The sequence below is a fragment of the Aegilops tauschii genome, chromosome 5 (assembly GCF_002575655.3).
Source record: "Aegilops tauschii subsp. strangulata cultivar AL8/78 chromosome 5, Aet v6.0, whole genome shotgun sequence".
In the NCBI taxonomy this organism is placed as follows: domain Eukaryota; kingdom Viridiplantae; phylum Streptophyta; class Magnoliopsida; order Poales; family Poaceae; genus Aegilops; species Aegilops tauschii.
Genome location: NC_053039.3, coordinates 443,089,715 through 443,160,623, shown reverse-complemented (window position 1 = coordinate 443,160,623; position 70,909 = coordinate 443,089,715). Strand labels below are relative to the sequence as shown.

At 45.5% G+C, this 70,909-nt stretch overlaps 4 protein-coding genes across 7 annotated transcripts; 2 read left to right on the top strand and 2 right to left on the bottom strand.

Annotated features, from left to right (window-relative positions):
- Positions 1-3,784: 3,784 nt before the first annotated feature.
- Positions 3,785-6,856, top strand: LOC109758693 (uncharacterized). Its single transcript, XM_020317560.4, has 9 exons — positions 3,785-3,965; positions 4,070-4,213; positions 4,960-5,040; positions 5,124-5,212; positions 5,327-5,401; positions 5,673-5,734; positions 5,810-5,890; positions 5,977-6,318; positions 6,403-6,856. Exons 2-9 carry the CDS (start codon positions 4,091-4,093, stop codon positions 6,507-6,509), a joined length of 960 nt encoding a protein of 319 aa, XP_020173149.1. The 5' UTR covers positions 3,785-3,965; positions 4,070-4,090; the 3' UTR covers positions 6,510-6,856.
- A 3,875-nt stretch (positions 6,857-10,731) lies between these two features.
- LOC109758692 (putative UDP-rhamnose:rhamnosyltransferase 1) lies at positions 10,732-12,771 on the bottom strand. 3 transcript variants are annotated; one of them, XM_020317557.4, is made up of 3 exons: positions 12,582-12,771; positions 11,979-12,499; positions 10,732-11,897 (listed from the first exon to the last, which is right to left on the bottom strand). In XM_020317557.4, the coding sequence occupies exons 2-3, from the start codon at positions 12,447-12,449 to the stop codon at positions 10,893-10,895; spliced, it is 1,476 nt and encodes a 491-aa protein (XP_020173146.1). In that variant the 5' UTR covers positions 12,450-12,499; positions 12,582-12,771; the 3' UTR covers positions 10,732-10,892. The 3 variants fall into 3 exon arrangements, with proteins under 3 accessions (XP_020173146.1, XP_040246681.1, XP_020173147.1); XM_040390747.3 differs by having other exon boundaries at positions 12,592-12,765; XM_020317558.4 differs by having other exon boundaries at positions 11,979-12,494; positions 12,582-12,764.
- A 20,466-nt stretch (positions 12,772-33,237) lies between these two features.
- On the top strand, positions 33,238-36,666 carry LOC109758691 (probable 26S proteasome non-ATPase regulatory subunit 3). The gene is made up of 8 exons (XM_020317556.3): positions 33,238-33,477; positions 33,600-33,790; positions 34,584-34,721; positions 34,792-34,928; positions 35,070-35,124; positions 35,213-35,323; positions 35,532-35,771; positions 35,852-36,666. The coding sequence occupies exons 1-8, from the start codon at positions 33,372-33,374 to the stop codon at positions 36,362-36,364; spliced, it is 1,491 nt and encodes a 496-aa protein (XP_020173145.1). The 5' UTR covers positions 33,238-33,371; the 3' UTR covers positions 36,365-36,666.
- Positions 36,667-37,138: 472 nt separating this feature from the next.
- LOC109758694 (uncharacterized) lies at positions 37,139-40,945 on the bottom strand. Of its 2 annotated transcripts, XM_020317561.4 has the most exons (3): positions 40,831-40,945; positions 37,635-40,732; positions 37,139-37,537 (listed from the first exon to the last, which is right to left on the bottom strand). In XM_020317561.4, exons 2-3 carry the CDS (start codon positions 40,696-40,698, stop codon positions 37,254-37,256), a joined length of 3,348 nt encoding a protein of 1,115 aa, XP_020173150.1. In that variant the 5' UTR covers positions 40,699-40,732; positions 40,831-40,945; the 3' UTR covers positions 37,139-37,253. The 2 variants fall into 2 exon arrangements, with proteins under 2 accessions (XP_020173150.1, XP_045085041.1); XM_045229106.2 differs by lacking the exon at positions 40,831-40,945 and having other exon boundaries at positions 37,635-40,816.
- Between the last annotated feature and the right edge of the window lie 29,964 nt (positions 40,946-70,909).

Genomic DNA, 70,909 nt, shown 5'->3' with positions numbered 1-70,909 from the left:
AACTATTTTCACAGCCGACCCCACCATTGATCATTCACTCATTACTGATTTTTTGTTCCAGTTGTGAACCAGGAGACAAATGATGTTTTTGTGTGGGGAGTTCTCTCTGATAAAGAGATCGCAGATGGCCTTTTTCAAATTGGCCCAGTGAAGGCGCTAGGGCTGGACAGATTCCCCGCGCGATTTTTTCAGCGCAATTGGACTACGGTGAAGAAAGGTATAATTTATGCGCTAAAGGAATTCTTTCGCACTGGAATAATGCCCCCTAAAGTTAATGATACTATTACTGTCATGATCCCGAAAGTTGGTGATACGGTGAAAATTACGGGTTTTCGGTCCATCGGTCTATGCAATGTTGTGTACAAGGTGGTTTCAAAATGTTTAGTGAATCGCTTGCGGCCTGTTCTAGATGATATTATTTCTCCTGCTCAAAGTGCATTTATTCTCGGAGGTATGATCACTGATAACGCCTTTGTAGCTTTTGAATGTATTCATCATATTAAGCAAGAGAAGGATCCCACGAGGAGTTATTGTGCATATAAGCTAGATCTCTCAAAGGCTTATGATATGGTGGATTGGAATTATCTTAAGCAAATGATGCAAAAGCTTGGCTTCGCTCATCGATGGGTTGAATGGATAATGTCGTGTGTGGCCTCGGTAAGATACTCCATAAAAATTTAATCGAGCCATATTGGATTCAGTTGCACCGTCGCGTGGTCTTCGGCAAGGTGATCCATTATCCCCATATTTGTTCCTATTTGTTGCTGACGGTCTTTCTGCTCTTATTAACAAGGGTATTGAGTCGGTGGATTTGTCCTTGCTGAAAATCACGAGGGCACTGAGAATTTCATACCTCTTATTCGCAGATGACACGTTTTTGTTCTTTAAAGCATGTGACCAAGAAGCAAACTACATTAAAAGTATTTTGGAGGTTTATGCGAATGCCACCGGGCAGTTGATAAACCCCTCCAAATTTCCGATGCTGGTTGGGAGCTCGTGTCCGTAGGCAGTCATGGATAATGTGAAGAATGTATTGGAGGTCACTTCAGCGGGTTTTGAGGAGAAGTATTTGGGACTGTCCACTCCGGATGGAAGGATGTCAAAAGGCAAATTTCAGAACCTGCAGGTTAAATTGACAAAACGTTTGTTCACTTTTGATGGCCACCCTACTCAAGCAGGTAACTAAGTGTTTATTAGAGCGATTGCGCAAGCTATTCCCACATATATTATGAGTGTGTTCAAGCTTCCTTAGAAGTTTGTGATGATCTAAACCGCATGGTGAGAAATTATTATTGGGGAGCAGGAAAAGGAAAAAAAGAAAGACACATTGGTATGGCATAAAATGACAAGGCCAAGGAATCAAGGTGGGCTCGGCTTTAAGGAATTCCATCTTTTCAATCAAGCCATGTTGGCATGTCAAGCTTGGCGGATCCTTGAGTACCCCACTAGTTTATGTGCAAGGTTGTTTAAAGCAAAGTATTTTCCCAATGGCGTCTTCTGGATACGATTTTCACTGGAAATCCGTCGCCTACATGGCAGGCTATTGTCCATGGCTTAGAGCTCCTCAAGAAGGGCATAGTGTGGAGAATCAGTAATGGCCAAAACGTTTGTATTTGGCATGATCGTTAGATTGCACGTGAGCCAATTGGAGGATCAATCACTCCTAAAGGGAGGTGCCGGCTAAAGTGGGTTTTAGAGTTCATAAACCACCGCGGAAATTGGGATTTGGACAAATCAATCGGTATTTCTTCCGGTGGATATAGTTGAAATTGGAAAAGTACGACTGTCTGCACGGCTTGATGATGACTTTGTTGCTTGGGCGCCGAAAAAAACCCGGTGTGTTCACCGTTAGAAGTGCGTACAGATTAGCTAATGATGAAATTTCAAATGCTAGGGAGTCTCCGGCAAGCTCCTGACCTGCTGGAACTCGCGAAAGGTGGAACTTTATATGGCGCAGTTTAGCTCCCCCAAAAGTTCAATCTTTTGCCTAGCGGTTGACCACTGATTTGCTAGCTAATTGGACAAATAAGGTCAAGAGAAATCTAGAGATCACCGCAATGTGTCCTGTATGTGGAAGTGAAGAGGAAGACTCGTTCCATGTTTTCTGTACCTGCAACCATGTCGTGCTTCTATGGAAGGCAATGGCAAAGGAATGGACTCTACCGCTACGTTCACATGTAAATTGTAAAACCGGTCGGCCGTGACTGGTTTCTACATCTTTTGTCTGAGTTGCAGGATGATGAACGAGTTTGTATTATGAAGCTATTTTGGAGGATTTGGTATGTACACTCTAAAAAACGCCTCCAGTGGATGTTTCTGTCAGATTCTTGGCTAGTTATTTGTCTTCCTTAATATCCCTTCGGGTCTAATTCAAATGTGGGTCCAATAAAAGGGGAGGTGGTAGTTGTTTTTCAATCAAATGCATAAGCAGCCCACATGCAATATAAAGGAATCTGGTGTTATTTGTTGTTGGACTGGACCGATATAGGGCAAAGTCGAGCTAAATACTGATGCCTAGGTCTTAGGGGATGTTGCTAGTGCAGGTATGATACTAAGAGACCACGAAGGATCTATAATATTTAGCTCTTGGAGATACATACAATCATGCAGGCAATGATGTTTTGGAAGCTGAGCTTCTCACATTAAAGGAAGGAATTTCGTTGGCATTACAATGGAGTAATCTACACATTGATGTGGAATCTGATTGCTTGGAGGCTCTAATGATGATCAAGGGAGTTATTGGGAATAAGTGTAAGTATGCTTTTATTATTAGAGAGATTGTTAGTATTATGGAGGAGAGGAGTTCTTGCATTGATCATATTCGTCGGAGCTGTAATAATGTTAGTCATGTCTTGACTAATTTTGGTAGGGTGCAATACCAAACTATGGTTTGGCTAGGCTCTGACCCAGAAGAGATCTTGAAACTTGTGGGACTAGATTGTAATACTTTATTCCGAGTAATGCGAGAATTTATTTCGCAAAAAAAGCACTCGCATTTGAGCTCTCTACCTGCATGGAAAAGTTGGCAGTACAACCCCACGAACCATTCTTTCCACGACCAGCCAGCCCAACCCCACGAACCATTCGCAAAAAAGCACTCGCATTTATGACCCAAGAATCTAAATATTTCGCGGCACCGACCGTTCTTTCCATGACAAGCAAAGACACATATGAACAACCTTCAAACCTAATCAAGAAGTGAAATCAATCCAGTACTACAGGAAGAGAAGAGGAGAGATAGAGCTCACATAGACCGATCATTATCAAAATAGGGTTAGTAATTGGTTATTCAAGTTACTATATGACCGTAAAGTTTTTTTCTACATAACAAAACAAATTAGCAAAGTCACACACAAAATGAAAACTATCTTTCCGAAAATGAATTTCTTGAGACGGAAAAATTACTCCCTCTGGCCCGGTCCTTTTTAATCTGCATGCATATAAGATTTGTCTGAAGTCAAACTTTCTAAAGTTTAACCAACTTTGTTATATATATAAGAAGAAAAAATACTTGGAGAAAAACAACTTCCAGTTTCTTCTGTTGGGTCGAAAACCCAGTAAAGGCCCATCAGGCCGCAACGTAACCGTCGCGTTGGTTGCGTCCTTGGAAAGCCCTTCCTTGTCCAAGCCTGCGCCGCAGCGGGGAAATCCCAGCCGCACACGCGTCACCGTCCGCGAGGATCCGTCCGTCCAGAGGCCGTCCCAGAGCCGCAAAACCCCGGAACGTGGAGGGGCAGTTCCGTAACTTGCGCCCGCAAAACCCTAGACGCGCGCGCGGGGGCGAGGGCGAGTCCGACCCGGTCCCGCCTCCCCGGCCCGGACGGGGGCGGCCATATAAAAGCCCTCACTCCCACCCCCGCCCGGCGGTTACCGCATCGTCGCCAGGACAAGCCGCCAGCCAGCCCAACCCAAACCACCGGACCGGAGCAGCAGCCGACGCCTCACAACCGCCGCCGCGCAGGCAGGTACGGCCTCCTCGCCCTCTCCCCCCGCTCGCCGCCGCCGCGTTTGTGTTGCGTGGATCTGAGACGGACGGTGGTTGGTTTGGTCGCGCATTGCGGCGTCGCAGACGAGCCAGCGGGAGGGAGCCATGGATCGGTACCAGAGGGTGGAGAAGCCGCGGGAGGAGGTGCCCATCAAGGAGAACGAGATCCGCATCACCACCCAGGGCAGGATGCGCAACTACATCACCTACGCCACCACCCTCTTCCAGGTACCGCCCTACCGACGCTTTCAGCCCCTTTGAATCGCCGGTTTAAGCGCCCGGTTGTGTGGCCTGATTGGCGATAAGCAGTGGGGTTTAGTTTAGGGATGTGTCTCGAAAGTTAGCCGAATGAATGATTGGGCCGTACGGATTGGTGTACTTAGTACGCGATAAGCGTGTGTTTTCAATGCGAACCATTGATTCGACGAGGCTGGGAGGAAATTGCTATCCTCTTATTACTCTGATGCCTTGTTTGGTAGGATTGGTTCTGTTTTCGGCAATACTTGTGATGATAAAAAGTTAATGCTCGCAGCACTGTAGGCGATGGCTTTTACTGTGTGGTTGCCAAAGCTGAAAACGCGGTGTGGCGAATTAGGCATAGTTTTTGGATAAGACGCAATCGTACAGATAGATGTTGTACTCTCATGTCGTGTGATTTGTCACTTCAAAGCACTGAAGAATCTGAGATCGTGTTGGGCCGCTAATGTGCCTGGTTGCCACTTTTTGTACGGCCAGTCACCACTTTAGTTGATGAGTGTGGTGCACGGCACGCTACTTGATATATTCTCTAATAATTGACGGCGACTGTTAGTCACATCCATGTTTTGATGATTTCGCCTGGTGCGATTATGAGTTTCCTTTGATGGCTTTGTTTATAGTTGTTCGATAAAAACGCAAGGGTTGCGATGCTTTATGATTGCACACAGTTTTGTTTTTATGTTCTGTGGCTGATGCTTTGCCATATATGCATACAGGATAAGGGTTGCGATGAAGTTGTATTCAAGGCGATGGGAAGGGCCATAAACAAAACTGTGATGATTGCAGAATTGATCAAGGTACTTTTGACGGTGGCTGTGCATGTGAACTATGCATTCGACTTTTTTCTAAATAAATTGTTTATTGCTCTTTTGTTGCACAGAGGAGAATTGTGGGTCTCCATCAAAACACTGCCACTGAATCCACTGATATTACTGACACATGGGAGCCACTGGAGGAAGGCCTACTTCCGTAAGAATCAACTCTAAACATCTTAGCATATAGTAGTTGCTAGATATTTTTTCCTTACTTTCAGATGAACTTAGCTGTGCTCTTGTGATGACATGGAATCTTTTCTCCCTGCAGGCTTGAGACAACAAGGCATGTGTCTATGATTACTATAACTCTTTCAAAGAAGGAGCTGGACACGTCATCTGTCGGGTATGCTAGCTGTATATCTGATACTAGGAGAAGTATTTTAATTTTAGATTAAGCAATCATCCCTGTGTTTTGTGGGCTACTTGGTTGCATTGGAATATTTATTTGGGAATACCCTATTCAGTTATCTCATGAATTGTTAGTTATTCAATTATGCAGTTCTTGTTATAGTTTTTTGGCACAACTATTAGCTATCTGGAAGAATATGTTGTAACATTGCAAATTGGATTATTCTTCCGCATGGAATGATAGGTTGAGTTAATTGTATGTGCAGATACCAATCTCCTCTGCCTGCTGACAAGGTGAAGCCGTTTGTTGAATACGAGAATGAAGAAGGTATTGGGCACATTTCACTTTGTTGTCCTTATTATCTCTTATTCTGTATGCTTTCTTATTTCACTGTAATTGTAGATGCGCACTCACCTCCTGGGCGAGGAAGAGGCCGTGGCCGAGGCCGTGGAAGGGGAATGGGAAGGGGTAGAGATGCACGTGGTGAGGCTAATTTGCTACTTAGTAAATCATCATCTTCAGAGTATAAAAATGTGCAGCTGTTCATCATTACATAAATTACTTTTCAGGGAATGGATACATGGAGTATGCTGATGGTGGATGGGAAAATGAGCATGCTCCTACCTATGCAGGCAATGGGTATGCTGACCATGGTCCAGCTTATGAGGGTAATGGGTATGCTCGTGGTAGAGGCCGTGGTTTCAGGGGCCGTGGCAGAAGAGGTGGCTATGGTGGTCAGCCTGATTATCAGCATGATGGAGGGTATTATGATGAGGCACCAGCGCCACCCCGAGGTGGGGGCCGTGGTTTCAGGGGGCGTGGCAGGAGAGGCGGCTATGGTGGTGGCCAGCCTGATTATCAGCAAGACGGAGGTTATTACGAGGAGGCTCCTTTTCCTGCACCAGCTGGAGGTAGAGACAGCTTCCTTCTACCAAATTGGTTGTACGCATCTACGTCCCTTGTTAATAAACCGCTGCATCTGTGTTGCGTTGCAGGTCGTGGTCGAGGCCGTGGCCGTGGGAGAGGCGGCCCAGCTCGGGGCAGAGGGCGCGGTGGCAATGCCAATGGCAACATGGTGTATGCCGCCGCTTCGGGCGCATAAGCAGTCCGCAGCTCGCTGCCGTCGTTAGTTGGATGCCTGCTCCAAGCATGAATATGTATCATCTGTGTTGTTTATCTGTGATGACATATATACTTTGTATAAGCCTGTCATTCGTTGGGAATGAGGCCAGATTTTGATCTTTGACTAGATTTGTAGGGGTAGCACCGTTATGATTGTGCTTTGTTTTCTCAAAGTAGATGTCAGACTAATTGTAGCTACCAGTTGGTAAAGGTTTAGAGCAGGGCATTCTTTCAATTTTTACATAAACGAAGTCTTTGTTCTCTGTTACATTGTGCCAATTTCGTTTGGTGTCCTGTCTTTGAAATGTAAGTTCAATTTAGTGGGTACTTACAATTTGATTTCTTTTCGCTGGGCGTCTGGTTGCAGGATTTTGAAAACCCTGGAATAGGAAAAACATAGCTTGCGTTATAAACGTTGTAGTTTCTATAGGATATATTCCAATGATTTTTCTTTGAAGATCAGTCTCATAGAGCATCTCCAGCAGATGATGTAAAAGTAAACTTAAGCATGATTCATTGCATATTTTAAAATTTTAAACTCTAATACAAAATGTTCAATATCACAGGGAGGCATCTCATTATCTTTCTGTAAATAAAAACTATGGGGCTGCCTTGTGGTCATTCTGGTTGAACAAATCTACGAAGACAGTATAATAATCCGCTATGATGACAATGCTACGGTTATAACTGATAAAAAGGCAATCCCAAAGAAACTCCAGTTTTTGGTGCGATTGTTGAGGAAATGAGAATTGAATTTTACCAAAATAGTTTCATTAGCTCTTGAAGTATTATAAATACTACTAGGCAAAATTTAGATCAAATAATTAATTTAGTAGATTGTGTTTCAATGTTAAAAAAAAACATGTTGCGCTGATACTGCGAGGTGATTCTCGTCTTCCTCTTGAGATTCTCGTCTTCCTTCCTCATGCGCTCCTAGTCTTTCTCGATGAAGAGCCCCGCCGCCATGAGGTCCAAATTGGCCTCAGTGAGCTTCTGCATGTATAACGCATACCTAGCCTCGGCGGTGCATTGTATGTTGGCTAGGGGGTTGCCTAAGTTGAGCTTGGAACGGGGTCGGTCGTACCGCCATGCTATGGTGTCGCACGCGCGCACGGTGAGCTCTGATGTCTCGAAAATGCCAAGCACTTCCGCTTGCCCTCGCACGTGATCTCGACGGCGTAGTGGCGTGACGGCCGAAGTGGATGTCGCGGTAGGGCATGATGGCATCCTCGACGCAATGGTGCTTGACGGACAATGTACGAATCCCCACAGAGCGGCGGTCGAATGGGTGCCACACGGCCGAAATCAATAGATTGGGGGATGATGGCGTAGATTTGATGACCGAGGGCGATGGGGCAGCCGAATTTGGACGAGACGGGTCGGCGGTTGTTGCGGGTGGGCGACGTGGATGTGGCGCGGCTATCGGCGATGGGGTGGATGTAATGGCCCGCGACAACGTGGGGCGGGGTGGCAGTGGCGGCCGAAATCAGCAGCGACGGCAAGCCCGAAGTGCCCTAAATGGTGAGTTTTGGCAAGGTAGTGTTTTTCCATGAGGTAATAACACCAGTGGTGCCTGAACTTGTCATGGATGTTCATTTTAGTGCACGAACTTGAAAAATACGCCAAACTGATGCTAAAACTTGGCATGAACGTGCAAATACGGCACTAATCCCTTTTGTAGACGTAAAGTGTGCTGACATGCCATCGTATTTGGCTGACATGGCATAGGGGCTCACTTGTAGAGACGAAAAAGAATTTTAGCTGAATTCCATGTGTGTATGACTACTGGTCCCGCCCTGTCAGTGCATGATGAAAATTTGAAGAAAAACAGTGGACACCAGGAATTGAATACGTGTAAGCGGCCTGTGCTAGCCACTCTATTGGATACGTCTAACTGGAAAATTATGGCTCCTTTTTTTAGGCACGAAAATTATGGCTCATTAGTTTTAATGTGGGAGCAACTAGTTAACGAGCGCTTCTTCGGGAGCCTCGCAACGATCAGTGCCACTTGGCGCGCTCTCAGCCATTCGCCACGTGTCGCGCTCTGAACGCTCCTTTCGGATTTTGTTTTTTTTTATTTTTCCGCACGCGTTTCCGGCTTTTAAATGGTTTTTTTTCCAGTTTTTTTGACGTTTTGGTTTTTCCCCGGTCTTTCTTAGCTTTTCGATAAAAAAAATTCAAATTTTTTTTATGCGCGAAAAAACGCATTTTTTCCCTTTCGCGAAAGTCACGGTTTTTCTTCCCCGAGAGGCACGATTGTGCTTTAGCGAGAGTCACGGCCGTGCCTTTCGGAAACGAAAAACAAACGCGTTTTCTGTTTTTTTTCTTTCGCGAGAGTCACGGTTTTGCTTCCGCGATAGGCACGGTTGTGCTTTCGCGAGAGTCACGGCCGTGCCTCTCGGAAAGGGAAAAACAAAACGCGTTTTCTGTTTGTTTTTTCTTTCGTGAGAGTCGCGATTTTGCTTCCGCGAGAGGCACGGTTGTGCTTTCGCGAAAGTCACGGCCGTGCCTCTAGGAAAGGGAAAAATACGCGTTTTCTGTTTTTTTTCTTTCGCGAGAGTCACGGTTTTGCTTTCGCGAGAGGCACGGTTATGCTTTCGCGAGTGTCACGGCCGTGCCTCTCGGAAACGAAAAAAACGCGTTTTCTGTTTTTTTTTCCTTTCACGAGAGTCACGGTTTTGCTTCCACGAGAGGCACGGTTGTGATTTCGCGAGAGGCACGGGCGTGCCTCTTTCGGAAAGGGAAAAAAACCGTGCTTCCGGATCGGGTTTTTCGTCCGTTTTTTCTTTAAAAAAAAGTTCATCAAAACCTATCAACATGGGATCTAGTTTTGAAGATCTCGATGCGAGGAATCCAATGGTGAAAATGGTTCGAGATTTGGACGCACGGTTTAAGAAATAAAACGTTTTGAATAAACGGATCTACGAAAAAAGGGAAAACTCCCAGGTCGTGACAAGTGGTGCACATGCAGTAAGGTAAACCCTTGCGCTACATAAATGGGTTTCACTCAGTGTAGCCCATTTAACACATCTATAATATAAAATAATATAATTTTCTTTTAAAAATTAAGGTTCATAAATTTTATTTTCATTATCCAAACATTTGAGTAATTATACGCACATCTTCGTAATTCATAAGTATGTTGTTTATGAATTTTTTTGTATAATTAAAAATTATTCATAATTTAAGATTAAAATGTATATATGAATGTTCACTCATGGATTGTATTTAAATTATATAAAAAATAAGAATATAAGCCAAATTATACACCAATGAATATTAGTAAATGTTGTAATTCATAAATTTCTATAAATTAAATATAAGCCACACATGCATAATTTTTTTGTATTCACAATTTAGTATTTTCTAAATCATAGGTGAATATTTCTAAAAAATACAGGAACATTTTTAGTAAGTTATTCTATTGCATACATTTATATATTTATTTTGTGTGCGCATGAATATTTGTATACCACGGGGTTGTTGATTATGTACCACAAATATTTATAACCCATGACATGGCATGGTGCCTGGTTTATAGATTTTTCAAAATAATACATGCACATGAATATTTGTTTACCATGAAGTAATTAATAGTACCACACGAATATTTGAATCTAAGTTTATTATTATGATTATAATCTACTGATGTTAAAGTGTCAAAATGCAGAGTGGTAGGATTTGTATTACTGTGATTATAATTTATACAAACTTTTAGAGTTTTTGTAAAAAAAAAATGTTTTTTAAGACAAGTAAAAAAAATTATATGTGCTAATATGGGAGAAGTAAAAAATTAGTATGTGCTAAATGGGCAGTACTAACTGCAGCCCATTTAAGAAGCACACGAATTTTACCTTACAGTACATTAACAAAAGGGGCGAAATTTGGGACATAAGGCTTTCCGGTGGAGTGGCTAGCACAATATATTAGCGTACTGACAGCGGGACGCACTAGTCATAAAAACCTGATTTTCAACTAATAAACTTTTTTCGTCTCTACAAATGGACCCTATGTCACGCCAGCGAAATACGGTAGCACAGTTTACGTCTAAAAATGAGATTAGCACCGTATTTGCACATTCATGCCAAGTTTTAGAACCAGTTCGGTGTATTTTTCAAGTTCAGGCACTAAAGTGAACATCCATGACAAGTTCAAGCACCACTGGTGTTATTACCTCTTTTTACATCATCTATTGAAGATACTTTTATTATTCAAATTATTTGATGTTTTATTAAAAAAAATGATGTTTGAAAATTTGCAACTACGATATTGGTTGCAAATACGCGAAGACACGAGCGCCAGTGAATTATTCCATGGTTTTATGGCACTGTTTATTTTCACCTAGAGGCTGAACAACTGCACCCTATGGCAGCCGCCGCAGGTGCTCCACGAGCTCGTCGACGTACTCCTCCTGCTTGGCCCGGTCGCAGAGCATCTCCTGGAACTCCCTGGCGTTGCGCGCGAGCGCCCTCCCTTCCTCGTCCTCCCGCGCCATCACCCGCCGCACCGTGCTGGCGAGGTCGGCCCGGCCGAACGAGCCGTCGCGCCCGTCCCTGGGCACCTCCAGCCCGACCCCCCTCGCCGCCATGACGCGCGCCGTGAGGCCCTGGTCGGCGAACAGCGGGAGCATCGCCAGCGGGTGCCCGAACAGGAAGCTCTCCATGAGCGAGCTCCACCCGGCGTGCGTCAGGAACGCGCCCACCGCGCCGTGCGCCAGCACGCGCACCTGCGGCACCCACCCGGCGCGCACGACGCCGCGCCCGGCCACGCGCTCCTGGAACCCGTCGTCGGGGAGCAGCGGGGCGCTGGTCTCCCGCAGCGCCCAGAGGAACCGCGCGCCGGACAGCTCCAGCCCGGCCGCCAGCTCGCGCACGTTGTCCGGGGTCAGCGGCGCCTCGCTCCCGAACGCGACGTAGAGCACCGACCTCGCCGGCTGCTCGTCCAGCCAGCGCATGAGGCTCGCGGTCTCCTCGTCGTCGCCCTCGCCGCCGGCTTCTTGGGCGGCTCGCGCGGCGTCGTATGGAGCGAGGAGGCCGGAAAGGGCGAGGGGCTTGCCGAAGAGGTCGGCGATGAGGGGGCAGAGCGCGCCGTCGACCTCGCGGCAGCTGCGCAGGATGAAGAGCGGGCATTGCCGCTCCGTCTCCCAGAAGCGGAAGGCGTCGCATACGCCGGAGGCGTTGGGCCGGAAAACGTAGACCATCTGCTCGGCCTCGTAAAGGCGGTGGGCGATGGGGGTCGGGAACGGGATCCACGGCGGCTGGGCCGTCAGGTCCTCTGCCGTCACCCGCGGGCGCGCCTCGTTCACCGCCTTCGTGCCGGCGAATGCGATGAACACCGCCGGGAAGATGGAGAAGAGCGCGCACGGTACCTGCACGCAGCATGGAGCGTTGGAGCCACGTACGGCATGACCGGACGTACTACCCACTCGATCGCCATGGCAGAGACGTACCTTGTGCTGTTCAGCTATGCGCGGGAGCCAGTGGTGCGCGAAGTCGACGAAGATCCAGTCGGGCTTCTTGCCGAACCCCGTCGCGCCCTCGCCCTCCCCGCCGTCGCCGGCGCAGGCTCCCGCGAGAAAGCCGGCGAAAGGGGCGGCGAGCCCGTCGAACGCGGCCTTGAGGAGGTCGCCCTTCTCGGGCGGGACGTCGGCCGTGGACTCGGCGCCGTCGGGTAGCCCGTCGACGGTCGGCATTGGCAGGGGGAGGAGGCGGACGCGGGGGCGGAGGCCCTCGGGGACGGGCCGCAGCCTGGCGAGGTTCCTCGGCGTGGACACAAAGGTGACGGCGTGCCCGCGCCGCGCCAGCTGCTCCGAGAGCTCCATGTAGGGGATGATGTGGCCGAAGGCGAGCCACGGGAACACCACGACGTGGAGAGGCGAAGAAGACCGCGCGGTCGCGGTGGCCTCTCCGGTTTCCGCCATGGCCTCTGAGCTCGCTTCTTGGAAGCAAGTGTGCTTCCGCTACAACTGAGCTACATCGTCGCAAGCGTGGAGTGAATCCCCATTGCAGAGACGGAAAACATACCATATTTGGCAAAAAGAGCTTCCTCGCACCTGCACGGACCAAGAAAGTCGGTAGTCCTGCTCCGATCGCCGGCGAGAGAGACGAGACGGAGAAGAAATGTTGATCCAGATCTGGTGGAGAGAGATAGGAATGGAATCGGGGAGGGATGGGACGTGTCCGGCTGAGACCGGGACCCGTGATATGGGGAGTATGATCGTGCCGTTTTCTTGGTAGGCGAACCCTTTTCCTTTAAAATATAGTAAGCCACTAACCAGCGAACATCAGCTTTTTAAGCAATCCCAGCGAACACCCTTAGAGCATCTCCCGCCGTTGGCCCCAGGGGCGCCTAAAATCGCCGTCTGGGGTGATCCGGCGAAAAAAAGGGCCTAGGGTGAATTGGCCCCTAGCCGCCGCCCCCAGGGCCGGCCCAGGCGCGGAGAAAAAAAAATTATGTAGCAAATTTACGCAAAGTTCGGCTAAAACATGCCAAATTTCGGCAAACTTGGGTTTATATTCGCGGATTTAAGTCGAGTAGTCGCCATTACATATAAAAACTAATCAAAAAAACTTGCTGAAGACCGAGAAGTCGCCGTCGTCGCCGCCATCGTCGGCCTTCTCCTCCTTGACTCGGGCGCCCCTGCTGGACCCCTCCCCGGCTGGTGGCGGCGGCGGCGCGTCGTCGTCGTCGTCGCTGTCGTCGATGATGACGACTCCTCCTTCGTCGCGGCCTCGGCGGCGTTGCTCGAAGCGCCGCAGGGCGGCGCGCTGGCGCTCCGTCGCCATCTTGATGGAGTCCTGGCGTGCCCATTCAAGGGCCGCGTCGTCGTCGAGCTTGACCTCGCCGTGCTCCGTCTTCACCGGCGCGAGCCCCGGCTCCGTCTTTGGCTTGACGAAGCGCGGAGGAGGAGCCGACGAGGAGGCGCGCCGATCGCCCTCGTTGATGACGATGCCGGCGCTGCGAGTGCGCCGACCGAGCGGCGTCTCCCCCGCGGGCTCGGCCTTGACGCCGAGCAGCGTCGGAGTGCCGGAGGAGTGGGAGGAGGAGCGGGAGGAGGAAGAGGAGGAGGACGCGCCGAACTTCCTTGGCGCCCATTGCCTGTCGCGTCGGCGGTGCGCCGGGGCGGCCGCCCTCGCCGGGGGTACGCCAACGGCGGGTTGTTGCCGCCCTCGAGGTGCGTCAGCACGCCCTCAAGTGTGCGGCCGGGGGCGCCCCACCACAGATGGCGCCCCTCGTTGTTCTTCACGCCGCCGACCCCCGGCGCCCCGTTGGTGGACGCTAGCCGCTGCTGCTGGCGGCGCTCAAAGTACGCCGCCCAAGCCGCGTGGTTGTCGGCGGCGTACTGGGGAGGGAGAGCTCGGCGTCGGTGAGGGAGGCGCGCACGATCTCGACCTCGTCGGCGAAGTAGGATGGTTTGGCCACGGCGTCGGGCAACGGGGGAATGGGCACTCCCCTATTGCTGAGCCTCCAGCCCGTCGGCCCGGCGCGCATGTCCGGCGGCGCCGGGATGTTCGCCTGGAACAGGAGCCAGGACTCCTGTTCGTGGAGCGAACGGCGGCCGAAGCCGTTGGCCGCCGCCTCGTCTCCGGGGTAACGCTCGGCCATCGGGGAGATGGAGTGGCTGGGGAGAAGAGATCGGCGGCGGCGCTCGGGAGAGGGAGGGCTGGGGGAGAAGAGCTCGGCGGCGGCGCTCGGGAGAGGTGGAGAGGTGGCATTCATCACAGGCGAGCGAGGCCATATATAGCCGCGCCGCGTCCGTGTGTACGCGTCCAAGGGAGGGGAGGCGTCGGCGCGCCGCCCCGTGAACGCGCCGCCCGTGAGGAATCAATGGCAAAGCTGACCGGCGGCAGCCTTGTCATTGATTCCCCGCGGGAAACCGAGGCGTCGGGAGAAGACGAGGCGGGCGGTGTCGCTGACGCGGCTGGCCCGCGGCGCTTTCGCGCCAAAAATGATTCGCCCGGCGCCCCCGAGCGCCCCCAGCGCGCCGGTTTCGGGTTGGGTCCGCCGGCGCCAATTTCGGCCTGAGCCGGCGGAAAAAGGGCCCCAGGGAGCGCGACTGGGCCGATTTTTTGACGCCGGCGGTCGAAAAATTGCCTGGGGGCCTTGTTGGTGGCGCGGCTGGAGATGCTCTTTGGACGGTCAGATCCTGATCGAACGCATGACAATTTCCCTGCACAACGTGGCAGTTTTTCTGTCTTTTTTGTACTACACGACAATTTTCGCTTTAGAGCATGGAAAGTCCCTTACAATGACATGATGAATTTATTTGGCAATTCTGAGTGTTCGCTGGAAAATCTTTAAAAAAACTGACGTCAACTATTTAACATCTCTCAAACAAAAAAAAAGCATACAAAGTCCGTTCTACAATATACTCCATCCGTCCCATAATATAAGAACGTTTTTGACATTAGTGTAGTGTAAAAAATATTCTTATATTATGGGACGGAGGGAGTAGTAGACAACACGGCACTGGTTTTCTTAAAGGGTAGTGCTACGCGTTTACCGGGTGATAAACCGGTTAAATCAACCGTCTCGGTAGCCGTCGAATGCCACCCGAAACATCCGTCCAATCTATCATCCTAGCCAACCGAGGACCTTTGCAACAACTAGCTTGTTGTGCTCAGGGGCTTTGCAACAAGGGGCTTGTTGCAAAGGTCCATCGAGATAGCACCGCTACCCCGTCATGGCCTGAGTGTTGGGGAACGTAGTAATTTCAAAAATTTCCTACGTACACGCAAGATCATGGTGATGCATAGCAACGAGAGGGGAGAGTGTTGTCCACGTACCCTCGTAGACCGAAAGCAGAAGCGTTAGCACAACGCGGTTGATGTAGTCGTACGTCTTCACGATCCGATCGATCAAGTACCGAACGCACGGCACCTCCGAGTTCAGCACACGTTCAGCCCGATGACGTCCCTCGAACTCTGATCCAGCCGAGTGTTGAGGGAGAGTTTTGTCAGCACGACGGCGTGGTGACGATGATGATGTTCTACCGACGCAGGGCTTCGCCTAAGCACCGCTACAGTATTATCGAGGTGGACTATGGTGGAGGGGGGCACCGCACACGGCTAAAAGATCAAATCAATTGTTGTGTCTTTGGGGTGCCCCCCTGCCCCCGTATATAAAGGAGCAAGGGGGAAGGTGCGGCCGGCCAGGAGGAGGCGCGCCAGGAGGAGTCCTACTCTCCCTTCCTTGTTGGATTAGGAGAAGGGGGGAAAGAGGAGGGACAGAGGAAGGAAAGGGGGGGGGGGGCGCCGCCCCCTTCTCCTTGTCCTATTCGGACTAGAGGGGGAGGGGCGCGCGGCCCTTCCCTAGCCGCCTCTCCTCTTCTCCACTAAGGCCCACTATGGCCCATTAAACCCCCCCGGGGGGGGGGGGGTTCCGGTAACCCCCGGTACTCCGGTAAAATCCCGATTTCACCCGGAACACTTCCGATATCCAAATATAGGCTTCCAATATATCAATCTTCATGTCTCGATCATTTCGAGACTCCTTGTCATGTCCGTGATCACATCCGGGACTCCGAACAACCTTCGGTACATCAAAACTCATAAACTCATTGAAGGAAATATGCCCTAGAGGCAATAATAAAGTTATTATTTATTTCCTTATATCATGATAAATGTTTATTATTCATGCTAGAATTGTATTAACCGGAAACATAATACATGTGTGAATACATAGACAAACAGAGTGTCACTAGTATGCCTCTACTTGACTAGCTCGTTAATCAAAGATGGTTATGTTTCCTAGCCATAGACATAAGTTGTCATTTGATTAACGAGATCACCTCATTAGGAGAATGACGTGATTGACTTGACCCATTCCGTTAGCTTAGCACCCGATCGTTTAGTATGTTGCTATTGCTTTCTTCATGACTTATACATGTTCCTCTGACTATGAGATTATGCAACTCCCGTTTACCGGAGGAACACTTTGTGTGCTACCAAACGTCACAACGTAAATGGGTGATTATAAAGGTGCTCTACAGGTGTCTCCAAAGGTACTTGTTGGGTTGGCGTATTTCGAGATTAGGATTTGTCACTCCGATTGTCGGAGAGGTATCTCTGGGCCCACTCGGTAATGCACATCACTATAAGCCTTGCAAGCATTGTGACTAATAAGTTAGTTGCGGGATGATGTGTTACGGAACGAGTAAAGAGACTTGCCGGTAACGAGATTGAACTAGGTATCGAGATACCGACGATCGAATCTCGGGCAAGTAACATACTGATGACAAAGGGAACAACGTATGTTGTTATGCGGTCTGACCGATAAAGATCTTCGTAGAATATGTGGGAGCCAATATGGGCATCCAGGTCTCGCTATTGGTTATTGACCGGAGACGTGTCTCGGTCATGTCTACATAGTTCTCGAACCCGTAGGGTCCGCACGCTTAAAGTTACGATGACAGTTTTATTATGAGTTTATGTATGTTGATGTACCGAAGGAGTTCGGAGTCCCGGATGAGATCGGGGACATGACGAGGAGTCTCGAAATGGTCGAGACGTAAAGATCGATATATTGGACGACTATATTCGGACTTCGGAAAGGTTCCGAGTGATTCGGGTATTTTTCGGAGTACCGGAGAGTTACGGGAATACGTATTGGGCCTTATTGGGCCATACGGGAAAGAAGAAAAAGGGCCTCAAGGGTGGCCGCACCCCTCCCCTTGGTCTGGTCCGAATTGGACTAGGGAAGGGGGGCGCCCCTTCCTTCCTTCTCTTTTTTCCTTCCTCTTTTCCTATTCCATATGGGAGGTGGAATCCTACTAGGACTAGGGAGTCCTAGTAGGACTCCACACTTGGTGCGCCCCCTCCTAGGGCCGGCCTCCTCCTCCCTTGCTCCTTTATATACGGGGGCAGGGGGCACCCCAGAGACACAACAATTGATCCTTGAGATCTCTTAGCCGTGTGCGGTGCCCCCCTCCATCATATTACACCTCGATAATACCGTTGCGGAGCTTAGGCAAAGCCCTGCGCCGGTGGAACATCATCATCGTCACCACGCCGTCGTGCTGACGAAACTCTCCCTCAACACTCGGCTGGATCGGAGTTCGAGGGACGTCATCGAGCTGAACGTGTGTAGAACTCGGAGGTGCCGTACGTTCGGTACTTGATCGGTCGGATCGTGAAGACGTACGACTACATCAACCGCGTTGTGATAACGCTTCCGCTGTCGGTCTACGAGGGTACGTGGACAACACTCTCCCCTCTCGTTGCTATGCATCACCATGATCTTGCGTGTGCGTAGGAATTTTTTTGAAATTACTACGTTCCCCAACAGTGGCATCCGAGCCAGGTTTTATGCGTTGATGCTATGCACGAGTAGAACACAAGTGAGTTGTGGGCGATATAAGTCATACTGCTTACCAGCATGTCATACTTTGGTTCAGCGGTATTGTGAGATGAAGCGGCCCGGACCGACATTACGCGTACGCTTACGCGAGACTGGTTTCACCGTTTGGAGCACTCGTTGCTTAAAGGTGACTGGCGGGTGTCTGTCTCTCTCACTTTAGTTGAACCGAGTGTGGCTACGCCCGGTCCTTGCGAAGGTTAAAACAACACCAACTTGACAAACTATCGTTGTGGTTTTGATGCGTAGGTAAGAACGGTTCTTGCTAAGCCCGTAGCAGCCACGTAAAACTTGCAACAACAAAGTAGAGGACGTCTAACTTGTTTTTGCAGGGCATGTTGTGATGTGATATGGTCAAGACATGATGTGATGTAATGTGTTGTATGAGATGATCATGTTTTGTAACCGAGTTATCGCCAACTGGCAGGAGCCATATGGTTGTCGCTTTATTGTATGAGATGCAATCGCCATGTAATAGTTTTACTTTATCACTAAGCGGTAGCGATAGTCGTAAAAGCAATAAGTTGGCGAGACGACAACGATGCTACGATGAAGATCAAGGTGTCGCGCCGGCGACGATGGTGATCATGACGGTGCTTCGGAGATGGAGATCACAAGCACGGTGCTTCGGAGATGGAGATCACAAGCACAAGATGATGATGGCCATATCATATCACTTATATTGATTGCATGTGATGTTAATCCTTTATGCATCTTATCTTGCTTTGATTGACGGTAGCATTATAAGATGATCTCTCACTAAAATTTCAATATAAAAGTGTTCTCCCTGAGTATGCACCGTTGCAAAAGTTCTTCGTGCTGAGACACCACGTGTTAATCGGGTGTGATAGGCTCTACGTTCAAATACAATGGGTGCAAAACAGTTGCACACGCGGAATACTCAGGTTAAACTTGACGAGCCTAGCATATACAGATATGGCCTCGGAACACAGAGACCGAAAGGTCGAGCGTGAATCATATAGTAGATATGATCAACATAGTGATGTTCACCATTGAAACTACTCCATCTCACGTGTTAATCGGACATGGTTTAGTTGCTTTGGATCACGTAATCACTTAGATGATTAGAGAGATGTCTATCTAAGTGGGAGTTCTTAAGTAATATGATTAATTGAACTTAAATTTATCATGAACTTAGTCCTGATAGTATTTTGCAAATTATGTTGTAGATCAATAGCTCGCGTTGTTGCTTCCCTGTGTTTATTTTTTGTTCCTAGAGAAAAATTATGTTGAAAGATGTTAGTAGCAAAGATGCGGATTGGATCCGTGATCTGAGGATTATCCTCATTGCTGCACAGAAAAATTATGTCCTTGATGCACCGCTAGGTGACAGACCTATTGCAGGAGCAGATGCAGACGTTATGAACGTTTGGCTAGCTCAATATGATGACTACTTGATAGTTTAGTGCACCATGCTTAACGGCTTAGAATCGGGACTTCAAAGACGTTTTGAACGTCATGGACCATATGAGATGTTCCAGGAGTTGAAGTTAATATTTCAAGCAAATACCCGAGTTGAGAGATATGAAGTCTCCAACAAGTTCTATAGCTAAAAGATGGAGGAGAATCGCTCAACTAGTGAGCATGTGCTCAGATTGTCTGGGTACTACAATCGCTTGAATCAAGTGGGAGTTAATCTTCCAAATAAAATAGTGATTGACAGAATTCTCTAGTCACCATCACCAAAGTTAGTAGAACTTCGTGATGAACTATAGTATGTAAGGGATGACGAAAATAATTCCCGAGCTCTTCGCGATGCTGAAATCGACGAAGGTAGAAATCAAGAAAGAGCATCAAGTGTTGATGGTTAACAAGACCACTAGTTTCAAGAAAAGGACAAAGGGATAGAAGGGGAACTTCAAGAAGAACGGCAAGCAAGTTGCTACTCAAGTGAAGAATCCCAAGTCTGTACCTAAGCCTGAGACTAATTGCTTCTACTGCAAAGGAACTGGTCACTGGAGGCGGAACTGACCCAACTATTTGGTGGATAAGAAGGATGGCAAAGTGAACAAAGGTATATTTGATATACAGATTATTGATGTGTACTTTACTAGTATTTATAGCAACCCCTCGGTAATTGATACTGGTTCAGTTGCTAAGAGTAGTAACTCAAAACGGGAGTTGCAGAATAAACAGAGACTAGTAAAAGTGAACAAAGGTATATTTGATATACAAATTATTGATGTGTACTTTACTAGTGTTTATAGCAACCCCTCGGTAATTGATACTGGTTCAGTTGCTAAAGAGTAGTAACTCGAAAACGGGAGTTGGAGAATAAACAGAGACTAGTAAAAGGCGAGGTGACGATGTGTGTTGGAAGTAGTTCCAAGATTGATATGATCATCATCGCACACTCCCTGTACTTTTGGGATTAGTGTTGAAACTAAATAAGTGTTATTTGGTGTTTGCGTTGAGCATGAATATGATTTGATCATGTTTATTGCAATACGATTATTCATTTAAGTTAGAGAACAATTGTTGTTCTGTTTACATGAATAAAAACCTTCTATGGTCATACACACCAACAAAAAATGGTTTGTTGGATCTCGATCGTAGTGATACACATATTCATAATATTGAAGCCAAAAGATGCAAAGTTAATAATGATAGTGCAACTTATTTGTGGTACTGCCGTTTAGGTCATATTGGTGTAAAGCGCATGAAGAAACTCCATACTGATGGGATTTTGGAATCACTTGATTATGAATCACTTGATGCTTGCGAACCGTGCCTCATGGGCAAGATGACTAAAACGCCGTTCTCCGGAACTATGGAGAGAGCAACAGATTTGTTGGAAATCATACATACAGATGTATGTGGTCCGATGAATATTGAGGCTCGTAGCAGGTATCATTATTTTCTGATCTTCACAGATGATTTGAGCAGATATGGGTATATCTACTTGATGAAACACAAAGTCTGAAACATTTGAAAAGTTCAAAGAATTTCAGAGTGAAGTGGAGAATCATCGTAACAAGAAAATAAAAGTTTCTACGATATGATCGCAGAGGTAAAATATTTGAGTTATGAGTTTGGCCTTCAGTTAAAACAATGTGAAATAGTTTCACTACTCACGCCACCTGGAACACCACAGTGTAATGGTGTGTCCGAACGTCATAACCGTACTTTATTGGATATAGTGCAATCTATGATGTCTCTTACCAATTTACCACTATCGTTTTGGGGTTATGCATTAAAGACAGCTGCATTCACGTTAAATAGGGCACCATCAAAATCCGTTGAGACGACGCCTTATGAACTGAGGTTTAGCAAGAAACCAAAGTTGTCGTTTCTTAAAAGTTTGGGGTTGCGATGCTTATGTGAAAATGTTTCGTCCTGATAAGCTCAAACCCAAATCGGAGAAATGTGTCTTCATAGGATACCCAAAGGAGACAGTTGGGTACACCTTCTATCACAGATCCGAAGGCAAGACATTCGTTGCTAAGAATGGATCCTTTCTAGAGAAGGAGTTTCTCTCGAAAGAAGTGAGTGGGAGGAAAGTAGAACTTGATGAGGTAACTGTACCTCATCGCTTATTGGAAAGTAGTTCATCACAGAAACTGGTTCCTGTGACACCTACACCAATTAGTGAGGAAGTTAATGATGATGATCATGGAACTTCAGATCAAGTTGTTACTGAACCTCGTAGGTCAACCAGAGTAAGATCCGCACCAGAGTGGTACGGTAATCCTGTTCTGGAGGATATGTTACTAGACCATGACGAACCTACGAACTATGAAGAAGCGATGGTGAGCCCAGATTCCGCAAAATGGCTTGAGGCCATGAAATCTGAGATGGGATCCATGTATGAGAACAAAGTATGGACTTTGATTGACTTGCCCAATGATCGGCAAGCAATTGAGAATAAATGGATCTTCAAGAGGAAGACGGACGCTGATAGTAGTGTTACTATCTACAAAGCTAGAATTGTCGCAAAAAGGTTTTCGACAAGTTCAAGATGTTGACTACGATGAGAGTTTCTCACTCATATCTATGCTTAAGTCTGTCCGAATCATGTTAGCAATTGCCGCATTTTATGAAATCTGGCAAATGGATAAATAAAACTACATTCCTTAATGGATTTATTAAATAAGAGTTGTATATGATGCAACCAGAAGGTTTTGTCAATCCTAAAGGTGCTAACAAAATATGCAAGCTCCAGCGATCCATCAATGGACTGGTGCAAGCATCTCGGAGTTGGAATATACGCTTTCAAAGCATATAGTTGTATACAGACTTGCGGTGAAGTCTGTATTTACAAGAAAGTGAGTGGGAGCACTACAACATTTCTGATAAGTATATGTGAATGACATATTGTTGATCGGAAATAATGTAGAATTATTCTGCAAAGCATAAAGGAGTGTTTGAAAGGAGTTTTTCAAAGATAGACCTCGGTGAAGCTGCTTACATATTGAGCATCAAGATCTATAGAGATAGATGAAGACGCTTGATAAGTTTTTCAATGAGTACATACCTTAACAAGATTTTGAAGTAGTTCAAAATAGAACAGTCAAAGAAAGAGTTCTTGCCTGTGTTACAAGGTGTGAAATTGAGTAAAGACTCAAAGCCCGACCACGGCAAAAGATAGATAGAGAATGAAAGTCATACCCTATGCCTTGGCCATAGGTTCTATAAAGTATGCCATGCTGTGTACCAGATCTATTGTATACCCTACACTGATTTTGGCAAGGGAGTACAATAGTGATCTAAGAGTAGATCACTGGACATCGGTCAAAATTATCCTTACTGGAATAAGGATATGTTTCTCGATTATGGAAGTGACAAAAGGCTCGTCGTAAAAGGTTACGTCGATGCAAGTTTTGACACTAATCTAGATGACTCTAAGTCTCGGTCTAGATACATATTGAAAGTGGGAGCAATTAGCTAGAATAGCTCCATGCAGAGCATTGTAGACATAGAAATTTGCAAAATACTTACGGATCTGAATGTGACAGACCCGTTGACTAAAATTATCTCACAAGCAAAACATGATCACACCTTAGTACTCTTTGGGTGTTAATCACATAGCGATGTGAACTAGATTACTGACTCTAGTAAACCCTTTGGGTGATGGTCACATGACGATGTGAACCATGGGTGTTAATCACATGGTGATGTGAACTATTCATGTTAAATCACATGGCGATGTGAACTAGATTATTGACTCTAGTGCAAGTGGGAGACTGAAGGAAATATGCCCTAGAGGCAATAATAAAGTTATTATTTATTTCCTTATATCATGATAAATGTTTATTATTCATGCTAGAATTGTATTAACCGGAAACATAATACATGTGTGAATACATAGACAAACAGAGTGTCACTAGTATGCCTCTACTTGACTAGCTCGTTAATCAAAGATGGTTATGTTTCCTAGCCATAGACATAAGTTGTCATTTGATTAACGAGATCACCTCATTAGGAGAATGACGTGATTGACTTGACCCATTCCGTTAGCTTAGCACCCGATCATTTAGTATGTTGCTATTGCTTTCTTCATGACTTATACATGTTCCTATGACTATGAGATTATGCAACTCCCGTTTACCGGAGGAACACTTTGTGTGCTACCAAACGTCACAACGTAAATGGGTGATTATAAAGGTGCTCTACAGGTGTCTCCGAAGGTACTTGTTGGGTTGGCGTATTTCGAGATTAGGATTTGTCACTCCGATTGTCGGAGAGGTATCTCTGGGCCCACTCGGTAATGCACATCACTATAAGCCTTGCAAGCATTGTGACTAATAAGTTAGTTGCGGGATGATGTGTTATGGAACGAGTAAAGAGACTTGCCGGTAACGAGATTGAACTAGGTATCGAGATACCGACGATCGAATCTCGGGCAAGTAACATACTGATGACAAAGGGAACAACGTATGTTGTTATGCGGTCTGACCGATAAAGATCTTCGTAGAATATGTGGGAGCCAATATGGGCATCCAGGTCTCGCTATTGGTTATTGACCGGAGACGTGTCTCGGTCATGTCTACATAGTTCTCGAACCCGTAGGGTCCGCACGCTTAAAGTTACGATGACAGTTTTATTATGAGTTTATGTATGTTGATGTACCGAAGGAGTTCGGAGTCCCGGACGAGATCGGGGACATGACGAGGAGTCTCGAAATGGTCAAGACGTAAATATCGATATATTGGACGACTATATTCGGACTTCGGAAAGGTTCCGAGTGATTCGGGTATTTTTCGGAGTACCGGAGAGTTACGGGAATACGTATTGGGCCTTATTGGGCCATACGGGAAAGAAGAAAAAGGGCCTCAAGGGTGGCCGCACCCCTCCCCTTGGTCTGGTCCGAATTGGACTAGGGAAGGGGGGCGCCCCTTCCTTCCTTCTCTTTTTTCCTTCCTCTTTTCCTATTCCATATGGGAGGTGGAATCCTACTAGGACTAGGGAGTCCTAGTAGGACTCCACACTTGGTGCGCCCCCTCCTAGGGCCGGCCTCCTCCTCCCTTGCTCCTTTATATACGGGGGCAGGGGGGCACCCCAGAGACACAACAATTGATCCTTGAGATCTCTTAGCCGTGTGCGGTGCCCCCCTCCACCATATTACACCTCGATAATACCGTTGCGGAGCTTAGGCGAAGCCCTGCGCCGGTGGAACATCATCATTGTCACCACGCCGTCGTGCTGACGAAACTCTCCCTCAACACTCGGCTGGATCGGAGTTCGAGGGACGTCATCGAGCTGAACGTGTGTAGAACTCGGAGGTGCCGTACGTTCGGTACTTGATCGGTCGGATCGTGAAGACGTACGACTACATCAACCGCTTTGTGATAACGCTTCCGCTGTCGGTCTACGAGGGTACGTGGACAACACTCTCCCCTCTCGTTGCTATGCATCACCATGATCTTGCGTGTGTGTAGGAAATTTTTTGAAATTACTACGTTCCCCAACACTCATAATATAACTGTCATCGAAACGTTAGGCGTGCGGACCCTACGGGTTCGAGAACTATGTAGACATGACCGAGACACGTCTCCGGTCAATAACCAATAGCGAAACCTGGATGCTCATATTGGCTCCCACATATTCTACGAAGATCTTTATCGGTCAGACCGCATAACAACATACGTTGTTTCCTTTGTCATCGGTATGTTACTTGCCCCAGATTCGATCGTCGGTATCTCAATACCTAGTTCAATCTCGTTACTGGCAAGTCTCTTTACTCGTTCCGTAATACATCATCCCGCAACTAACTCATTAGTTGCAATGCTTGCAAGGCTTAAGTGATGTGCATTACCGAATGGGCCCAGAGATACCTCTCCGACAATCGGAGTGACAAATCCTAATCTCGAAATACGCCAACCCAACAAGTACCTTCGGAGACACCTGTAAAGCACCTTTATAATCACCCAGTTACGTTGTGACGTTTGGTAGCACACAAAGTGTTCCTCCGGTAAACGGGAGTTGCATAATCTCATAGTCATAGGAACATGTATAAGTCATGAAGAAAGCAATAGCAACATACTAAACGATCAAGTGCTAAGCTAACGGAATGGATCAAGTCAATCACATCATTCTCCTGATGATGTGATCCCGTTAATCAAATGACAACTCATGTCTATGGTTAGGAAACATAACCATCTTTAATTAATGAGCTAGTCAAGTAGAGGCATACTAGTGACACTCTGTTTGTCTATGTATTCACACATGTATTATGTTTCCGGTTAATACAATTCTAGCATGAATAACAAACATTTATCATGATATAAGGAAATAAATAATAACTTTATTATTGCCTCTAGGGCATATTTCCTTCACTGAGCGCCTCAGCCATGGAGCGTCGCCGACCACCGGAGTTACCGCACCTCCTCCGACCCAGCACCCCGAGCAGCTACCTCTACTCCAGCACGACGATGACGAGCTCTCAAACCGGGCACTCCTTTGTCGATTTCTGCAACTGGAGCTATGTTTCTGAAACATGCGTCGTGTTGCAATGCTTGGCCTCGTATGCTCTAACGTCGGGCACTCCTCCGACGCTTTGTGCAACTGAGGATATGCTTCCGAAACAAGAGCCATGTTGCAGAAGAAAAACTTCAGCGTCGAACCATTTTTTTCTGAAACAAGATCTATGTTGCAGAAACTTTCTGAAACTAGACCAAGTTGCTGAAAAAACTTCACCAACAAACCTTTTTTTTCTGAAACAAGACTTCCGTTGCAGAAACCTTCTGAAACAATACGCTTGTTGAAATATAAATGGTTGCACGGGACTGGTGGCCAGCGTGAGCGCTCGATCAAAATGGATCTGACGGCTACGCAGGCGGCGGACACTGCGCGTGCATCAGTCGACTGAAGGATAGCGTTTTCCTTTCTAAAAGTCAAACTTCACCAAGTTTATAAAGAAAATTATCTTCACCTTTAATACTAATTCATGATGATTATAATGGTATTAAGTTGATATTCTAGATTGATATATTTTTCATAAACTTGATCAGAATTTACTTTTTTGACTTTAACAAAACTTGTATGCATTGTATGAAACGGATGGAGTACAAAGATATTCTAAAGGCAACTAATATAATTAACCTACATACTCCGTCTCAAAAATATTGTCTTAGATTTGTCTAATATCTAGTCACGTTTTAGTGTTGGATGCATGTGTATCTAGAAAAATCTGAGACAAGAATTTTGAGATGAAGGTAATATATCTAATATAAACCTAATAATAAAGGGAGGTGCGGCGAACCAACCCGTGATTGAATGGTTAGAGGGACAGTGGTATCTCCAGCCCACCAGGGTTCAAGTCTTCGTAAATCTCAAGCTGATATGCCGGTTCAGTCTGTCGAAGGTGCTCATAGGGATAGGATGTGCGTGTGTGCATTCATAGGGGTGGGTGTATGCGCGTATGTATGAGCGCTTCCATTTGTACTGTGTTAAAAACAAAAAATAAAGGGAGGTGCGTTTCTCTGAATTTTTTGGTCTATTCACTGTATAGAATTATTTTATTGCGTACCTATTTGAGGTGGTACTAAAAAGGTTGTCCGTCCATGCAATTTTTTTTTTCTGGCTGAGCCTCCAAGCAAATAAATTTTCGGGCTGGGCCTCCAAGCCGTGCAATCAAGGAGCCTGCTCCGCTTATATATTTCCTTCAATTGTGCCACAGGGAGTCAATCCCCTACATGGGCCAAGGGGCCCATTCCACATTTTTTTTCTTCTGATTGAGCTGCACGGATTTTTTCCCTTCAGTTGTGCCATAAGGAGTCAGCCGCCTATGTGGGCCAACGTGCCTGCTCTAAATCTTTTTTTTCATTTGATTGAGCCGCAGAAAATAATAAATGCACAAAAATAAATTAACATTTTCTTTATAACCTACGCTCCGAGTAGGTTGACTGCAATTACATAACGCATGCTGCTGGGCCTGAAAAAGAAACCACCAACTCAATAAGTCGCTCTTCCTATTATCATTAAATAGTACCACCCCACACCCTTAGAACCAAAACCACCAATTTATATACATCTTGGAGTTGCCTGTTATCGACCAACTCGATAAGTCGGCTTGGGAATCAATAAGTGGAGGATGAGGATGGTGACGTGAAAAGAAGAGAATGAGTCCCACTAAAGAAAGGAAGAAATATGTTGTCCTATGTGGGCTAATTAAGTGGTGTGCAATTAAACGACTTGATGTATAATTAAAGGAGGTTGCATGTTGTGCATATTGGGAAGATTGCATCGATGAGTGTGAAGAAACTTGTTGTCCGGGGTACTAGAGGAGCTCTCCGAGAGAGAGGAGGAGGACAGTAGGGCGGGACAAACGGAAATAAGTGAACATATGAGATGGGAACAATGTCTCCGTTGCGACAGAAGAAAATAAGTGGACGTATGAGACGAGAACAATGCCTCCCATTACAACACATGTGCATTTGTGCTAGTATTGAAATATGAACATAAGGATAAAAAGTTCGTCGATGAGCGTGCCATTATGATTGTGCTTTCTTTTTCAGTACATGTCAAACAAACAATTAGAGCATGTCATTCTTTCAAATTTTATACAAACCGCATACAATTTCTTTTGGTGTTGTGTCATATTATAGATCTTCAATTTAATTATTTCTCTCTATGTATTTTGAATACCTTTTTAAAAAGAAAATAGGGGTTACTCGGTTCCATTTTATTAGAATGAAACCACATATCACCGCTTACAACGCTCAGGTTGCGCTAGAGTAGCTGAGCACATGTATTGAAGATGAAACACCACAGATTTCTCTTATTTGTATTAGCTTTTAGGATATATATGGTTTAGGGAGTTCCAATGCATTTCTTCTCTGTTTAGGCTCGATATGTTAGCTAGATATCCAAACGGTGTTTTAATGCGGAAATAGTGGTATGGTATACAAGATTTTGAGAACATGATACAAATTTAGATTGTTCAAATTATTTAATGTTGAAAACTTGCAAATATAATATGGGTTTTGTAAAACCAAGTTGGTATTGGTGATTCAAATGTAACTTTGGGACTGTTGGACCATTTTCTCCATGAATATTCTTTTTTATTTTGATATATCTAATTTCCATGTTTTTTAATCTCTAGCGTGGATGCCTTAATTTACTTGCATGTGTTATGTATTGACAAGTGGGCATTCAACAATATATATTGAATATTTGTGGATTTAAAAAGATTCAAGGAATGCACTAAGATTCATAAATTTGGAGTTAATAACCTAGGTAGGGTTTGCAGATTTCTTGATTATATAAGTTGTACTAGTTATTATGGTTTATACTTTTAGTTCAAGCTTGAGTTACATGTTTACTACAGTTTTCCTCCACCTGAATGTATTTATGACAATAGAATGTAAGGTAGCTAGTATGTTTTTGTAGTGTGATGTCCCACGGGTTTAGGGGTCAATTGTAGATCTTTTCAATGAATAAACGTATCGATCCCACAAAGAGCTGAAGAAAATCATTAAATGTAAAAATAGCAAGGATTCAGTGCAAATGCTAAAATGGTGTGATTGTGTTGTGAATTGTAAGGTAAATCAATAACGAAACATGACTAACAACAAAATATAAAATAATGTGGCAAGTTCCCTAGTAATGCTAAGTAAAAAATGGTTGTGTTACTTATGATGGTCAAACACTTTTCAGGATGGCGGTTGTATAGTTGTCAACACCATACATGACTTGCATTGATTATTGTTACTTATTCAGTGTTGTAGAGATAGAGCCTAAGATAATGTGCTGCACGCATACTTATGATTGTGCTCTTACAAGCAATCCATGGCTACTTAGATTTATGAAGGTAAAGACCCAACCATAACTTCCTATATGGTCCCTATTCACCCCTCATATTATAATTTGTAAACTCGGGAATGGTAATTTCATTGTGGCTTCCCGTCCTAAATTTACTATGACACGATGCTCTCCTCTATTCACATATAGGTGACGTGTCATTCATCCGACGTTCGCATAACACCACTAGATAATTACACTGCAACATGATCAACCAACAATCTTTACTGCAAAAACATATGAAACTTGACAACTAGCTTTCTCCCATATCCTCAAGAACACAAGGAAACTACCCCACAATGCATCATGGTGAACATATTCAATATGGTAATGATAATTGCACCAATCTGAAAAGTAATGATCTTTCACCAATAATACATAAGGCATCAACTACCAATACAACAATTAACACCAACATGTTGTAATGGTAAGCAATCCACACTTGGTTGTACAAAGATGAATGGGATGAGAATGGCGGTGATGGTGTTGTTGATGGACATGGTGAAGATGGCTTGGGTGAAGATGCCCCCTTGATGCCCTCAAGTCAGTGATGACAATTGCTTCGAGTTCCCCTGGCCTAAGGGGGGCAGATCTGGCTTGAAACAACCCTCCAGATAAGAATAGGTTTCCACCTCGCATCGGTGGCGAAAAAATTAGAGAAACATGGATATGGACCAAGTCCTCAAAAGTTACCATATAGGACCAGTGGGGTCACCAGAGGCCACCTGCGGGTGCGCCTAGGCACCTTAGGGCCCACCTGACAACCCCCTTCTGGCTCCTAGGCTCTTCTTTGTGCAAAACTTCGTGAACTAATATTTTTTTCTAGGGTTATGGCAGGGTACTTTCTTCACGATGGTCCAAATTCTAGCATTGACATCATCACTGACAATTATTTCATGGATTTTATGCATTATAAGATAAACCACTATTTAATGATGCAAAAGCAATTGAAATGGCATAAAAGTACATTATTTATCCTTTAAATTTGTGATCCAAAATGCACGTATCATAGTGTTGGTACCTGCTACCTCTTGAGCACTGCGTTGGTTTTCCCTTGAAGAGGAAAGGGTGATGCAGCAAAGTAGCGTAAGTATTTCCCTCAGTTTTTGAGAACCAAGGTATCAATCTAGTAGGAGACCACGCTCAAGTCCCACGCACCTACACAAACAAATAAGAACCTTGCAACCAATGCGGTAAAGGGGTTGTCAATCCCTTCACGGCCACTTGCAAAAGTGAGATCTGATAGAGATGATAAGATAATATTTTTGGTATTTTTATGATAAAGACTAAAAGTAAAGAAAGCAAAATAAACGGCGATAGAAATAGCTTGTTGACGGGAGATTAATATGATGGAGAATAGACCCCGGGGCCATATGTTTCACTAGTTGCTTCTCTCAAGATTGCATAAGTATTACGGTGGGTAAACGAATTACTGTCGAGCAATTGATAGAATTGAGCATAGTTATGAGAATATCTAGGTATGATCATGTATATAGGCATCACGTCCGTGACAAGTAGACCGACTCCTGCCTGCATCTACTACTATTACTCCACACATCGACCGCTATCCAGCATGCATCTAGAGTATTAAGTTCATAAGAACGGAGTAACGCTTTAAGCAAGATGACATGATGTAGAGGGATAAACTCATGCAATATGATATAAACCCCATCTTTTTATCCTCGATGGCAACAATACAATACGTGTCGTTTCCCCTACTGTCACTGGGATCGAGCACCGCAAGATTGAACCCAAAGCTAAGCACTTCTCCCATTGCAAGAAAGATCAATCTAGTAGGCCAAACCAAACTGATAATTCGAAGAGACTTGCAAAGATAACCAATCATACATAAAAGAATTCAGAGGAGATTCAAATATTGTTCATAGATAATCTTGATCATAAACCCACAATTCATCGGATCTCGACAAACACACCGCAAAAGAAGAGTTACATCAAATAGATCTCAAAAAGAATCGAGGAGAACTTTGTATTGAGATCCAAAGAGAGAGAAGAAGCCATCTAGCTAATAACTATGGACCCGAAGGTCTGAGGTAAACTACTCACACATCATCAGAGAGGCTATTGTGTTGATGTAGAAGCCCTCCGTGATCAATGCCCCCTCCGGCAGGACACCGGAAAAGGCCCCAAGATGGGATCTCACGGGTACAAAAGGTTGCGGCGGTGGAAATAGGGTTTTGGCTCAGTATCTGATGTTTCCAGGGTATATGAGTATATATAGGCGAAAGAGGTCGGTCAGGAGAGCTACGAGGGGCCCACGAGGGTGGAGGGCGCGCCAGGGGGTAGGCGCGCCCCCTGCCTCGTGGCCTCCTCGTTGATTGCTTGACGTCCACTCCAAGTCCTCTGGATCACGTTTGTTCCGAAAATCACGTTCCCGAAGGTTTCATTCCGTTTGGACTCCGTTTGATATCCTTTTCCTTCGAAACACTGAAATAGGCAAAAAGAACAGCAATTCGGGCTGGGCCTCCGGTTAATAGGTTAGTCCCAAGAACAATATAAAAGTGTATAATAAAGCCCATTAAACATCCAAAACAGAATATATAATACTCCATCCGTTCCTAAATATTTGTCTTTCTAGATATTTCAACAAGTGACTACATACGAAGCAAAGTGAGTGAATCTACACTCTAAAATGTGTCTACATGCATCCGTATGTTGTAGTCCATTTGAAATGTTAGAAAGACAAATATTTCGGAACGGAGGGAGTAGCATGGAACAATAAAAAATTATAGATACGTTGGAGACGTATCAGTACCGGTGAGACAGGTTATAATATTGGTATGTAACTACATCAACTAAGGCATGCACACATGCCCCTATATGCCAGATGACCTAAATTTTATTAAATCACAATCAATTCTGCTCAACTGTTGGATGTCTCGTCTATTGCTTTCATTTACAACCAACCCACTTTTTTTACTTCGTTTTGACAATTACTACAACTATCGAATCCAACATTGCTTGTCTATATACATGATCATTCTTATGATTTTGTTTGATATATCTAAGTTACCTCACAAAGAAATCAAAGGAGCATCCATGACTGCTTTATAATGGTATAGGACTCTCAAAACACCTAAATAGGAAAGGGTCTGTCTATTTGGCAGTTTACTGATTTCTAATTTGGTATAAACTTTTTTTACACCATATAACACTAACACATGACACTATCAAGTTGTCTAATTTCCAATTCGATGTCAATCAAAATTTTGCACCGTAGAAACAACAACACATGTCACTGATAAAGAAAAACTCATTTTACATCAAACTCCCAATTACAACCTTGCATGACATGATTTACATGTATTAGAGCTTTTTAGAAACACGTGTAATGGACAACTTATTATTCCAGATAAAGATTTCGCAACAAAAAAGGCATAAGGAAATTATTCTACCAAATTATGACCTTTCACCATGAACTATTTAGAGAACAAGTGATCCTATATTTGTCATAATATTAAAATTTACACTTTTATAACCACGATACATTGGTAATCACTATTAACATGCAAATATGGACTTGATGGAACTAGCAGCACAAAAAGATAAAACCAAAAAATGGAAATAGAAGAAAAAGCCAAAATTAAACCAGGGCAGAACCACCATCCATGCCAAGGTCTCTTCCCTAAAATAAAGAATTAAATAATTAGGTACCAAAAGCAACCCACTAGATAAAATACTCATCATCAATAAATAAAAAAGCAAAAAACAAATAGGCACAAGAAGAGAAGAATTAGAGAGTAAGAAAACCCTGATGCAAAGATGAAAAAGATCATTCAACTAAAATAATTCCAGTACGATTAGAATTTAAAGGAAAAGTGTCTAACGTGCGCGAATGCAAAATAATTATATCAAGAGACTTGTGCGGATGGGAATTTGTCCGCTAAAATAGAGTGCGAATGAATCCTAAAGAAAAATTCTCAAGGATTCTAATCCTACAAGCCAAACAATCAACATAGAAAAAAAGTACGGAGAATCCAAACCCTCCAGAAATCTTTATGAAATTAGTTTGGATCAAAAGAGCCCTCGAGTTTGTTTATTTACATTTGTGACCCTATTCGTTTCGTGTTGGCGTCACCGTAGGAAGCACTCATATTCATCGATCTGTTTCTAATTTTACCCTGACACCTCCTCCGGCCTTCCATTCACCCCCCCTGTTGCGCCGCACGCACTACCCCTCTCCCTCGACCTCGTCGCCGACGCCGCGATGCCGGAGGACGTCGAGATGAACGACTCCGCCCAGCCCGCGGCCGTCGCCGCTCCTGCGGCCGCCGACGCGCCCGCGCCCGCGCCGGTTCTCTCCACCCTGCAGCGTGAGTAACCCGTCCCTCTCGCCCCCCAGCGCCCCCGTCCCCCAAAACCCTAGCTCAGCTTCCGGCGCCGTGGGCGCTCAGCGGGCGGTAGCTCACGTGTGTCTGCCACGCCGTGCCTGCAGATCTGAAGGAGATCGCGTCGGTGGTCGAGGCGGGGTCGCTGACCAAGGAGGTCCGCCGGATCTCCCGCGCCGTCCGCCTCACCGTCGCCCTCCGCCGCCGCCTCGCCGCCCCCGACGTCGCGGCCTTCCTCGCTTTCGCGCTGCCCCCTTCCTCCGAGGCCTTCACCCGCCTCTCCCCGCTCCTCCCCAAGGTATTTTTTCTGCCTGCAACTTCAGAGCTCTCGTGATTTGTAATAAACACGCAATTGTGCCTGAATCTGATGACACTGTCAAGGACGTGAGCGTCTGATGCTATGTTTGTTAATCTACATGTGTTACATGTGTCTTGGCTGCCGATTGACATGGTAGATCGTTCTGGATTGATTGGCCTTTTAGAAGTAAAATGTGAACTCATAATCTAGGCCATTGTGGTAGAGTAACTGTCATTCGGCTACTGTATGGTGATGCAATGCAAGCCTTTAGATTTTCGGATTTAGTTTCGCTGTTGAAGTTCACGACAAAGTAGGTTCCTTCTATTCTGATGATTAATTGGTAATTGACAGTCTTCGATATCTCGTGTTATGTATGACTTCAGATCGTTCTGGATTGCTTGGCTTATTAGAAGTAAATTAGAACTCATAATCTAAATCATTGCTGCAAAGCAACTGTTACTGTGTTGTGATGCAGTACAAGCCTTGAGCAATTGCATATTTTGCAATTGAGTTTCACTACTGAAGTTCATGTCAAACCAGGTTCCTTCTGTTCTGATGCTTAACTGTCACTCCCTCTGATCCAAAATAAGTGTCGCAGCTTTGAACTGAGGTTAGTTCAACCTTAGTTGAAAACTGCGACACTTATTATGGATAGGAGGGAGTAATTGATAATCTCATGCTTGGTGTGTAGGGGGTTAGAACTTGCTTCGGTTTAATCCTGTACAAAATTTTCAAACTGAAGTATTCTCTTGCTCAGAGGTGTTTTATGTTCATATGGTGTTACCTCTTTTAGGAAGATGGAAGTGAGATGGATGTTGATACTGCAGCTCCAGCTGCTCAAGTTTCAATCAAGCATGGACTCCCAGAGATTGAAATATACTGCTACCTGCTTGTGTTGATTTTCCTTATTGATCACAAGAAATATGATGAGGTATGTCCGAGAGTTTCCTCCACTTTGTCATCATTAGTGATGAAACATACCAATTTGATGTTCTCTTCAGGCTAAAGCATGTGCAAACTCTAGCATTGCTCGTTTGAAGAATCTCAACAGGAGGACTGTTGATGTTTTGGCTTCTAGGCTGTATTCGTATTACTCGTATGTCCATGAACTCACCAACAGCCTTGCTGAAATTCGTGGGTGAGTTATTATATCATGAATTGTCATTCTCACTACACGGCATCTATACAGACCTTCCATTGCGTCTCTGAGTAACTAGTAAGCGCTTTTTTCTGTTCAGTCCTGCTTTCATTTTCTTCTCATACAATTATCTCTTTGCAGAACTCTCCTTGGGTTGCACAGGATGGCAACTCTTCACCATGATGAGCTTGGGCAGGTTGTTCTGAGACCCTAGTTTTCAATTTTTTAGACATACAGCTTGAATGCTGTCAAATTATGGGGTTGACTTCTAGTTTTGATGGCAGGAAACTCTTCTTAACCTGCTTCTTCGCAATTACCTGCACTACAACCTATATGACCAGGCAGAAAAACTTAGGTCAAAGGCACCACGTTTTGAAGCACATTCCAATCAGCAGGTAATCATAATTCATCAAGTATTTTATTTGCTCTCCTGTTTTTATGCTGAGTTGTTGCAGTTGAAGTAGAAATGCAATATGTCTTTATTCTTTGTACTAAGGCTGGTTATCGTTTTAATGATGAACACCCTACGAAATTGTCATTCTTTCATTTGATCATGTGAAGGTATGTTGTAGACAAGAACTAATCTCCCTATTTTTCTCACAGTTCTGCCGCTATCTGTTCTACTTGGGAAAAATCAGAACAATTCAGCTCGAATACACTGATGCTAAAGAGAGCCTCTTGCAAGCTGCACGGAAAGCACCCACTGCAGCTCGTGGATTCCGCATCCAATGCAACAAATGGGCTATACTAGTAAGGCTACTTTTAGGGGAGATACCAGAGAGAACTGTTTTCATGCAGAAAGGAATGAAGGCGGCTTTGACACCATATTTTGAGCTTACAAATGTAAGTTCACCTTCTTTGGAAAATATACATGTTACTGCTGCATGATGCATTCTTATTTTTTTTTCATGTATGATCTCCAGGCTGTTCGAGTTGGGGACTTAGAAGTGTTTAGAGCTGTTGCAGAGAAATTTGGGAGCACTTTCAGTGCCGACAGGACATCCAATTTGATCGTGAGGCTGCGCCACAACGTCATCCGGACCGGACTACGCAACATTAGCATTTCCTACTCACGTATCTCCCTTGCTGACATTGCCAAGAAACTGAGGCTAGATACTAAGACCGCTGTTGCTGATGCTGAGAGCATTGTAGCCAAGGCCATCAGAGATGGGGCAATTGATGCCACCATTGATCATGCCAATGGCTGGGTGGTGTCGAAAGAGACTGGCGACGTTTACTCAACAAACGAGCCACAGGCTGCGTTTAACTCCAGGATTGCGTTCTGCCTGAACATGCACAACGAGGCAGTCAAGGCTCTGAGGTTCCCCCCTAATTCTCACAAGGAAAAAGAGAGTGCCGAGAAGAGGCGAGAGAGGCTCCAGCAGGAGGAAGAACTCGCGAAACACATGGCCGAGGAGGAGGACGATGACTTCTAGATTCCCTCTCCATGCTTTCAGGTGCTGCCTGTTCTTTACGAAGAAGCTAGTACTACTCTGTCGATTTCAGGGGCCGCAGTCCAATATCCTTGCAGGGACAATCTGAATGATTACTCAGTGCGGTTTATTATGTTTGTAGGAAGCACCTTATTTTTCACTGCAAATTCTTATATCACTACAAATTGGTAGGAAGCGCCTTATTTTTCCATGAGATACTGTAATCGAGGAACTGAGAGCCTTGTCGGAACACTGTTTTGCACTGCATCCTGTGTTTGCTTTGTGGGAAGCTGATTTGAGGATTAGTTCGGTGTGTTGCTTCATTTTTTATGTACGTGATTCATCATATGCCTGTAGCATTGCCTGTTTTCGTAATCACTCTGGTATTGTTTTTGGGTGGCTGAAACTCTGTTGCTACTATTAACATAGAGAGAATTGTACCTTTTAACTCCGCAGTCATCTTGAGGAGTTGCAGTAAGGTGCTGCTCTTTGCACTTGCCAGTATTACTATTGAATGACGTGAAGAATTAGAAGAGAAGTTGAGGTTGTAAGCACAATCTTTTTAGGGTTTTACCCTGTTTAAGTGACATCTGTGTAGTATTTCACTTGGGCAGTCAATGAAGTATTCATGTTTGGCACATGCCAGGCCTGAGCGAAATCTATTAGTGTTCAACAGTATAGCAGTACTTAACTGGTTCACTTGGCATTCATTTTCTACCTGTCTTGCATATCACCAGAATACAATTATACATTGCAAGATTATGACAATATACTCCAGCAGAAATAGCGTTAATTATTTGTTGAGCAGGCCTTGGACAGCTAAGGCAGCTTAAGTTTTGTTCTGACGAAACAAACCTAAGATGATACATCTGCAAGAGTTTAATATGTAAGTTCAGATGGAAAGATCTCGATGAACTTTTTGCATAGTTGGCCTTTGTTTGGGTGAAGGAGTTAGGCAATCAAATGCCACAGAGATGCACTGCTTCACGTCGTTCGCCTCGGTTTCTGGTCGGGGAAGTCGTTTATCCAAAATTTCTTCCAGAAGAAATTGGTCATTGAGTGAAGAATGAAAAGCTTGTATCTCTCCTGGATGTTTGCCCATCAACACCTCGAGCACCACCACACCAAAGCTATACACATCACACTTCTCTGTAACTAGAGAAGTGTAGGAACATTCTGCATCCAAAACAGGAACATAAGAGTTAGGATTATGCATTAGTGCAGAGTGTTCCATCTAACAAAATTTAGATAGTATTGTATTGAATAAACATACCAGGTGCTATGTAGCCATAAGTCCCCGCTAGCGCACTCCAATTTGACGAATCGGGTTTTAAAATTCTTGCAATACCGAAATCCGAGAGAAATCCTTTGTAACCAGCATCTAGTAAGATGTTTCTGCTTGTGATGTCTCGATGAATTATGGGCGGCTGAACATCATGATGGAGGTAAGTGAGGGCTTGGGCAACATCTCTTACCAGAGCGGTCCTTCTTTGCCAGTTGAACTGGATTGCTAGTTCTTCATTGCTTAAGATAGAAGCAAGATTTCCTTTCTCTATAAACTGGCATACAAGGAACCTGTACTGTGGATGAGAGCAATACCCATATAGCTTGACGATGCTGCGTTGGCGAATTTTTGTTAACATTTCAATCTCATGCTGGAATCTTTCTTCATCATGCGCGTCTTCATCGCCTGGATATAGTTTCTTTACTGCAACCACTTGTTCATCTTGAAGTTCTGCTTTATAAACACTGCCATATGATCCCTGTCCAATGCAATGCTTCTCATCAAAATTATCAGTTGCATTGATAATATCCTCAAATGCCATTCTGCCATCAAAGCTCCATACAGAGAATACATCCCTTTTGCTTGCGTATTCAGTTTTTTGAGATGTTTTCTTGCGGCAAATCAAAAAGGCAATTACAGCTGTTGCTATCGAAATAGTAGCAACAAACATAAGCAGAACGACTGATAGTATGGTATTTTCATGCCTTTTCCTATGATCCACCGGGGGTAAATTACAAGGGGGCATGCCAACAAGATCTCCGCAAAGACCTTTGTTGTGAAGAAACCATTGAGCTGATGCATTGTGGATCCCTTTTGGGACAGAGCCTTCTAGGAAGTTGTAGGATACATCAAAAACTGATAGGCTTTGCATGCTTGCAATCGAGGAAGGGATGGTACCGCTGAATTGATTGTGTGAGAAGTTCACATAGATCATCATCTCTAGTTTGCTGAGTTCCGATGGTATTGGTCCACTGAGACTATTCATACTAAGATCAAACATGCTTTGCAGGGAAGCTAAATTGCCAACACTTCCAGGAATACTTCCACTAAGGCTGTTGTTATGCATATATAATGACCGCAGTTTCAAACAATTCCCGATCTCTTCTGGTATTTCACCACTTAACAGATTGCTCGACAAACCAAGAACTTCAAGATTACCCAGTCGGCCAATTTGCTTAGGGATTTGGCCAGATAGTTGATTGTGTCCTAAGTTCATCCAATACAGGTTGCTTAACTTGCCAATTTCTACCGGTATCTCACTATTCAACCTATTGAAACCGAGGTCGAGCCATCCAAGATTTTTTAGCTCCCCAAACTCAGAAGGTATACTACCTTCTATCATGTTGTTTGCAAAATAAATACTCGTCAAGTTTTGACATGAGCCCCAATTTGGTGAGAGTTGCCCTACAAACCTATTTAAATATAAACCAATGCTTTTGAGATGTGGATACACCCCAAATGCTTCAGTTATGTCTCCCTCCATCTGATTGTTGCCGATTCCAAGGGATGTTAGTGAACTGCAATCCCTCAAACCTTTTGGGACAGGACCATCCAATTTGTTATTAAAAACTTGGAAAACCTGTAGCTTTTTACTCCGGCACAAATCTGGCAAGTGTCCGGTCAGCTTGTTGTCATTCAGTTCAATGAGAACCAAACTGGTAAGGTTGGGGAGTGCTGAAGGCAAAGAGCCAGTGAGCTGATTGTTGAACAGTCTCATTTCTCTCATACTCTCCAATTTCCCAAAACTTTGAGGGATTGGGCCGGATAACTGGTTTTCATAAGAATCAATTATTTCCAAATTTGCCAAATTCCCAAGCTCGGTCGGCAATTCCCCGGATATATTATTGGTATTTATTAGTATTTGGCTGAGTGAAGACATGTTCCCAATACTTGACGGTATTGATCCAACTATGAAATTTTTTGAGAGTAGGAGTGCTTCGAGATTCACGAGATTTCCGAACTCATGAGGGATGAATCCAGTGATGTTGTTACCCCAAACAGAAAAATAGGTCAATGAAGTAAGGTTTCCAGCAACACTAGAAGGAATTGAGCCGGTCAAGTGGTTCTGTGACAAATCCAACTCAATCAAGCTGGAGAGCATCCCAAGCTCTACCGGGATCGGGCCGGTGTGCTGGTTCTGATATATGTGCAGGAAGCTGAGCATTGTGAGGTTTCCAAGGGAGGGCGGAATTGCGGCGTTGAGGTTGTTTTGTGCCAAGGATAGTGCTTGCAGGGTTTTGACCTGGCCTAGCTCTTCAGGTATAGGTCCTGACAGACTATTACCGGAAAGCTCCAGATAGTTGAGGTTTGTCAGGTTTGCAAAGGAGGAAGGTATGTGGCCAGAAAGGACATTCCATCTCAGATCCATCTTTCTCATGTTCTCAAGCTGTCCGAGCTGCCATGGGATGCTGCCTGAGAGCCTATTCCCAGGTAGATAAAGGAAAGCAAGTCTTGAGAGATTACCCAAGGCAGGAGGGATGTGGCCGGTGAGGTTGTTGATGGAGAGGTCCATGTGCGTGAGCCTCCCAAGGCTGCAGATGGACGGAGGTATGCTGCCGTCGAGCTGATCACCGGAGAAGTTGAGGGTGGAAAGCATGGAAAGAGAGCCGATGGCAGAAGGGATGGCACCGGAGAGCTGGTAGTTGTCGCTGAGGTCGAGGTTGACGAGGTAAGGGAGTGACTGGAAGCTCAGTGCGTCCAGCCGCCCTGCAATGCCGGCACCGCCCAGGGAGATTCCTCTGATGACCTTCACCGTGGTTCCTCGGCGTGACTGAGTGTCACCGCAGGTGATGCTGGTCCAGTTGCACGGGTGCGTGCCGTCGTCTCTCCAGGACCCCATGTGCGTGATGTACTCGACGGTTGATTTCCAGTGGAGAAGCGCCCTGGCCTGGGATCTCAGCGAAGCGCCGCGGCGTGGTGGTGGTGGTGCTGCAGCTGGAGGCGAGGCGCGACCCTCGGCTTGCCTGGAAGCAATGAGAAGAAGAAGCAGCAGCAGGGCAAACGGGAGAAGCAGGCGATGTAGCCGTGGCAGTGGCACCTTGGAGCTCGCCATGAGCTCACGACGTGGTATGATCAATGTGATATGACTGCATGCGCCAAGATTCCAACAGTAAAAATCAACCGGGATGCATATGCGAAAGAAAAGACATGATGATTCAGAAGCGATAGTAGCTAAGAAGAATACCGGCGGTGTCCGGAGCAGAACGCGTCGGCAGCCGTCTACGCTTGGTTTTGGTTTCGCCGGCCGGGTGAGTGGTGGTGTGTGAGTGTGAGCTGAGCTCGAGCTGTGAAGTGTGAGTTGGGTGCTCGGCTGGCTCCTCGTCCAGGGGTTTATAAACAGATTCGCAGGCACAGCAGCCTCACATTTTTCGTCAGCTGCATGCAGCCCAAGTCTTTGGTCGAAGACCTGGACTACGTCCTAAAGTGCGGCTATATGCCTTTCATACGGGACGGGACCAGACAGAGGTCTTCCGCGTCAATGTGCGACCTAGCTATCTCGACTGGTTTCAATGCTGACAAACACCAGCGCGAGGTGGGGGTCACTGCTCCGGGATTCTCTAGGACGATCGTGCTTTCAGTATGTTGAAAAACAAAAAGATATGGTGCTTACCGTTCCGACATGCATTCTTTGTTTTGGCCTCTCTTGATGATGATTTAGCAGGGTTCAAATGAACACGTATGTGTTCTGATGATATGTACACTAATAATGTTTGTGTGTGCAGTCGCTAGAGTGAATGCATATTTGTGAAGTGACGTCTGCTGGAATATGGTCCTCCATCTGATCCAAAATAAAAACTAAGGTTAAACTTTCAAAACCGCAATACTTACTTTGGATCGGAGGAAGTAGAGGATAACTCAATAGAAATATTAATAAGATGGTCCTGATATATTAGCTATCAATAATAATTTCTCTTTCTTTTTATTTCTGTTTTACCAATGTATAGGATTTAAATTAACCGTGTCTTTGCATTAACTAGATGAATGCTCATGCGTTACTATGGTAAAATAATTGTGCATTAGTATGGAATAATGGTCATTCAACGTCCCTCATTTCTTCCGCCTCCCATCTCCCCACCTCTACCGTGAGCAAGAAAAGAACCAAAATGCCGTCGTCGTGGACTCTTCCGCTAGCTCCACTATCATGTTGCTTCGCTCCCCATCACTACATTCTTTTTTATCAACCCTATCAGCCCATTCCACTTTGCTCGCAACAGTCATGTGTGTGCTTTCTGCAACTATGAGGATCCTCAGCAGTTCATGCCATATATGATAATTGGCATTTTGAATAATAAGAGCAACTCCAACGGGTGACCGAAACGGACGGCGCATTTGTACTTTTTTGTCCGTTTGGGTCGGCCGCCCGCTCCGCGTCCGCTCTCTTTTAGATTTGGGTCGGCAGTGCGCCCAACGCGCCGACCCATTTCATGATCGCACGCACATAGATCATGTCACCGCCCTGGTTTTGGCACTCTAGCGCGCGCGAAAGGTTCGCGCGTGCGGGGAAAAATCGGCCTAGCGCGCGCTGGTTTTGGCGCTCCAACGCGCGGGAAAGGTCCGCACGCTGGTTTTGGCGCGCTGCGGCCGACGCTCATTATTAACAAGGCGCTCCCTCCGCACTCTGTCCGCCGCCCACTTGTCTCGCACCCTCTCACTAGCCTCGCCGCCTCTGCGCCACCATGTCGATGCGCCGCCTGGGCGCTTCGGATTTTCGCGGAGTCTGCGAGCGCCGCTCCGGCGCCTTCTCCTCCGAGATCTGGTTTGGCGAGAAACGCCTCATTCTCGGCACCTTCGACACCGCAGAGGAGGCGGCCCGCGCGCATGACGCGGCGGCGTGGCGCCTCCTGAGGCCTCGTCGGGAGATGAATTTCCCCGACGTGTCGAGCCAGCGGGCGCATGATCTCGCGCCTACCATCGGAGGCGGCAACGCCGCCTCGCCATCGCCGAGATGGACGTGGAAGCCATGGTGGTGTGGTGCGAACGCTTCTCGCAGGACATCGTCGACGAGCGCCAGTTCTACAAGCAAAGGAGGACGGAGAGGGAGGCGAGGAGGACGGAGCGCGCCGCCTATCGAGAGGACAAGCATGCGCGGAAGCAGGCCACTCAATTGAAAATGAAGCTAGGAGAAGCGTCCCCCTGGGACTTCCAGGGCGAGCGGTATGCTGACGCCTACATTCAGACGTCGGAGGAGGACATTACCGAGTCGGAGTCGGAAAACGACGAGTAGTTGATCTTTTCTTTTAGCAGTCTATGCTATGAACTATCTATGTATCCATATTATCCGGCCACCCCCGGCGAGTAGTTCATCTTTTTTTTAACAGTTGATCCTTGGTACTATCTTTGTTGAATTGGTCGGCGGCTGACGAACGAGGCGGGCGAGGGTGCGCTGTTGGATGGGGAGAGGGCAATGTGCCACCGACCAGCGGGCCCGGGGAGGGGAGAGGGCGCGCGCGCGTCCGTCTCGTGTCCGCACCGACGCAAATCCGGCTAAAAAATGGACCGGAAATGGGTCGCCCGCGAACGAAAAACGGACGCGCGTCCGTTTGGGTTAACATGTTGGGCCACCTTTTGTGTCCGCGCCGACCCAAACGACCGGCAACGGACGAAATGGGTCGCCCCATTGGAGTTGCTCTAATAAAAGGACATGGTAACTCCTATTCAATGCGGTTCATCTGGGTTAAAGCACATCTTTCTTTAACCAGGTAGGAAGGTCCCTCCGCATCCGAACATCAACAACGGGTGAAAGCGCCGCACAGTGCCCTATCACATACACCTAGGAGGCGGGTTGTAATTGAGCTCGAGTTAACAATGTGCCATGGTTAGGCATTCTGAATTTGACAACAATTGCGTGCTGACTAATCTCGTCGTCCCCCCTTAGCAAACACCCATGGCCATTACAGTCGGTCACACAAAACATACGGGCGCTAAAAAACTTGCAGCTGCCTAATCTCGTCGTCCCCCCTTAGCAAACACCCATGGCCATTGTTTGTACTCAGACCACCACCGTAGAGCCGGCGTTTCCTTTCCAAAGGCCGGGCGGGTCTCTTGCATTTGTGGGTGTGTCTGGTGCCTGGGCCACCCCGATAGATGGCGTTTGGAGTTGTCATCTCGTGCTAGAGAAGCGGACAAAATGATCATTACCCGTCCAATCCCACGTCCACCGAGCTCGTACGGAGTAGGGATGCAGAGCGATGAAACCCAGTTTGCGCCCCCCGGATGTCGGGCTCAGCGACTTATTTATTTAGCTGTTGGCGTGCGCACCTCCGTTGTGAGGAGAATTTTCGTGTTTTGACCCTTTTGCGATACAAATTCAGGATCTGACTCCAGTTCAGAATTTTTTCGAGATCTGACCCTTTCGCTACCGCCACGGGGCCGGGCGGTAGGGTTAGACAGGCTACCGCCAGGGTCCATGGCGGTAGGGTGCGACGGAGGGCGACGGCCGCCGTTTGCCCGAGCTGACGTGGATAGGTCCCTGGCGGTAGCCTGTCTAAACCTACCGCCAGAACCCTTGGCGGTAGGGTGTGGCTGGGTTTTTGCCTCGCAAAGTTTCTGTAAGGAAATATCGAAGTGCCCTGATGGTAGATTCGTCCTACCGCCAGGGTCCTTGGCGGTAGGGTCATGTGTTTTATGGTTTCCAAGTTTAATTTTTGCTTCTTTTTAAAAACAATATCACAACAATGATATAGACCCTAAAATATGAGCTCACATATTGTTTTAGTGATTGTTTTCTTTTGTAAAGTTTTATCACATAGTTTCACAAAGAAAGCAAAATATGAGCTCACAAAGAAAGGCAACAAACGGTACAACAAGTTCTTAAGACAAGTTTATAGGGTGGGTCCTGTGGGTTTAGGTTTTTACAAATTTTATTGATTGTTTGTTTTGTCTCAAGTTTCACATAGTTTTTACAAGGAGGCAAAAATATGAGCTCACATATTAATAAAGTTCCACATAGCAAATATCAAACAGTTTACACATAGATTCATAAGTAGGAAATAGCAAATAACAAACTTGTCCACATAGTTTGACAACCCCTACGAACACATAGATGCATATGCAATAGACATGTTTATAGGGCGGGTAAACCTCCCCCCCTCGTATGTTAGGCCTGACCGTGGAGACAGATACAGTAGCGGATCCACCGGTTCAGGCGGAGGCGGAACGCTGGTCGGCATCCGACCGTTCAAGCACTCCCACCTTGCCTTGCCCGCTGGAGTTTTCGCCTCCGCCCTTCCCCAGCTGATGATATCGAACGCCGATGCACTTGGGGGCGGCATCCTGGCTCTCTCCTCCGCGTTGCTCTCGAAGTAGATCCTCCGGCCCAAATTACGTAGCTCCCAGTTGGAGTGCTGCTTGACAACTTCAATGGTCTCTTCCCGACGTTAACGGGAGATAGTTGGATCTCCCTCCATCTCTGCAGTCACTCTCTTCAACTCCTTCACACTCAGCGACCAAGACTTCACATCGTCGGCGATCCGTTCTGCCCTCTCGTGCCACCGCACTGCCCTCTCGTGCCACCGCACTGCCCTCGTCTCCTGTAGGAACTCCTCTGAAAAAGCTCCCACCGGCTGTAGAAGCTCGGGGAAGGACTCGTACACGTACGGAAGTGGCAAGGCAGAAGGGTCGTGTTGGAGATGAATGGGCGATGGTTGCGCCACTGTTGCAGACCTAAACATATGGATCAAATAAATAAAATACATATATCAAGATGTGTCAAATGCAATATCATACCATATCATATTTACTCCAACCAAATCCACAACTTGCATCATATATATTTTGTTTACTCCAATATGCATCATATCAACATGCATCATATCATAAAAAAAATCCTCCAACATTCATCTTGAATGTATTATCTCCAAACAACATCTTCATATCATCATGCATCATATCATACAAAAAAAATCCTCCAACATTCATCTTGAATGTATTATCTCCAAACAACATCTTCATATCATCATGCATCATATCATACAAAAAAATCCTCCAACATTCATCTTGAATGTATTATCTCCAAACAACATGCATCATAAAACTACTATCAAGTCCTTCCACATGCATTGCATCATAATTTTTTTAACAAAAAAATTATGAACTAGGGTTCATCTTCACACTAACATATGAACTATTGATTAGAGTTCATATTCAATACCACTACTTACTAAAGAACTAAGAACTACAACTACAATCAAGCTAAAACAATCTTAGGTAAAAAAATCCAATCTAAGTTAAAAAATATGAGGGATTTCAAGCAAATAATGCGTCGAATCGGAAGCAAGTTTGCAAAAACTAATTGGAAGGATCGGAGGAGCTTACGTTTCTCTCTTCGGGGCCATCTCGATCCGCAAAAATGGTGAAGAAACGGTGAAGATCCGAGGGGGAGAGTGCAGGAGATGAGAGAGGGAGAGGGGGGCGAGTTGGGAAAGAAAAGATGAAACTGCCGACGGGGGGAGGGGGAGGGGTGGGGAGATGGGCAGGGACGCGGGGTCTCGGGCGCTGCCCGGACCCTACCGCCAGGGGCTCTGGCGCTAGGGTTAGACAGGCTACCGCTAGGTACCCTGGCGGTAGGGTGCGATGGAGGGGGACGGCAGGCGTCTCCGCGTGCTGACGTGGATTACTACCCTACCGCCAGGTCCCCTGGCGGTAGCTTGTCTAACCCTACCGCCAGGGCCCCTGGCGGTAAGAAAAAGGGTCAAATCCCGAATACTTTCCCAACCGGGGTCAGATCCTGAATTTGTATCGCAAAAGGGTCAAAACACGAAATTTTGCCCCGTTGTGGTGTTGTCGGGGTTGTGGAGGGATGTTCCTTTCCAGATCCAGTTTACCAGACACTTTGGTGTGCTGTCAGCTCTACATCTTATTGGGTTGTTGGCATGCGCTGGGTCTGCACTGTGCCGGACACCTCCTGATGCTTCGTTTGCCCTAAGGCCAATTCCACCGCGCGACCCCAAACGGACGTCCGTTTTGCCCGGATTCTGTCCGTTTGCGTAGGGCAATGAGGTCGTGTCTGGACCTGTCCTGGGATGCGGTGGCCGTGCGCCCAACGCGCGGACGCATCCCGGTCGCATTCTGTCCGCGTATTTTTTGTATGCAAGCCCTTAAACTTTTTTCATCATTCATTCTTGGTACATGGGAATACGTCACCAAATTTTGACTAGAAAAGCAAGACCAAAGAAAACAAGAACCACAAGAATACATTTTAGAAGATATCCAACTTCCATAACTGCTCCTGTAAGTTGGATTAGTGCCTTCTCGATGCATTCATTGTTGATCTGCGGAGGAGCCGTCTCCATCTTGCGTGTTTCTTTTTTCTTCGAGTCTAAAGAAGTAGAGGTTGCTTCCTCGCATCTAGTCTCGTGTCTAGCCTCTAATCTAGCAACAAGTGCACTTGTCTCATCTATAGCCTCTATGCTAGCTAAAAGTGCACGAACATCTAATAAATTGCGCTCTATCAATATATCGTTGTACTCTTCTTCCCAATACCAAAACTTGCATCCATTCTACACAACAAAATTTGAAGTTAGCACAACTAGTCAAATCTAGAGCACAAACCGAAGCTAAAAAAAGCACATACCCCATCGTTTAAGCACTTGATGAACACCCATCCGGGATGTTTCGGCGTTGTAGACACGCGGCGCACGACCTTCTTTACGCAGTGGTCGCACTTAATGAGTGGCAACGGTGCGCCGACGAGCTTTTGGGCTAGCACCGAGCCCGGCCGACCGCTATTCGTGTATCTGCCGGCGGACCACCGACGGTGTAGATCTGAGCGTCTAGAGAAGGAGCCACTGCCTGCATGTGGCCTTGCGGCCCTCCCATGGCCTTCCGGCCCGGTGCCCGGCCAGTCCATGGCGTGGCGCGGCCTCCCACAGCCTGGCGAGCTCAAGACCGACCGGATCCGGTCCAAATCCGGCCGGCGGGTGCGCAAAACAGGTGGCCGTGGTTGGATAGCTCGGGGGTGCCGAGGGGAAGGGGATGGGCGAGCGCGCGTCCGAGCTGCACAACTACAATGGCAGCAGCTGCGGCGGCGGCGAGGGAAGAGTGGGGAAGAGTGGAGAAGAATGGAGGGCGTGCGGCCGGAGGGAGGGAGGGGGCGGATAGAAAAAGGCGCCCCTATGCCACCGACGGGCGGGCCAGGGGAGGACACGCGCAGACGGCCCGCGCGTCCGCGTGCTGTCCGTTTCACCCCAAAAGCGGCGCAAACTTGGGCCGGGGATGGGTCGAAAGCGGACACAAAACGGACAAAAGTCCGTTTGCGCCCGCGCGCTGGGCCGTCTGGTTCGTCTGTTTTACCCCAAACGAACGCGCGCGGACAGGATGGGGTCGCGCGGTGGAGTTTGCCTAATGTCTTGCCTATAAATTCACATATATTCTGAAACCCTCGGAGCGAGACCCGAAACAATTTTATGGCCTTCGCAAGCCTCTGTTCCGATGCAACCCCATATGGAGCCCTGTTCTGGCACTCTGTCGGAGGGGGGAATCATTGGGGAGGCCATCTTCATCAATCAGCTGCCTCCATGATGGCATGTGAGTAGTTCCACCAGGACCTACGGGTCCATAGTAGTAGCTAGATCTCTCTCTCCCCCCCTCTCTCTCTCTCTCTCTCTCTCTCTCTCTCTCTCTCTCTTTCTTGATCTTTAATACAATGATCTCTTCGGAGATAAGTCCAATGTAATTCTTGTTATGTGTTTGTTGGGATCCGATGAATTGTGGATTTATGATCAGATCGTTCATTGAATTTATTTGAATCTCTTGAAGTTTATTTGTTGTGTAACTTTATAACGATGTATGCTTTCTGATCTATGAGTCTTCTTTGGCCAAGATACATGAGTAGGTCTTCAGAGGGAGTGGTGCCTAGTAGTGTGTTCAATGTTGCGGTGATCTTGTGCTATGGAAGGAGGGACCAAGACACGTATTGTGTTGTTGCCACCAAGAACAAAACGATGGGGTTAATCTTATTGCCAGGTTTTCTTTTATCTACATTATGTCATCTTGCTTATTGCATTACTCTATTTCTTGTGAACTTAATACTTTCAGATGCATGCTGAATAGCGGTCTTGGGATGGAGTAATAGTTGTACACATTAGTAAGTTTAACGTTCTACTTATCACAGACGTAATGCCTACGTGAGATTATGCCATGAATGATCATAGTTATAATTTGTGATATTATGTCAATTATCTAACAATAATTTGTCTACCATGCCACTACATGCTTTATAGAGGGATGTCACTAGTGAACCTATGGCCTCGGGGTCTATTTTTCATTAATACAAAAACTCCTACAATTGCGCTTTTTGCTCTTTTATTTTCTTGCTTCTTTGCCCTATCACTATTTGCTTTTAATCTTGTACTCCCTTCGTAAATAAATATAAGAGCGCAGTGATCTAAACGGTCTTATATTTTTTTCACAAAGGGAGTAACTAGCAAGAACAAGGGGATTGACAATGACAACCCCCTTGTCTTTGTTGGGTGCAAGCAATTTATTTGCTTGTGTGTAGGTACTGCCAATGTTGTTAGCTTGGTGCCTCCTACTGGTTCGATAAACCTTGGTTCTTAAGGGAAATACTTTCTGCTGTTGTGCTACATCACCCTTCCTGTTCGGGGAAATCCAACAACTCCATGGTGAGTAGCAGCCCCCACGCGGCCTCGGCTCAACCGTCGAGGAACCTCCATTAGCTGGTTTTGCGGCTTATTTGGTTGTTGGCGTGTGCCGGGCTAGATTCTACTGGGCACCTTCTCCACGTTGTCGGTGGGTCAGTGTATATAGTAGAGTTCGAGGACGGCTATGAAATGTACCATTCTTGGATTAGTAGGACATGAGATAATACAAGCACAATATGCACATGCTCATTTGAAAATAATTAGGTAAGAACGGCTTTAAAATAGTTCACCTAACTTTTTGGTTGCATTAGGTACTTGTGCCACGAGAGTTTGCACCACGAGTTTGTCGAAGAATTAGGACATAATATAGAAAGAGAAATTGAGCACCGAAAGTGTTCCAGATGATCCCGAAAGTGTTCTAGGAGGTCCCGTTTGTGTCTCGAAAGTGCACGTGATGCTTCCAAGGGGTCTCAGAAGTCATGGAAGGTTCTAGAAGGTTTCAAACATTCCAAGGGGTTCTAGTGGGCTGCCCCTTGGTTGGACTAAGGGTAAATGCCCACATGGGCCTTATATTCCCCATAGTGGGTCGCACCAGGGAGCCATGGGGGGCAAGGCACAGGGGGAGTCCTCTGACCCTTGGGGAGGCCCCTCGTCCAAGTCGGTGCCCCCCCTTGGCACCTATAAATATGTCGGGGGAGGGAGCCCCCTAGAGCACAACAAATTTGTGGACGTCGCCCTCTTGCTACTCGCACATAATTTTCTCTCCCATCTTGTTGTACACCTCTAGGTTGACTCTCCCTCTAGTTCTCCTAGTGGTTCTTTGTGTTGGTCCATGAAGTGTTGTGAACCTCTATATCAGTATGCTTGGATAGCTTGGATGTATCGTCTACTTAGGTACTAGATCGTATATCGTCTTGGAGAAATTTCTCGTGGCTAGGAGGTATCACCTAGCTACGGGGAACGTTGTGCTTCACCAACAATCTTCTTCGCTTTTGTTGCATTCTAGTTGGTGAGATTGATTGTTGCCGACCTATTCATAGTATAGTGTTTTTGGGTGTGATAATGTACGACAAAAAATATTGCAAGTATGTTCCCCTATAGTAAACCTGATCATACCCCGGATCAGATCGGGTTCCAGGACGGGCTTGGAAAAGCTCGAAGCAAATTCCCCAAGCCCGAGCCCGACCCGAAGCACATGAACAATATCATTTTTTCATTAAATTAACTATTTTTGGTGTATAATAATAATATATTATTATACCTATATTTATGAATAAAATACGTATTCTGCCATTTCGGGCTTTTTCCAGGCTTTCAGGCCAGGCTTCGGGCGGAAAAGTCGAGCCTGAGCCCGAGCCGGATGTCGGGCTTTCGGGCCGGGCTGGCCGGCCCGGGCTGTTCATGAACAGGTTTACCCTATAGGCTAGTGATTTTAACACTCAAAGCCACCTCCGTGGAACACCTCTAATGCATCTTTTTCTACTGGTGTCATCTCAAACATCCAATACGGACAAAGAATCTCTAAGTCTTGTGCCGAGTTCAAAGTATATTCTTTTTTTGCGGGGAGTTCATAAGATATTCTACTCCAATATGTATTCCAAACCTTTGAATCTCTCCTATTTGCTTTCAAGCCTGTCTTTTAAACACCCAACCTCCCTATTTTATGACATTTTGAGTGCGGATGAGATTATCATTTGAAGAGCAAGCAATGGATTTATCACCAAGCAATGCTTGTTGTGTATGGAGGGTTTGAGCCTCCTTGATAGGTTAGGTGTGCTGAGGAGCCATCAAAGTGCAAAAGAACCAAGAAGTTTGTGAGGGCTTACAGATCATCTACTTCTTGAAGTTCTACATCGAGTGATGCTTGACCTTGGTGCTCTATAAGCCATGGTGGAATATGAGTTAAGTTCTTTGTGCGTCCTTGGTCAGGGATGCTACCGAGTCTTTCAACTTTTTGGTATGTGATTACTTCCATTGGTGATCCAAAAATGGAGCAGAAAGGATTCTCGCCTATTTCCCCAGAGGTGATCTTGAGTTATCGAACCCACGAGAGGAAAGCCCCCTTTGAAGCTAGGGTCTCAAGTAAGATTTTGTTAAAGAACAATTCCAACTTTTGGCCGGATCAGAATCAAACAAATTGAAGGGGAACACTTATAATAAAAATAGGCATGGGTATGATGTCTTAATGCTTACAACCATGTATTTGTGTTGGGACCAAATATGATCTTAATTTGTGCGCTGGAAGTCACCCATCGAGATGTGTGTTATGAACCGAAGTGTGGGAGTGTCCAAATTACATATTAACCAACACACATCCTACATCAAGAGTCAGTTGCCCAACCGAAGGCTCTGTCTGTCTCGTGGGGTTGCCTTGATAATAAAGATTGCAATAATCAAATAAGAGCTTTGGACGTTTAATGGCTACATCTCTTGAATCCCCAAAGATAGAATCCATGTTACCTTACTAAACCTTTATGTCACTAGTGTTCATAAGAACTTCACAGCCTCCCTGCCCTTAGCCTCTCCGTGGCTCGCTCTCCATGATCCTGGGTACCTGCATGGATGAAGAATGCATACGAGACAAGAGACATCTATGGAACAATTTTATTCACACATACAGGACGTTAATTCAAAGCCCTTCCATTGACCCCCACAACAAGTACAGAGGATTGCAAGGCTCTTTCCTCAACCCATACCCTACCGAACTACTCACACATGGAGACCAGTTCACATGAAGAACATGTCATAGAACACATCATGGAGGTAGATTGATAGATAATATGTCTTATAGTGGATGTTGTGTGTGATACGCGATTGAAAGTATATGATCTAGTGGAAGAAGAACTATGGTAGTGATTGTGGCTATGGAGATGAAAATTGCAGCGACTAGGGTTGATGGAGATGGAGGAGGATGACTCTGTTCTAGTTCTTCTCGTGGATGTTCTCGCTCGTTCCGTTGACATTTGCTACGTCTCCAACGTATCTACTTTTTCTCACGCTTTTCCTCTTGTTTGACTCTAATTTGCATGATTTGAATGAAACTAACCCCGTACTGACGCTGTTTTCAGCAGAACTACCATGGTGTTGTTTTTGTGCAGAAATAAAAGTTCTCGGAATGGAACGAAACTTCACGAGGAATTTTTATATAATAAATAATAATTTCTGGAGCCAAGAACTACCGGAGAGGGGCCCCGAGGTGGGCACAACCCACCAGGGTGCGCCCCCTCTCCTGGCGCGCCCAGGTGGGTTGTACCCACCTGGTGGCCCCGTTGACCCTGAAACCAACGCTATAAAATCCTATTTTCGGAGAAAAAAATCAGGGAGAAAGAATTATCACGATCCATGAGACGGAGCCGCCGCCAAGCCCTGTTCTTCCTCGAGAGGGAAGATCTGGAGTCCGTTTGGGGCTCCAGAGAGGGGGATCTTCGTTCTTCGTCATCACCAACCCATCTCCATCGCCAATTCCATGATGCTCCCCTCTTGGAGTGAGTAATTCCTTCGTAGGCTCGCTGGTCGGTGAGGAGTTGGATGAGGTTCATCATGTAATCGAGTTAGTTTTGTTAGGGCTTGATCCCTAGTATCCACTATGTTCTTAGATTGATGTTGCTACGACTTTGTCATGCTTAATGCTTGTCACTTTGGTCCCAGGTGCCATGAACTCAGATCTGAACCGTTTATGAATTCATCATTATATCCATGTGTTAGATCCGATCTTGCAATTTATAGTCACCTACTACGTGTTATGATCCGGTAACCCTGGAGTGACAATAACCGGGACTTCTTCCGGTGATTACCGTAGTTTGAGGAGTTCATCTATTCACTATGTGTTAATGCTTTGTTCCGGTTCTCTATTAAAAGGAGGCCTTAATATCCCTTAGTTTCCAATATGGACCCCGCTGCCACGGGAGGGTAGGACAAAAGATGTCATGCAAGTTCTTTTAATAATGCACGTATGGCTATTTACGGAATACATGCCTACATTATATCGATGAACTGGAGCTTGTGCCGTATCGCCCTAGGTTATACCTGTCACTGATGAATATCATCCAACAAGTTACCGATCCAATGCCTACGAATTTATCCTATATTGTTTCTACTAAGTTACTACTGCTATCATCACTGTTACACTTGCTACAAGATTACTGCTATCACTGTTACTGTTGCTGCTGTCACTACTATCAAAACTATCAAACTACTTTGCTACTGATCACTTTGCTGCAGATAATTAATCTCTAGGTGTGGTTGAATTGACAACTCAGCTGCTAATACCTTCAAATATTCTTTGGCTCCCCTTGTGTCGAATCTATAAATTTGGGTTAAATACTGTACCCTCGAAAACTGTTGCGATCCCCTATACTTGTGGGTTATCAAGACCTTTTTCTGGCGCCGTTGCCGGGAAGCATAGCTATATTTGTTGAGTCACTTGGGATTATTATCATATTATCACTATGAAGAATCTGAAGGATCCAAAGACTAAGATATTTCCCTCAAAGACGAGGGGAGGTAAGGAACTGCCATCCAGTTCTGCTTTAGATTCACCTTCTGTTTTGAGTAAAATTGCAACACCACCACATGCTATCAATTCTGATATGTTGCAAGTTATTGATGATGCTACTTCTACTATGAATGATGCTTATGATGATGCTAGTGCCTTGCTTGATAATGATGATGTGCCACTTGGTGAATTTCTTGATAAACAAATTGCTAGAGTTATACAACATGATGTTGTTGAATCTGATGATGAGCTTGAAACTGAATCTCCTGAAACACCTGCTAGAACTAGCCTTCCTAGATATGAATTGCCTAAGGTACCGGAAGGTTATGTTATGAGTGAAGAAACAACTAGAGATATTCTTGCTTGCAATGATAGAGATGATCTAGATAAATTATTACACAAGTATAAAGAAAAATCTCTGAATGCTAGAATGAAGTGTGATCCTAAGTTTGCTACTTCACCTATCTTTATTGATGACAAGGATTATGAATTCTCATTCGACCCAGAGTTAATTACTTTGGTTGAATCTGATCCTTTCCATGGTTACGAAACTGAAACTGTTGTGGCACATCTTACTAAGTTGAATGATATAGCCACACTTTTTACTCATGATGAGAAAACTCGCTATTACTTTATTCTCAAATTATTTCCTTTCTCATTAAAGGGTGATGCTAAAGCTTGGTACAATACTCTTGCTCCTGGTTGTGTGCGTAGTCCCCAGGATATGATTTATTACTTCTCTGAAAAATATTTTCCTGCTCATAAGAAACAAGCTGCCTTACAGGAAATATTTAAGTTTGTGCAAACTAAAGAAGAGAGTCTCCAAAAAGCTTGGGGGAGGCTTTGCCAGTTACTTAATGCTTTGCTTGATCATCCTCTTAATAAAAACAAAATACTTGATATATTCTATAATGGACTAACCGATGCTTCTAGGGACTTCCTAGATAGTTGTGCTGGTTGTGTTTTCAGGGAACGAGCTATTGGACAAGCTGAAGAATTATTGAATAACATATTGAAAATTATGATGATTGGACCATTCCTGAACCATCGCCTAAACCCACTCCGAAGAAGAGGGGTATATTATATCTCAGTCCTGAAGATATGCAAGAGGGAAAGAAATCTATGAAGGAAAAATGTATTAAAGCTGAGGATGTTAAAAATTTACCTCCTATTGAAGAAATACACGGGCTTAATACACCACCACTTCCTAAGGTGGTAGAGGTAAATTCTCTTATGAAGTTCAATGATAATGATAATCCTCACAATATGCATCCTAGTCAATGCCTTTATGAGTTTAAAAACTACATTAGAAAACAAGATCACTTCAATGCAGATGTTATGAAACAATTGAAATATTATTCTGATATGATTGCTCGCTTGAGTGACTTGTTATTTAGAATCTCAAATGATGTTAGAGGTGTTGGAAAACATGCTTCTATGTTTCAAACTCAGTTAGAACAAGTTGCTAAATCACAAAGAGAATTGCTTGATGAAATGAATAATAATATGCATGACTTTGCTGTTAGAGTTGCAACTAGAGGAGGTAAAATGACTCGGGAACCAATTTATCCCGAGGGACACCCAAAAAGAATTGAACAAGATTCACAAAGAGCTAACACTAGTGCACCCAGTCCTTCTAAAAAGAAAAAGAAAAAGAAAAATGACAGGACTTTGCATACTTCTAGTGAACCTGAAATAGAAAAACCTCCTGATAATGATAATGAAACTTCTATCTCAGATGCTGAAACTCAGTCTGGTAATGAACACTCACCTAGTGATAATGAGAAATATAATGATGAGGTTCATGAAGACACTCAACCAAATGAAAAAGAACCAGATAATGATGTTGAGATAGAACCACCTGTTGATCTTGATAACCCACAACCTAAGAATAAAAGATATGACAAAGGAGATTTTGTGGCTAGGAAACACGGTAAAGAAAGAGAACCGTGGGTTAAAAAACCTATGCTTTTTCCACCCAAGTCAACTAAAAAGAAAGATGATGAAGAATTTGAACGCTTTGCTGAAATGCCGAGGCCAGTCTTTTTGCGTACTAGCTTGACTAATATCTTGAAAATGCCTCCTTATGCAAAGTATATGAAAGACATCATCACAAATAAGAGAAAAATACCGGAAGCTGAAATCTCCACTATGCTTGCTAATTACACTTTCAAAGATGGAGTACCTAGAAAATTTGGAGATCCGGGAATACCAACTATACCTTGCTCTATTAAAAAGAATTATGTGAAAACTGCTTTGTGTGATTTAGGAGCTGGTGTTAGTGTTATGCCTTTCTCTTTATATAAAATACTTGACTTGAATAAACTCACACCTGCTGAAATATCTTTGCAAATGACTGACAAATCAACTGCCATACCTACGAGGATGTGCCCATTGTTGTTGCTAATGTTACTATTTTGACTGACTTTGTTATACTTGAGATGCCCGAGGACGACAACATGTTGATTATCCTTGGTAGACCCTTCTTGAACACTGCAGGGGCTGTTATTGATTGCAATAAAAGCAAAGTCACTTTTCATATCAATGGTAATGAGCATACGGTTCACTTTCCAAAGAGTCAATTCCAAGTGAATGGTATTAATGTTATTGAAAAATCTCCAACAATCACTATTGGAAGTTTTCAAATACCTCTACCTACTGTCAAAAAGAAATATGAAATGCTTATTGTTGGGGAAATGCATTTCCCCATTGAGGTAACTTAGTGATTCACGAAAGTTCTTCGGTTTCATGCTAATCGAAAGTGGTTGTTAATAAGACCTGATCAGCCTTATTAATGGATCATTTTTGAGCGGTATGAAGCTGATGAATTTAGTAAGCACTACCTTCTGTCCTTACCTTTTGTTTTCTGTTTTTGTTAGTTAAATAAAATAAAATGCCATGTTTTGTCTGTTTTCTAAATTTCCCGTGGAATAAAAAATGACCCAAAAATAAAAGTTCCCAGAATGCCCTGAAAATTGAACATGAAATTTTTTCTGAATATTTCTGATTTTTTGGTGCAAATAATACCAGAGGGAGGTGAACCAGGTGGGCACAACCCACCTGGGCGCGCCAGGACCCCTAGGCGCGCCCTGGTGGGTTGTGGTCCCCACGTGGGCTTCCTCACCTATCTCTTTAGCCCACATCATTACTTACCTCCAGAAAAAAAACCCTCCATTGCTCTCTTTCCCGTGTTCTCGAGCTCAAACCCGCGGTTTTCGATCTTTTTGCTCGAAGCTCCGTTTCCGAAACTGTTTCGGGGGATTGTTGCTTGGTATGTGACTCCACCATTTGTCCAATTAGTTTTTGCTTTAGTGGTTTATACTTTGAATAATTAGCTACTCTTGGTGCTGCTGTAGATGTGCTTGCATGTTGAATTCTTAGTGTTCTAAGTAGTTTGAATGCTTGCTATGGCCTCTATGTATCCCTATGAGTAGTTGCTATCAATTTCATAAAGTTTTGTTGACAAATTTTTGTCACCCCAAATTTTTATTTTCAGAAAATTGTACGCGGACATGATGAACCTATTTGGAAGGAGTTCTTCGTGGAGACGATCCTCGGGGGCATCTTCTAGTGACAGTTCTGCTCGACGGTCTTATGTTGAACCGAGTGAAAGTTCCACATGGGATGCCGCCACCAAAACATGCTTATGGCCTTGCAATGAGTATATGGTGCGTGTGGGCATTAAGGAGGAATTTGAGCAATATGTTTACAATGCCGGCCTCGGTCCCTACCTTTCAGATAAGTGTGAACAACGCCAACTTCTCACTGAGTCATTTGTCAAAGGATTTACATTTTTCCCTCGTGAGTCTAGGGTGTCTTTTATGCTTTATGATAAACCATTTACTATCCCACTGGAGAATTTTTCTTACCATTGCAAACTTACATTTTGGGGCTCTCTTGATGAGCCACTCACAGCTGAGTTCGAGTCTTTCTTGACTAGCCTTTGTTACCGTGAAAATAGGGGAGTGAGACAAGGAAGAATAAAGAGCATTCACTTTCCCGCAATTCAGTATTTTGCATTATTTAACGGGAAATGCATAGTAGGCAAGCAAGACTGTAGCATTCTTTGTGCGCCAGACTTGAGCCTCATTCGCACCGCTCTCACTGGTGAAAGGAATTATAACATTGGAGCGATTGTTGCACGTAGAGTTCAGCATAATGCTAACAATGGCTGGTTCTATGGTGGAATTTATGCCATGCGTTTAGCACAAGAGCTGGGTGTTTCACCTTTGCCCTTTGATCCTATCCTACCCACACGATATTTAGATTTTGGCACTTTAAAAGAACATAAGATCCTTAAGGGAAAGGTTGATAATTTCACTTACAATCTAATGTTTAACCAAAACTCTATTGTGGACACATATTTGCCTGCGCCTACTCTTTTTGATTATCACAGCAAGGGGAGACATTTTGTTCTTGAGAGGGAGGCCCGAGCTCATAACGCAGCAGTGGTAGCAGCACGACAGGCCGAGACATCCGCACCAAGAGCCTCCGTGAGCTACCACACCGACTACTACCCTCCAGGCTACTGATCGATTACCAACTTAGGCCAAAAGCCTAAGCTTGGGGGAGTACGTGTTTCTCACCGACTTTACATTCATGTCCACTTATATATTCATTTGTCGGTGTTCACACTTTTTCATTGTATCATCCATGCTTAGATTTATTTTCTTGCTTTCTTCTTGTGTGTTTGAAAAACTTTAGAAAAACCAAAAAATTAGTTGTAGTCAATTTACTTTATATGCATGCTTAGTAGTAATATTAAAAAGAAAACCCAAAAAGATTTCCTTGTTCTTCTTTTGATTGTTGGGAGCTTTCCCGTGTAAATAGTTTTTCTCGTTTTTCTTTTTATTTGCTTGTTGAAGAAAACCAAAAACTCCAAAAATATTTCAGTGTGTTTCTCTGAATTTCTTTTTCTTTTTATTCGAGTCTTACCGAGGAGAAGACCACGATGAAAATGTTGAGTGGCTCTCATATGAATAACTATTGAACTAATAAAGAGCCCATTTTACCTTATCTTCTCCTGTTGAATAAAATGTTTGCAGATTCCAGCTTAGTCCACGGCACTCTTGCACTTTTATTATTTTCATATCGTTCGGTCGTGCAAGTGAAAGGCAATGGCAGAGAGAAACTGGTATGAACTCGACTTGTTCTGTTTGTGTAAATATGTTTAACCTAGCATCCATGCTTTAGCCCATTATGATTAAACATGTTTGCAATGACAATTAGAGATTATAGTTTCTCATGCCATGCATAAGTAGCTGGGAGTTGATAATGATTTATCTTGGATATCAACATAGCGTTAAAATGATTGTGATGTAGTATGATGATATGGTATCCTCCTCTGAATGTTCGAGTGGCTTGACTTGGCACATGTTTATGCACGTAGTTGAATCAAAACCAACATAGCGTCTATGATATTTATGTTCATGGTGTGCATATCCTACTCATGCTAGTGTCCAATGTTACTTACGCATAATGCATGGTTATGATCGTTGTTGCTCTCTAGTTGGCCGCTTCTCAATCTAAATTGCTAGCCTTTGCCTGTACTAAGTGGGAATTCTGCTTGTACATCGAAACCCTTGAACCCAAAGTTATTCCAGATGAGTCCACCATACCTACCTATATACGGTATTACCCTGCCGTCCTAAGTAAATTTGCATGTGCCACCTCTAAAAACTTCAAAAAAATTTATCCATTTTGTGTGCCTGGATTGTTCATGGAACGACAGGAGGTGGTCGGTATCTTCCATGCTAAGCGGGTTATTCTCAGGTGAGTGTTTATTCACTCGCCATCGCATGAGAAAAGGGCGGTAATAGGGATGCCCAGTGCCAAACTGCAAACATGAAAAAGAGTTCATCTCTGAAATAATGAAACAAAAACTCCCAATGGAGTCAAAACCTTTACTTTTATCGCCTGGGAACCGCCACTAGCGTGCTTAGCATGGAAGATGTTGATAGCCGATGGTCGTGAAGTGAATAAGAAGGGTGCATGTCTCAAAATATCATTTATCTCTGTTTTAAAAATTAAGCTCTGGCACCTCTGCAAATCACTACTTCCCTCTGCGAAGGGACTATCTATTTACTTTATGTTGTGTCATCACCTTCTAAAACAAGCGCCAGAAACTGAGTAGAGCACAACTGTCATGATTTATGCATTATGTGTAGCTAATGTTGGGTGCATCATGACTGGATCTTTTCTACCATGAATTACAATGTTTAGTAGTTGCTTGAACTTTGGAGGTGCTCTGCATTTATGTTTTGCGGTCTCAGAAAGGGCTAGCGAGATACCACTATTGTCATATTATATCATGGTTGTTTTGACAACGTGTTGCCGTTTGAGATATATTATTATTGCCCGTTAGCTGATTATGTCATTGATATGAGTCTACATAATCTTTAAGTGTTATTGTCGACATGGTTAGTTATAATGCTGGCTGAAAACCTGGGTGCTGTTTAAGCTTATTTATGCAAACAAGAGCAAAAGAGTTCGTAAAAGTTTTTCTTTCTCACTTTCAGTTTATCAACTGAATTGCTTGAGGACAAGCAAAGGTTTAAGCTTGGGGGAGTTGATACGTCTCCAACGTATCTACTTTTTCTCACGCTTTTCCTCTTGTTTTGGACTCTAATTTGCATGATTTGAATGAAACTAACCCCGTACTGACGTTGTTTTCAGTAGAACTACCATGGTGTTGTTTTTGTGCAGAAATAAAAGTTCTCGAAATGGAACGAAACTTCACGAGGAATTTTTATATAATAAATAATAATTTCTGGAGCTAAGGCCTACCGGAGAGGGGCCCCTGGGTGGGCACAACCCACCAGGGCGCGCCCCCTCTCCTAGCGTGCCCAGGTGCGTTGTACCCACCTGGTGGCCCCGCTGACCCTGAGACCGACGCTATAAAATCCTATTTTCGGAGAAAAAAATCAGGGAGAAAGAATTATCGTGATCCACGAGACGGAGCCGCCGCCAAGCCCTGTTCTTCCTCGGGAGGGCAGATCTGGAGTTCGTTTGGGGCTCCGGAGAGGGGGATCTTCGTTCTTCGTCGTCACGAACCCATCTCCATCGCCAATTCCATGATGCTCCCCACCAGGAGTGAGTAATTGCTTCGTAGGCTCGCTGGTCGATGAGATTCATCATATAATCGAGTTAGTTTTGGTAGGGCTTGATCCCTAGCATCCACTATGTTCTTAGATTGATGTTGCTATGACTTTGCCATGCTTAATGCTTGTCACTTTGGGCCCGGGTGCCATGAACTCAGATCTGAACCGTTTATGAATTCATCATTATATCCATGTGTTAGATCCGATCTTGCAAGTTATAGTCACCTACTACGTGTTATGATCCGGTAACTCCGGAGTGACAATAACCGGAACTTCTTTCGGTGATTACCGTAGTTTGAGGAGTTCATGTATTCACTATGTGTTAATGCTTTGTTCCGGTTCTCTATTAAAAGGAGGACTTAATATTCCTTAGTTTCCAATATGGACCCCGCTGCCACGGGAGGGTAGGACAAAAGATGCCATGCAAGTTCTTTTAATAAAGCACGTATGACTATTTACGGAATACATGCCTACATTATATCGATGAACTGGAGCTAGTGCCGTATCGCCCTAGGTTATAACTATCACATTATGAATACCATCCAACAAGTCACCGATCCAATGCCTACGAATTTATCCTATATTGTTTCTGCTAAGTTACTACTGCTATCATCACTGTTACACTTGCTACAAGATTACTGCTATCACTGTTACTGTTACTATTGCTACGGTCACTACTATCAAAACTATCAAACTACTTTGTTACTGATCACTTTGCTGCACGTAATTAAATCTCCAGGTGTGGTTGAATTGACAACTCAGCTGCTAATACCTTCAAATATTCTTTGGCTCCCCTTGTGTCGAATCTATAGATTTGGGTTAGATACTTTACCCTCAAAAACTGTTGCGATCCCCTATACTTGTGGGTTATGAACATTTCGGCCTCGACCCCTTTATAAAAGTTGTTCAGGTGGATGAGAGGCCTCCGTTTCCATGCCATACGACCGCTCATGCGAGCGGTCGCAGTCACATGAAACACCATCTTTGGTGTTGTTTCCTCTAGTGCTCATTGTAACGTCCCCTGCATCACACTACAGTAATCCCTTATGATCAATGCCAAGTCATCTTGATTTAGAAATCTTAATCATATTGGATTAATATCTCATTTCAAATTCCTTCTCTGAATCCAATTCAAATTCAAAGTGAAAATTTCAAGTTGCGCAAAGTTGCTGGAAAAATGTTCATCATTTAGCAAATATTCCAAAACAATTTATTGTTAAGGGAAAACAACTTCACCACAATGCTAAGGTGGATAGAAGCAACTATTACAGTGCAAAACAACATTTTAAAATGCCTTTCCAATTGGGAAAATTCCGAATGGATTCAAATAAATCCCAAGCTTATGGTGACAGTGCACCACTTCCCCTAGTATTTGATTTCACCGTTTGCACATTTTTGCAAAAGGTAATTATTGCAAAAGAAAAAGTAAAAGGCTATTGTTAAATGAAAACAGAAAAGTTTTCAGAAGAAAAACTAAAAGAAAAAGAAGAGGTGAGAGAGAGAGAAAGCCCCTGCCCCACTTGGGCTTCGGCCCACCCGAGCCAGCTGGCCCAGCAGGCCGGCCCACGCCCCCTTCCCGGTCGCTCTCCCCTCCCTCCTGTTCCACCGACCCGGTGCGCGCGTCGAGCGCGCCCCCCCCCCCCCCCCCCCCCCGCACCCGCTCGCCGGCGTCGAGGTGGATAAGCCTCCCGACACCTCGGTCCCCTCCTCCCCTGCCACTCCCACTTCCCCTCGCCCGCTCCGCCTCTCCCTCTTCCCACCAGATCCCCCTTCGCCATCCCACTCCCTCGCTCTTTCTTCCCCTCTGCCCGAGCTCCTCCGAGCAGGCTCGCCGCCGTCGCCACATCGATTCCGCGGCCACCGCCTCCCGTTCGCCTCGCCGACGTTCTCGAACGCCTCCCCGACTTCGACTACGTCGACTACGCCGAACGGAATGAGCCAGGAAGCCTCTACACCACCGCCATCTTCTTCTCCTTCCTCGGATCGCCGTTGTCTGTCGCCGTCGATTCCGGACACTCCGCGCCTCCCCGAGCACACTGCCACCTCCCTACGACTCCCGGTGAGTGATACGTCTCCAACCTATCTATAATTTTTGATTGCTTCATGCTATATTATATTTTGTTTTGGATGATTAATGGGCTTTGTTATACACTTTTATATTATTTTTGGGACTAACCTATTAACTGGAGGCCCAACCCAAATTGCTGTTTTTTTGCCTATTTCAGAGTTTCACAGGAAAAGAATATCAAACGGAGTCCAAATGGAATGAAACCTTCGGGAACGTGATTTTTGGAACAAACGTGATCCAGAGGACTTGGAGTCTACGTCAAGAAATCAACCAGGAGAGCACGAGGCAGGGGGGCGCGCCCTCCACCCTCGTGGGGCCCATGTTGCTCCACCGACGTACTTCTTCCTCCTATATATACCTACGTACCCCCAAACCAACAGAAGCATCCACGAAAACCTAATTCCACCGCCGCAACCTTCTGTACCCGTGAGATCCCATCTTGGGGCCTTTTCCGGCGTCCTGCCGGAGGGGGCATTGATCACGGAGGGCTTCTACATCAACACCATAGCCTCTCCGATGATGTGTGAGTAATTTACCTCAGACCTTCGGGTCCATAGTTATTAGCTAGATGGCTTCTTCTCTCTCTTTTGGATCTCAATACAAAGTTCTCCACGATTCTCGTGGAGATCTATTCAATGTAATCTTCCTTTGCGGTGTGTTTGTTGAGACCGATGAATTGTGGGTTTATGATCAAGTTTATCTATGAACAATATTTGAATCTTCTCTGAATTCTTTTATGTATGCTTGGTTATCTTTGCAAGTCTCTTCGAATTATCAGTTTGGTTTGGCCTACTAGATTGATCTTTCTTGCAATGGGAGAAGTGCTTAGCTTTGGGTTCAATCTTGCGGTGTCCTTTCCTAGTGACATCAGGGGCAGCAAGGCACGTATTGTATTGTTGCCATCGAGGATAACAAGATGGGGTTTATATCATATTGCATGAGTTTATCCCTCTACATCATGTCATCTTACTTAAAGTATTACTCTGTTCTTTTGAACTTAATACTCTAGATGCATGCTGGATAGCGGTCGATGTGTGGAGTAACAGTAGTAGATGCAGGCAGGAGTCGGTCTACTTGTCACGGATGTGATGCCTATATACATGATCATACCTAGATATTCTCATAACTATGCTCAATTCTATCAATTGCTCAACAGTAATTTGTTCACCCACCGTAATACTTATGCTCTTGAGAGAAGCCACTAGTGAAACCTATGGCCCCCGGGTCTATTTTCCATCATATTAATCTTCCAACACTTAGCTATTTTTATTGCCTTTTATTTCACTTTGCATATTTTTTATAAAATACCAAAAATATTATTTTATCATATCTATCAGATCTCACTTTCGTAAGTGACCGTGAAGGGACTGACAACCCCTTTATTGCGTTGGTTGCGAGGTTTTTATTTGTTTATGTAGGTGCGAGGGACTTGAGCGTGGCCTCCTACTGGATTGATACCTTGGTTCTCAAAAACTGAGGGAAATACTTACGCTACTTTACTGCATCACCCTTTCCTCTTCAAGGGAAACCAACGCAGTGCTCAAGAGTTAGCAGTGAACCACCGCGTCTTTCCCCTCTCCTCGCGCTTCTCTTCTTCCCCCGTAGCTGCTCCCATCGTCGTGCCCGAGCTCGTCGCCACGATGGTGCTCGCCGCCATGGCCACGGCTCGCGGAGCTCGCCGACGACCACCCCGTCGTGCTCGGCACCTCCGCCTGCACCCGCTGCACACGCCCGCTACCCCTCCCGCTCCCCTGGCACCGTCCTCGATGGGCCAGTGCTCCGACCGCCGCCGCGAGCTCGTCTCCGGCGAGCTCGTCGCCTCCCGCCTACTGCCGACTGCGGCAATGGATGCGTGCGAGCACCAGCCACCCGTAGAGCTGCTCCGCACGAAGAACCGTGTCCCGAAGCACCATCTACGCCGAGCGTCGAAGGCCACCTCCGCCCGTGCTCCACGCCGGCACCGTCTCCGGCCATCCCCGGGCGAGCCACCACCACCACCCGATTCGGCGTCGTCCACGCGTTCGAATGGTGCCAACTGCTCACGAAACGGCCGCCCCAAGATGGATTCCGGCGTGCGCCCGACCCTCTGCCGTGGCTATGGCCACCGGCGGTTAAACGTCGGCGTCCATGCTGACGTCGTCGGCATGGGGCCACCCCCTGGTTCATTGACTCGTGGGCCCCAGGGGCCCGACCGGCCTGTTGACCGGTCAATTGTGCTGACTGGGCAGCCCCCAGCCACTGACATGCGGCCCCACCGCATATTAGATGAACTAAAACATATTTATAATTAAAACTTAATTAGTTTAGTCAATTACCTATGACAGGTGGGGTCCAGTAGCTAATTAACCTAGATTAGTAAGTTTAATCCACGGTTAGACTAACAAAGGCTGGCATGTGGGTCCCACTGGACCCACAGGTCAGGTTTGACCTGGTCAGCCGACCAGTTGACTGCTGACGTCATCCTCTAGGCATGCTGACGTAGTAATTCTTTTCTGTAAATTTAATTAATTCCGGAAAATGTTTTAAACTTTAAAAATTCATAGAAAATAATCCGTAACTCGGATGAAAATGTTTTCTACATGAAAGTTGCTCAGAAAAATCCAACGAATCCGAATGCGCGGTCCGTTCATGTGTCACATGCCCCTAGCATGCTGAACATGGATCATTCCCCCTCCGGTTATCTGTCCGACACAGGTCCGGAACCGGGAAAACATTCCCGGTTGTTTTCCCCCTTGACCTTTATCGTGTAGCCATACGTTAGGTCACACCTGTCATAGCATATTGCCATGTTATGTTTTGTGATGCTATGCTATGCTTGCTTTATATTTATTGTTTCTTCCCCCTCTTCTCTACGGTAGACCCCGAGGCCGATGCCGCCCCTATGATCGACTACGTAGACGACGACACTTCTTCCTTTTCAGCAGAGCTTCCAGGCAAGCCCCCCTTTGATCATCCCAATATCTCCCATTCCATTCCCTCATGCTTGCATTAGATTTTGCTACTTTAATTGATTGCTCCTATTCTGATGCATAGCCTGCTTTTGTAACCTGCTTATTGTTACCTACCCGCTAATCCTAAACTGCTTAGTATAGGTTGGTTAGTGATCCATTAGTGACCCCCACCCGGTCCTTGTTGCCTCTGCTTCATCATCGACGACTCGATCAACGTGGTGATCGACGACCAGAGCCCGACACCTCACATCACATCACGCCCCTTTTGTTGCTCGACTCTGCAGAGTTACCATCGAGTGCCGAGGGTGGAACCTCATACATCACTCCTGATGAGATCTCTGTAGTATAGCTATTCGGTCGTGGTCATCGAGGGTGATTTCCTCCTTAACCACTTCTGATACGACTCTGTCGTGCAACCCCTCAAGTGTGAACCTCGAGGGTGGTTCCTCTTACGTTCACCTTGATGATTACATCGAGTGGAATTCACCGGGGGTGATTCCTTGGGTTTTCCCCTTGATGTTTGGATACACGGATACTTGGACTTTACAACTGTTACTTGGAAAGGTGGGTCAAACCTGAGGGGTACCCGCGAGTGATGTGGAGACGGGTTGACCTGGAGGGTGCCCGCGAGATAATTACGAGGCGTGGCCGGGCATTTCTAGCCCTTGCCGCAAGTCCTCGAGACGGGGCAACGGGGTCACATCTTTCGTGAGTCTCTGCTTGTTACCGCGCGTTCCTAATCCACTACGATTTGGATATTTGATCCGAGGGGCCTCTGGCCTGATAGCACTAACCATCACGTGGGCATAGTATGGGCGTTCTGCGTCGTATACATCAGCCTAAGCTTAATAGACGTGAGCGACTGAGCGGCGTGCGCCGGGTTGGACTGGTAAGCACCTGCCTTTTTAAGGAGGTAGCTAGGTCTGCTCACCGGCCGCCCTCGCAACGTGCAGGAGTTCCCGGGGCGATGGCCCATGACCCCTGGGGGCATAGGTTTAGTCCGGCGTGCTGGCCTCTCTATTAAGCCTAGGTCAGGTTGCAGCGTATTGTTTGGCCGAGGCCGGGCATTACCCAGGAAAGTGTGTCCGGCCGGAGTTAATCGAGCGTGGTGGGTAAGTTGGTGCACCCCTGCAGGGAAGAAAACATCTATCGATAGCCTGTCCTACGGTAATGGACACTCGTAGTTGTATCCCGATCGATACAACTAGAACTAGATACTTGAGGTGATAACTGGATAGTATGGCTCGGGGATTGCTTTCTCGCATGGAGTCGAGAAAGGATCTCTGGCCGAGGTTGATAACACTACTACTACTTTACTTTATTCTACTCTTATCTCTTCTGATGTTGCAAGACGCTTGAAGATGCTAGTCTTCGATAGGCTAGGCTTTCCCCTTCTCTTCTGGCACTCCGCAGTCCAGTCCACAGATACAACCCATTTCATTGATACTGATGCATATGTAGTGTAGATCCTTGCTTGGGAGTACTTTGGATGAGTACTCACGGTTGCTTTGCTCCCCCTTTTCCCCCTTTCTTCTTCTTTCCGGTTGATGCAACCAGATGTCGGAGCCCAGGAGCCAGATGCCGTTGATGCCTACTACTACATGGAGACCGTTGACGACCAGGAGTAGTTAGGAGGCTAGGCAGGAGGCCTTGCCTTTTCGATCGTAGATGCTTTTGTGCTGGCCTTCTTAAGGCAAACTTGTCTAACTTATGTCTGTACTCAGATATTGTTGCTTCCGCTGACTCTTGTGTATTCAAGCTTATGTATTCGAGCCCTCCGGTCATCTGTCTGACACAGGTCCGGAACCGGGAAAACATTCCCGGTTGTTTTCCCCCTTCACCTTTATCATGTAGCCATACGTTAGGTCACACCCGTCACAGCATATTGCCATGTTATGCTTTGTGATGCTATCCTTGCTTTATATTTATTGTTTCTTCCCCCTCTTCTCTCCAGTAGACCCCGAGGCCGATGCCGCCCCTGTGATCGACTATGTCGACGACAACACTTCTTCCTTTTCAGCAGAGCTTCCAGGCAAGCCCCCCTTTGATCATCCCGATATCGCCCATTCCATTCCCTCATGCTTGCATTAGATTTTGCTACTGTAATTGATTGCTCCTATTCTGATGCATAGCCTACTTTTGTAACCAGCTTATTGTTACCTACCTGCTTATCCTAAACTGCTTAGTATAGGTTGGTTAGTGATCCATTAGTGACCCGCCCACCTGGTCCTTGTTGCCCCTGCTTCATCATCGACGACTCGATCAACATGATCGACGACCAGAGCCCTACACCTCACATCACATCACGCCCCTTTTGTTGCTCGACTCTGCAGAGTTACCATCGAGTACCGAGGGTGGAACCTCATACATCACTTCTGATGAGATCTCTGTAGTGTAGCTATTCGGTCGTGGTCATCGAGGGTGATTTCCTCCTTAACCACTTCCGATACGACTCTGTCGTGCAACCCCTAAAGTGTGAAACTCGAGGGTGGTTCCTCTTACGTTCACCTTGATGATTACATCGAGTGGAATTCACCCGGGGTGATTCCTTGGGTTTTCCCCTTGATGTTTGGACACACGGATACTTGGACTTTACAACTGTTACTTGGAAAGGTGGATCGACCCTGAGGGGTACCCGCGAGTGATGTGAAGACGGGTTGACCTGGAGGGTGCCCGCGAGATAATTACGAGGCATGGCCGGGCATTTCTAGCCCTTGCCGCAAGTCCTCGAGACGGGGCAATGGGGTCACATATTCGTGAGTCTCTTCTTGTTACCGCGCGTTCCTAATCCACTACGATTTGGATATTTGATCCGAGGGGCCTCTGGCCTGATAGCACTAACCATCACGTGGGCATAGTATGGGCGTTCTGTTTCGTATACATAAGCCGAAGCTTAATAGACGTCAGCGACTGAGCGGCGCGCACCGGGTTGGACTGGTAAGCACCTGCCTTTTTAAGGAGGTAGCTAGGTCTACTCACCGGCCGTCCTCGCAACATGCAGGAGTTCCGCTAACTCTTGCGTATTCAAGCCTATGTATTCGAGCCCTCGAGGCCCCTGGCTTGTAATATAAAGCTTGTATTATTTTAATTTGGGTCTAGAGTTGTGTTGTGATATCTTCCCGTGAGTCCATGATCTTGATCGCACACATTTGCGTGTATGATTAGTGTACGATTGAACCGGAGGCGTCACAAGTTGGTATCAGAGCCGACTGCCTGTAGGTAGCCCCCTTTCCAACTCCTTGGCCGAAGTTGAGTCTAGTCACTAAAAAACTTTTACTAACATTGGCTATGTGTCTTACGGGCCCACGTCGCCATTGGGTGGTATTAGGATCTTTTACTCCTCACCTATACTCCGGGACTCTGTTCTCTCTTCTATTCGGGTTAAATGAATTTACTAACTACATTAGGTTCTCGTAACGACTTTCCCCGGAGAGCCCCTTCAGTGTGGATGGTTACCTACTTCACTAGAAGACTTCAAAGATACTCTCCGATCTACTCCCGAGAACTTGTGTTCATTTCTTTTGCAATCCCTTAACACCATTGAATCCTTATGGATAACTACGTACCCTCGCCGTTCATACTTCCATCCCTAGTTGTTCTTGTTATTACAAGATACCCGAAAGTATTTTCCGACTTTCGAGAATCCTTTTTCCGACTACCTTGATGCTCTTTTCCGCCTGAATAACCCTAAGAATAATTCCTCACTCTTACCGGGGATTCGTTCATCCCCAGTTGATCATATGTTCCACAAAATACCCCGAAATGCTATTCGACCTTCCAAGAATCCTTTGCAACCTATTGCTTTGGAAATTATTGCGTGCCTGCATTATGGTTAGTTCCATATTCCTAGTAATCTCCGTTGACATCCTCTATCACAATCGTTTCGAGTGCCTTGATGCAATATGTTGCGAATGGCCGCAATCCTCAATCGGATCCTAGCATTCACCCTTCCCGCTCAGACGTCACTCCGAACTTGATCTTATTCTTGGCAAATCAAACCTTGATCTATTGTCGGTCTATATCGATTCAACTCAATTATCTTTTGATCAGAGCCTCTGCTTCTGATATTTTATTTTAAAAATCGTAAACCCTTCGTATTCAAGCTTCGGCTTATTCAGATGTTACCATAAACTGATTCCTTTGCATCCCTTCTTCTGGTTGAGTACCGATATTCCCATCAGATCCTTTGCAGACCACGTGATCTTTTGGTGGATTACTATCCGACAGCTCCTTCATATTTTAGATCATTGACGACTTTCCCATGATACAAAATGCCTCTGGCAAATTCTATGATCTACTCCGGTATCACCAGCCCTTTGCTTTCGAGCGTGTACCCGCCGCTCCTGTTATTGTGCTGTATAGCTTCGTAAAAATGTCCCGATGGGTTGAACCTATGCTTTTCCTAATTCGTGTGTACTCGAAAGTTATGCGAGTCATACTCTTGTTGGAAATATGCCCTAGAGGCAATAATAAATGGGTTATTATTATATTTCCTTGTTCATGATAATCGTTTATTATCCATGCTAGAATTGTATTGATAGGAAACTCAGATACATGTGTGGATACATAGACAATACCATGTCCCTAGTAAGCCTCTAGTTGACTAGCTCGTTGATCAATAGATGGTTACGGTTTCCTGACCATGGACATTGGATGTCGTTGATAACGGGATCACATCATTAGGAGAATGATGTGATGGACAAGACCCAATCCTAAGCATAGCATAAAAGATCGTGTAGTTCGTTTGCTAGAGCTTTTCCAATGTCAAGTATCTTTTCCTTAGACCATGAGATCGTGTAACTCCCGGATACCGTAGGAGTGCTTTGGGTGTGCCAAACGTCACAACGTAACTGGGTGACTATAAAGGTACACTACGGGTATCTCTGAAAGTGTCTGTTGGGTTGACACGGATCGAGACTGGGATTTGTCACTCCGTATGACGGAGAGGTATCTCTGGGCCCACTCGGTAATGCATCATCATAATGAGCTCAATGTGACTAAGGAGTTAGCCACGGGATCATGCATTACGGTACGAGTAAAGTGACTTGC

Bases quoted from the DNA above. Each gene is read 5' to 3' on its own strand.
- LOC109758691 (XM_020317556.3), top strand. From the start codon at position 33,372: ATGCCGGAGGACGTCGAGATGAACGACTCCGCCCAGCCCGCGGCCGTC. The intron at 33,478-33,599 runs GTGAGTAACCCG...CCGTGCCTGCAG, and splicing joins GGTTCTCTCCACCCTGCAGC to ATCTGAAGGAGATCGCGTCG. The intron at 33,791-34,583 runs GTATTTTTTCTG...TACCTCTTTTAG, and splicing joins TCTCCCCGCTCCTCCCCAAG to GAAGATGGAAGTGAGATGGA.
- LOC109758692 (XM_020317557.4), bottom strand. From the start codon at position 12,449: ATGGCGGAAACCGGAGAGGCCACCGCGACCGCGCGGTCTTCTTCGCCT. The intron at 11,898-11,978 runs GTACGTCTCTGC...TGCTGCGTGCAG, and splicing joins GCATAGCTGAACAGCACAAG to GTACCGTGCGCGCTCTTCTC.
- LOC109758693 (XM_020317560.4), top strand. From the start codon at position 4,091: ATGGATCGGTACCAGAGGGTGGAGAAGCCGCGGGAGGAGGTGCCCATC. The intron at 5,041-5,123 runs GTACTTTTGACG...TTTGTTGCACAG, and splicing joins TGATTGCAGAATTGATCAAG to AGGAGAATTGTGGGTCTCCA. The intron at 5,213-5,326 runs GTAAGAATCAAC...TTCTCCCTGCAG, and splicing joins CTGGAGGAAGGCCTACTTCC to GCTTGAGACAACAAGGCATG.
- LOC109758694 (XM_020317561.4), bottom strand. From the start codon at position 40,698: ATGGCGAGCTCCAAGGTGCCACTGCCACGGCTACATCGCCTGCTTCTC. The intron at 37,538-37,634 runs GTATGTTTATTC...TTTTGGATGCAG, and splicing joins TTATGGCTACATAGCACCTG to AATGTTCCTACACTTCTCTA.